Source organism: Mustela nivalis (assembly GCF_964662115.1).
Source record: "Mustela nivalis genome assembly, chromosome: 5".
In the NCBI taxonomy this organism is placed as follows: domain Eukaryota; kingdom Metazoa; phylum Chordata; class Mammalia; order Carnivora; family Mustelidae; genus Mustela; species Mustela nivalis.
Window position 1 is genome coordinate 73,358,206 of NC_139024.1, and position 72,089 is coordinate 73,430,294.

General features: G+C 34.8%; 1 long non-coding RNA gene across 2 annotated transcripts; it reads left to right on the plus strand.

The window, feature by feature from the left end:
- The first annotated feature begins 9,591 nt into the window (after window positions 1–9,591).
- LOC309864443 lies at window positions 9,592–37,236 on the plus strand. Of its 2 annotated transcripts, XR_014311528.1 has the most exons (5): window positions 9,598–9,646; window positions 10,737–10,787; window positions 13,450–13,511; window positions 36,802–36,854; window positions 36,944–37,236. It is a non-coding gene; the product is annotated as an uncharacterized lncRNA (long non-coding RNA). The 2 variants fall into 2 exon arrangements; XR_014311527.1 differs by lacking the exon at window positions 10,737–10,787 and having other exon boundaries at window positions 9,592–9,646.
- The last annotated feature ends 34,853 nt before the right edge of the window (window positions 37,237–72,089 follow it).

The following is a 72,089-nucleotide window of genomic DNA, read 5'->3' on the forward strand; positions in this document are numbered from 1 at the left end:
ACCACTCTAGCTGAATTACTACAGTCTTTTAATAAGAGTGTCTCTAGCTAGCTACATAATGCTATTCCCCAGCCCAATGTAACTTGATGTTATAAATACATATGATCTCCCTGATATGAGGAAGTGGTGATGCAACATGGGGGCTTAAGTGGGTAGGAGAAGAATAAATGAAACAAGATGGGATTGGGAGGGAGACAAACCATAAGTGACTCTTAATCTCACAAAACAAACTGAGGGTTGCTAGGGGGAGGGGGTTTGGGAGAAGGGGGTGGGATTATGGACATTGGGGAGGGTATGTGCTTTGGTGAGTGCTGTGAAGTGTGTAAACCTGGTGATTCACAGACCTGTACCCCTGGGGATAAAAATATATGTTTATAAAAAAAAATACACAGACCCTCATTATGAATAAAGGTTTACTTCTCATATGTGCAAAAAATAAATAAATAAAAAATAAAATAAATAAAAATAAAATAAATACATTCCCATTTGCTCAGAATTTATTTTCTTTTTAAGAAAAAAAACAACTCTCTATGATTTTGATATTTCCGAATTGTATGTAAATAATTAAACAGAGGCCAATATATTTTTTTTTTTCTTAGAGAAGATAACTTGAGAAAGATACTGGGAAAGAAAACTGCTGATTGTACTATCTCAATGCCTAATATGAAAAATAAACGCTTATTGTATATATACATCAACTCAAAACCCACAGTTCTTAATATGGCTCCATCGGGCTTTACTGATGCCTAGACATTTTTTTTATTGCTACTGAATAAAGTCCTTCTGACATAAGTATTTGACCTCTGACACTAACAAAACCTTCTACAGTGGTCGTCAGAACATAAATTCTCTCACATGTCAGTAAATGCTGTAGTGTTTATTATTTGGCAGAAACAGACAACAAAAGCAGTTGGTAGAAATGGATATTGTATGGACCCTAAGCGTGACTTGATAAAAGTTCATAGAATTGAATGTCTTTTATAACTGCAAGTTAAGCAATAAAGAAAGACTACCCTGAACCTCTCTAGTAACATTTAAGTTTCCACTCTATTAATTTTTTTGTGGGAGCCTTATTTTTCTTATTTTTGCATCCAGATTAACATTGTCTTCTTCTGGATGTGACAAAATAGGCCACGAAGAGACTACAGTATTTGTTTTGGAAGAATATATTTTATTACTTCAGGTTACCTCTATAATTACCATTCATAATTTAAACCTTGAAACTATACCTTATATTTATATTGTGTTTACACTTTCCCAAAGCAGGTTTTCTTCCATTATGTTAATTAACCTATAGACATCTACTGTAGGCTTATAAAAGCTAGTAAGTTTGTATTATTTTCCTCTTTCATTTAAAGGCATTTCACCCACCCATTAGTGAAAAATCATGCAACACAGTTTGAAAAAGGAATCCTCTGTTACCAAAATACTAAAGATCCTGTTTCTCCCTAGTTTTATTTACACATTAAAGACAAGAATCGAAGGTTAAAATGAGGTCAGTTATTACTAATCTATTTGCACATTATGAACACTGATATCTGTTTTCATTTCTTCAAAGGAGAATCACTGTCATAGACCAATAGTAAATAAAATAATAATTAGTAAGAGCAGAAAACATTTTAAAAATTGCCTAAGACCCCAAGTAGGCAGTGACCTCACAGCTGTTACCACTGTCTCTGGCTGTTGTTGTTTAAATGGGAAACTTAGTTTCTGATCAGAAGACACTTCAATGGCAGTTGCTACTTTTTAATGTTACTACTTAGAAAAACTTGAGATACAAAATAGTTTACTAGGTAAAAAAAAAAAAAAAATAGTTTACTAGGTCCTGTTTTCTGACTTGTCATCAATTTTCTCTTCAGGATAAATTTTTCCTTAATTAGTCTATTTTTAAACTCTGTTTTATACTCTATTCTCTATTCTTTGGATTCACAATCAGATTAAGAACATAGCATAACCTTCTAATGTCTTTAGCTCTTTTGATATAAAACAAAAAGTACAAGAGACCTTTAGAGATGGAGTAAAGCTTAGATTCTAAAACAAAGTCAAAGAAAAAAAATATATAAAAACTGGCCTCATATTAGTAAATCAATCTTCCTAAGCACCTGGTAAAGTTTTTGGATAATATCTTACAGTATTTCTAGGATTGCAATAGAAATTATATCTAAAATATAATGAATAAAATTATTATAGTATTTGAGATGAGAAAATAAATACTATATATTATCAAAATATTTTTGCCAGTGATTCATTTAGAGATTTTTTTTTTCAAGATTTTATTTCACAGAGAGAGATCACAAGTAGTCACAGAAGCAGGCAGAGAGAGAGGGAGAAGCAGGCTCCCTGGGGAGCAGGGAGCCCGACGTAGGGCTCGATCCCTGTACCCTGAGATCATGACCTGAGCCGAAGGCAGAGGCTTTAATCCACTGAGCCACTCAGGCACCCCTCATTTAGAGATTTTTTTTTAAGTGCTTCAAGAAAATGTCTTTCAAGGCATTCTATTAAACACAGTTTAACAATAAATAAGAACCAATAATGAGGAGGTTTTGATCAGTTAAATGATTAAAAGCAGCATATCAGATCAAGCACAAGCTGATGGACATTGAGTTTCATAATCAATTTGAAGGTTTGTACTTCTTACTACTTTTTCCCAAGGTAAACCTCTTGGGAACTTTATACCCAATAATAACACATTTCTTTCTGTCTATAGTTGGAATGAATAGCAGAGAACTAACAGAATTTTTTAAAGGTTTTATTTATTTATTTATTTATTTATTTATTTATTTATTTTAGAGAGATACAGAGAGAACTAGAGGAGGAGCAGAGGAAGAGGGAAAAGCCGACTGTGCTGAGCACAGAACACAATATAGGGCTCAATCCCACAACCCTGAGGTCATGCCCTGAGCCAAAATCAAGAGCTGGATTATCAACCCACTGAGCCCCCAGGTCCTCAGAACTAAGACAACTTTAAGTCTTAATTCAAGCTTGCTTTTCAAACAATGATAATCTAGGACATTGACAGATACAAGACGCTTCAGATCAAATAAATCCTGATCCACATTCATCACAATCAACTTTTCCTAGATGAGATTTGCATCTTTTAGGAGGTGTTCTATGCCTATTTAGGGTCACAGATCTCTGATAATCTCATGATATCTATAGCTCTTAAATGCAAATGCCCTCAAAATTAATAATTGGACACTTCAGTGGTTTTTCTAGATTCTCAAGAGCTTGATGCACAAACCATGGGTTGAGAAAAACTGAAAATAGAAAGGAGACAAGTAATTCACTCAACTATCTTTGATGTTTTATTTACGAATATTTTTACATTAAGTATGACTTTCTTCTCAGATTTATTTCTTAGTATAATCATAGTTTGTCTGGATAAAAATTTCTCCATAAAATATTTGTTTCATACTTAAGCCTCACACATTCTTTTAAAAGAAGAGGCCTTAGACTATCTGGGAAAATGAAGTTCAATTTATTCAGTCCCACGGGTTTTGTTTTATTTCTAACCATTTAATTTCTTCTGTAGAGAAAACAAACATAATTGTTACTGAAAAATAGGGAGATTGAAGTTATAAAAATATAAAATCACTAAAATAAACCTTTATAAGATTAAAAAGGAAAAATTATCACTATCTCAGTAGATACAAACTAGTTTTTTTTTTTTTAAGATTTTATTTATTTATTTGACAGAGAGAGATCACAAGTAGGCAGAGAGGCAGGCAGACAGAGAGGCGGAAGCAGGCTTCCTGCTGAGCAGAGGGCCTAGATGCTGGGCTCAGTCCCAGAACCTGGAGATCATGACCTGAACCAAAGGCAGAGTTTAACCCACTGAGCCACCTAGGCACCCCTAGTGTTTGTTTTTATCCCACATTTATTCATGATTTTAAAAAAAATATATACTCTAACCAAGCTAGGAACAAATGAAACATAATCTCAAAAACCTGCAATTAACATTATATCTAATGGTGAAATTTTGAAATACTTACTCTAAAATTGGGAACAATGCAAGAAAAGCACTCATACCATTTCAATTCAACATTGCATATGAGGGTCCACTCAAGGAAATAAGGCTAGAAAAGGAAAAAAAGAAGTAAAAAAGAAATAGATATCAGAAAAAAGAAGTAAAACTGTTTATTGATGATATAATTATATGTATACAAAAGCCAAAGTAATCTGCACAACAAAAAAACTTTCCACTAAATCCATAAGTGAATTCATCAAGATTTCAGGATATGGTCAAATACAAATATCTATAGTATTTCTATATACAAATATTAAACAAATGAAATATGTACTTAAAAATTAATTCTATTTAAAACATTAAAGATAAATAAAACATCTGAGGACAAATTTAGCAAAAGTTAAAAAAATACAAAGCATGTTGAAAAGATTCAACATTACTAGAAGATTTAATACATTAAACATTGAACATAAATATTTAATAAATAAAATGTTTATACAAATAAAACAAATATATTATTATATTATTACATATAATAAATACAAATATTCAATATTATAAAGACATCAAATCTCCCTAAACAATTCACAATGCAAGTCAGATCAAACTTCCCAACAGACTTATTTGTAGATACTGAGGAGTTGATCTAAAATTTACATAAAAATCTAATGACCTCAGGTAGTCAAAACAATCTTGAAAAAACCTGAAGAACTTATCTACCTGATTTCAAGACTAACTATAAATTTATACTAATCAATACAATGTGGCATAAGGATAGATAATAGACAAATAAATGGGTGAGTGGACCAGCATAGAGATGAATTAAAGCACACATATGTACTCAAAGGACTTTTTTGAACAAAACTTCCGATGTCATTCAGTAGAGAAAGAAGAATCTTTTAAATGACTGGAACTTGAAAACTAGGCAAAGAAAAATGGAAAATTAGTTCATACCTAATGCCATAAACAAAATTCTAGATGGCTTACCAATGTTACTCTGAAAGCTAAAAAGTTTTGAGTTTCTAAAAGAAAACATGAAAATATCTTTATATCCTAGAGATAGGAAAAGATTTCCCAGACAAATATCAATGACCACAAAAGAAAAACTATAAACTAAACTTTATCAACATTAAGAAGTGCAAAAGACACCATGAAGAAGGGGGAAAAGCCAGTATAAGACTACCAAAACAAAGAAAGAAACAAACAAAAACCTCATGATGTGTAGTCTGAGAAATGACTCATATTCAGAGTATATAAAGAACTCATACAAGTTAATAATAAAAAGACAAGCAACCAAAAACTAAGATGGGGAAAAGTTTTGGAGAGAAACTTAACAACAACAACAAAAAAGATATACAAATGGCCAAGAAACACAAATTTAAGATGCCCAACACTGTTTGTATGTAGGGAAGTACAAATAAAACCACAATTAGTTACCATGACATGTTCAAGAACATGACTAAAATTAAATCAGTAGTTAAAATCAATTTGCAACACCAAAAATTGGAGAAGATATAGAGCAGCTGGATATCTCATTCATTGCTCACAGGAGCATTAAAAATGCTATGATCACTGTGGAAAAATTGGTATTTTCTTAAAGTTAAATATACTACTACTCCATGACCTAACAATTTCACTCTTGGTTATGAAAAGTGAAAATAAAATAAAACACAAGTCCACATAAACATTTAATAGACTGTTCACTGGGGTTTATTTATATTAATAAAAATTAGATACAAACCAAATGTTGATCAATAGGAAAACAGATAAAAATTGTGGTATATCTGTACAATGGAATACTACTCAGCAATAAAGAGGGAAAAATACTGATAATGGATGAATCTTGAAAACATTATGCTAAGGAAAAGAAACCAGAACAAAAGAGAAAGAGAACATACTGTATTATTCCATTTTTAGGAAGTCTAAAAATGGCCAAAACTAATCTACAGGTTAGTTTATTATTCTGATAAAATAATTTTTTATACTACTCTAGTAGGAATTAGAATAATTTTTGTTTCTAGTGGGCAGAGGCAAATAATGAAAAGGGACACTAGGAATATTCCAAGATGAGGGCAATGCTCTATATTTCAGTTGGTTTGTTGGTTACAGGAGCATACACTTTGTCAAAATTCACTGAACACTATGTAAGATCTATGAACGTTAGTGTATAACTGTACCTTATTTTTTTTTAAGATTTATCTATTTATTAGAGAGAGAGAGAGAGAGCACTCACTGAGGATGAGGGAGAACCAGACTCCCCGCCGAGCAGGGAGCCCAATATGGGGCTCAATCCAAGGACCCTGGAATCATGACTCCTAACCAAAGGCAGATGCTCAGCCAACCAAGACACTGAGGTGCCCCAGTACCTTATTTTTTAAAATCTAGTTAGAACTTTGGATGGCAAAAGGAGTTTCTTGCGCCTGGTGATTTTTTTTCTCTGAAAGTGGTAAAATTGGCAGCTGTGGGTCCTCATGGAGAATTCTGGAAAGTGTAGGAAGCCTGAAACTCAGTGGTTCTTAAATTGGCTACACATTGAAATGACCTGGGGAGTTTTAAAAAGTAGTGGTATCTGGGTCTCACCACCAGAGATTCTGATTTAATTGCTTTTGGGGGTAGCCTATGAATCAGAATTTTTAAAAGCTCCCCAGGTAATTCTAATGTGCAGCCAAGATTGAGAATCCCTACTAAAGCTGTTACTGGAAGCATGCCTCACTGCCTCTTGCTTTGGGTAAACATTTCCAAATAGATGACGATATTTTTTTGTCATGACAGTCCTATAAAAACCATGTCAATTAACATATTCCTGCCCATCACATCACACTACCCCATTGTGATTCCCATGCATATGTGAAGCCAAAAATATATCAAACAACATCAACAAGGAGATAGCACATTGCTTAATAATATTGATAAACCAGAATCTCCTGGCCTAGGTTTTGTTCCTTGACATCTACTCTCAGAGTATTTTAAATTTTTCCATATATATATAACACTTACTAGACTTGTAATATGTCTCTTCCACCATCTTGAAACTAAAAAAAACTGAGAGCCATATATATCTTTTTTACCATTATATCCTTAGCGCCTGACATATCATGAAGTTTTAATACACATTCATTGAATGATAGAATAATCTCCATCTCACTTGGCATTAGGCAGCTCATGGGAATGATGAGTCTTCCCCTCATCCTCCTGCTCATGAGAAGGGAAAAAATAAAGACATGCCTAGCTTCCTTCCCCCCAACCTCCATCCCCACTTAGGTCCATGGTGAACAAGCAAGAACGTTATGGGAGAAATCTGTTTCTATATCTGCACAAGAGTCAACGTTGTCTTAGGGACTTGTCATCCAACAATATGACAAGTCATGGCTGAGTTGAAAGAAAAAGACTGTGACATCTATGCAGGAGAGCAAATGGGGAAAGTGGAATTTTGACTGATGGTTAATCATGGTTTACTATGGGACTACTATTGACAGGGCTACAAGCAGCTCACTTCCCAGAAAAACAGATGTGCAGGTCACTCTTAGTTTTCATAAACTACCCAAGAATAACAGAGCATATCAACCTCTCATGAGGAGACCACTGGAGCAAGCATCATAATTTAACATCTAGCAGAGTTGTTAAGTTCTTAACCTTCATCTCAGTAGACAGCTGTTCTGCCATTTCTTATTTTTTCTATTTTATTGGTCTTATATTATCAGCAATAAATCAAGAACTGGTGCTGGTACTGCACCACGGATCTACTTCCAGTGCAGACAGGGACAAAGCCGCTGCAACACTGTCAGTAGAATACTTCAGGAGTCAAGCCCAACAAGCAAGAGAGATAAACGTTTGCAGCCTTTTAGCTCTTTCCCATATTACACATCGTGGATGCTTTGGTACCAGTAATCATGGTTGTTGGATAAAATACCTGACTTACCCAATCCATCCCTTCCCATATCCTCCTCAGCCAAAATGGCAATCAAAATTGCAGAGAGATTGAAATTTTCATTTCAAACCAAACCAAACCTTTTCTTTCACTCGAACTAATGTCTTAATTATGGATTATTAAAACATTCTTTTAAAGAACTGTCAGAATGCTACCCATATTACTTATTAGTGATTGTTTCAATGAGCTTCTTGACATTTTCTGGAATTCACATATACCTTATTAGAAATAATAATATGGACTCCAGTGCTGATTATTTCTAAAACTAAAAATGGAGGCTGTAGTTATATGGTTCTTTTGGAGGGGGGGAATATGTTTTGTTTTTAGAACAATTCTAAACTAATGAGCCATTCAGAAGCATTACGTATGTTCCACTGGATATAATGCAAAGAAAATCATCCCCATTTTTCTAATACTTAGTACATACTGTGGCCTGGGTCTATCCCAAGAAAAAGAAAGGTAAAATGATTTATAAGTCATGAAGGACCCATTACAGTGAAGAAGGCATTCAGTGTCTGTTCATAAGACCTATATTGAAATATCCATGATATAATGGTTAGAATAACATGAAAATGGTGACCACATTTTTCTAAACATAAGAGTAATATTTTTGCTTTAAATCTATCATCACATAAAATATAATGAAATTTTAAGCAATAATAACACCTTAGCAAGTGGCATTATTATTGTTATTGAGAAACAGATTGAAGCAGTTAGGAGACTGTTGGCTGACCTGAGACATTTTCTATGTAAAATGTAAACTTGGAGGCAGCAATCAATGTTAATTTAATATGATTAAACCTTTTCAATGGAAAGTGAATATTTCTGTGCCAGACCCTAACCTGAAGAGTTAGACCAGTTCTTATTTGTTAATTATTACTGCATAAAAAATTACCCTAAAACTTTGCAGCTTAAAAATAAGAAACTCGTATTAGCTCAGTTTCTGTGTGTCAGAAATCTGGGAATGACTTACCTGGGTGTTTCTCTCCCAGTATCTCTCATTCTGAGACCACAAGTCTGCAGTGGCTGCAGTCATCTGAAGGTTTGACTGAGGCTAAGGGATCCATTTCCATGGAGGTTCACTCAAGCAAGTTAGTGCTGGTTATTGGTGGGAGGCTTCAGTTCCTCATCATATAAACCTCTCTATAGGGTTTCTTAAGTGTCCTCATAACATGTTAGTGGTTTTCCCCAAAGCAAGTGACCCAAAAGGTGAGAGCAGAGCCATAATGTCTTTGTGAGCCTCAAAAATTATAAATGCCTCATTTCTTTCTTTAATATCCTTTTGGTTACAAAAGTCAGCCACATTTCTTGTGGGAAGAGACAACACAAGGATGTCAATATCAGAACAGAATCACTGAGGGCCACTTGAAGCCTGGATACCACACCAGTGGACATAAATAAAGAAGGAATGCCTTAAGTAGTAGTAATGGGAATAAGCTAAGCTTATGTTAGTCTATTACACATCAAATTACCATTCAAATTTGTTTATAAGTAAATACACATGAAGCAGTTCTGTTTATCTGGTTGTGTCTTCCAATGTATTAGCTATACAGGTATCTAAGCAAATTCCAAAATATAATTCTCTTTCTCCAGGTGCCCTTATTCTGAATTTTAGTTCATTTAGAATCTTCTTTCCTAAACTTGAGAATTATTGCATCATTTAGGACAGAATGTTCCCATGATGGTTAATATTATGTGTCAACTTGAGCAGGTTAAGGGATGGCAGGTAGCTGGTAAAACATTATTTCTAGGTGGGTTTGTGACAATGTTTCTGAAAGAGATTAACATTTGATTCAGTAGACTGAATAAAGAGACCAGCCCTCACCAGTATGGGGTGGGGGGCTGTGGAAAAGAACCATCATCCAACCCAATGAGGGTTTAAATGGAACAAAAAGTAGAGGGAGGACAAATTCTCTCTCTTCTGATCAGGAATATCTATCATTTCTTGCCTCAGACTTCAGAGCTCCAGGTTCTCAGGTCTCCAAACTCTGGGACTTACATCAGTGGTCCTCTGATTCTCAGGCCTTCAGACCTGCACTGAATTTACACCACTAGCTTACCTGGTTCTCCAACTTCTGGATGGCAGGCTATGGGATTTCTAGACCTCCATAACACATATGACAATTCCTATAATAAATCTCCTCATATATACTTATATAAAGGAAAATTGGGTGTGTTTCTCTGGAGAACCCTGACTAAACAATTCAGTTACTTTATCAGAAATGCCAACATTTCAACATAGGAATTAATATCAAAACAAAAGAAATACTCCCTTGCCGAATTTCTTTCCATTAGGTGAATCCTCTGGGTGTTGGAGTCTTTATAATTTTATTTAAAAAGTGTTATATTTGAATTTTTACCAACTGAGGTTTGTACTGGTGTTGGGGAAAGGGGGAGCAATGAATTTTACTTCTATGCTAAACTTTATCTGGTATTTTCTCCAAAATAGAATCCAAACTATTTTTAATGAACATATTTTGGATCCGTTTCCTCCAACTACGCTATTCAAATATTTAAGAAATGAGCATCTACATTCAAGCATTTTTCAGTATTGTATGTTTTTGTATTAGAAATAAGAATATGGTCTTTTCCTACTAACTTCTAAAAAGTTTTACAGTTATTTAATCATACCAAATTTATCTTCCTATAAGAAAATCTAGCCATATTGGCAGGATCTCATTAGACAAACCTAGTTTTAAAATCTATAAGCCTTAGATGAACTTAGAAAACCCATTAATCTCAGTGAATCCTATTTTATCTACATGTTTTAGTAAGCCAATTATAACAGGCTGCTATAACAAAAATACCATAGACTAAGCGGCTTAAACATTTATTTCTCAGTTCTAGAGGCTGGGAAGTACAATATCAAGATTCTGGAAAATGTGGAGTCTGGTAAGAACTTACTTTCTCATTCAGAGATAGTTGTCTTCTCACTGAGTTCTCAGTGGTGGAAGGAGTGAGAGAGTTTTCTGGGATCTCTTTTTTAAGGGCACTATGTCCAATTCATAAGGCCTCCACCTTCATTAACTAACGGCCTCCTAATACAGTCACATTGGTGATTAGCTGTCAACATGTGAATTTGGGGGTGGGGGGAGAAGGGAGCCACTAATAATCAGCCCATAACACTATCTATCTATAAAACTGAGACTCATAATTACTTAAAAGTGTTACTTTGAGAAATAGAATATGTTGATTAAATTCTAATGGCCTTCTACTTTTACTGATCCTAACACGAAAAGACACACTGAAGGATGAACCCCAAACTCCCTGGTTTGGTATCAAGGTCATTCTTGGATATGTCACAACTACAATTGCATTTCCCACCATCTCCACAAATCCATGTGCTCTAGCCATATTGGACTATCTACTTCCCCAAAAACACTTTGTAATTTCATGCCTTTCTAATTTTGTCTTTGGCATTTGCTATGCCTGAAATGCCAAAAGACTGCTCCACTTAATGAAATCTACTTCTTACTTAATGGCCTACTCGGCTATCTTCCCTAGGAAACTTAGCTTGGTATTTCCCAGGAAATTTAGTTTCCATTGTTAATCTATATGTGTATTATAGCACTTGCTATTATTCTCTTTTGTTAGCTATTACAATGTTAGCTTGTACCATACATGGTGAGAAAGTGATCCTGTATTAATCACCTCTGTGTGAAGCCAAGCACAGAGCCAAGAACATATGAGGTTTGCTCAGGAACTGATGTTGGAAAGATACTATAAGCAACCAAAGAGAAATCTTTGAAAAGATTTCCAAATTATGGAAAGTCATGAAATATTTTCAAAAGGTATATAGGCATTTCCTAGAAAGGTAAATTAGACATAAATCTATGAGATATTCTAACATAAATACCTTTGGGGTACTTCTAAAGAATGCTACAGGAATCTACTTATAGATTGAATGCTAGGAATCTACATATTTACAAGAGAATGGTGAATACCAACTATGTGTTATTCTTAATATTCTTTAAAATGGTAAGCCCTTGTATACCTTGATTTCAGGAAAGTATTTGACTAAGTCCTTGAAAATATCATTGACAAGAAGAAATGATGATGACAATACTATTAAATAATAGCATTTATTATTATACTATATTATATTATATATTAATAATATATATTATAATATTATATTATGTTATATTATTGTCATTAAAATAAATAGTATTTATTATTATTATGGGGGACTGTTTGCAGGCTGTGCCCTATGAGTATTGGTTAATGGAGAAAACTCAGGAGAAAAAATTTTCTGGTCTTGTGCCACTAGATTTATGCTTGGGGTTTTCTGGTGAACATTTTTAATAGCTCCCTAAGAAAAGGACATAAAAGACAGTTTCATTATATTTACTGATAAAACACTAGAAAGTACATCTGGGATACACTTCAGGAGTATACCACTTAGCACTATTGACCAGTTCATTCTTTAGGAGGAAGGGGACAGCTGTCCTGCCCATTGTAGATCTTTAGCAAAATTCCTGATCTCTACAGACTAGATGCTAATAACATCTTTCTCTGCCTCTCCATTCCATTTTTGACAACCAAAAAGTCTCTAGACATTGCCAAATGTTTCCTGGGAACAAAACCACCCTGAATTCTAGTTCTGGATTAGATTGATGAAGTGAGCCTAACAAAATAAAACTTACTAATAGAAGTTATTCATAAAGTAAAGAATGCACTTTCTGGTTTAATTTTTTATATCCTATGATATTAAAATAATAAATGAATGAATGAATGAATGAATGGTGAGTGAATAAATTATTAAAAACACAGTTTTGAACTTACATTTTAAAAACCACAATAACATCTCTTTAAGATGAAGAAAATCCAACTGACAAATGTGTTATTCAAAAGGCAAAATTCAGTGTAAGTTCAACATGAGCCAAGTAGCAATATCACTCTTGGAAACCAAAGCCAAACCAAACTAAACCAACAAAATGATTGTAATGTTAGGATATATTAACAGAAATAGAATATCCAGAACAAGGGATGTGATATTACACTGACTAAAGGGTGGCATTCAGTTCTGTAGACATATATTTAGAGAAAATAACAGACTAGGGTGATTCTAGGTATGATTACAGATAAAGTTTCTGAAAAACATGTTGTAAGATAAATGGTTGAAGTAAACAAGATTGTTTATATTAGAAAAAAATAATTCTGGGGAACATGAAAATTTCAAATATTAAACAACAATCATGTGATGAATAAATGCTGTGTATTCCAAAAGGCTGAATTAGAATAAATGTATGAAGTTTTAAAGAGACATATTTAGGCTTTTCAAAATGCAATGGGCTATCTTGAAAACCCATGACTAGCTTCTATCTCTGAGATTCCCTGAGTCTAATGATTAAGTTAATAATATCCTCAAATTATTTTGGTACTCAAGTCATATATGTATCACTATGTTGACTATACCATGATCAAAATTGAATATTTAAATCATATCTAGCTTTTGCCTTGACTGTTTTTCTTTAGAACCAATTTGAAATCTTTAATTATAATCATTGGTAAAATAAGCAAATCAACAAAAAATTTTTCTCATTTCTACAAGGTAAAGGACATTGCAGTCCACCTACATTGAGTGAACATGGATTTGGTAAACAAGTATCAGCAGTAAGTAGACAAAAGTGGTGGGCTAAGCTAAAAAATGATCAGATGTGCAAATGTTGAAAACAAAACAAAACCTTTGTTTTGGGAAACTAATGGAAATAGAAGCAAGAAAACCAGTCCTCAGGCACTCACTCAAAAGCACAAGGCTTGGCTTGAATCATCAGGGATATTTCCCAGAGAAGAAAGCTGAGTATCAGACCTTTCTGCCTAATTTTTCCATAGCAGCTCAAGGTTTCTCTTGTTCATCTCAGTCCATAAGGTCTCATCTAATCTTAAAGAGAGTTGGCTCATTAAAGACAGAAGGAAGGTTTTTTTATGGACCAAACATTCCTCAACTCTCCCTGAAAAAGATGATTTACCACTCCATAATAAATAGGATTTTTTTGAGAGCAAGTAAGAACTATTACTCTGAGTTCCCTAAAAGTTTTTCTATGATTGGCTTCCTTCAGTAGACTTCAGTGGTAACCCAAGTCATTGAGATATTCCTTTAAAAGAAATATCAAAAGAATAATGGGCTTATAGTAGAAGCATTGCTGTTCTTTAAGTCATAATCTGAAGCTTTTTAGCTACCACCTATAGTATCAGTAAATATTCCTGTTATCTTCTGTTCAAACCCTACTATGTTCTATCCTTTTTGACCCTGGCCTCAACTGCTCAACCGCTACCTTCTTAGCTGAGTCTGTACTACCATCACCATGCCAACTACTGTCCTATCTACTAGAACCTTGCTGTTCCACCAGAGAAGGACCTGTCTTCTCTAAGACTGAACTCTGGGTCTCTCCGACACCTAGACCTATGGTTTTCCTGACTAACAACACACATTTTTTTTCATATATACAGATGTTTTACCAAAAAGGAGCTATGGTCCCAGCAGACTTATCCCCTTATGGATGGTGCAGAAACAAAGTAACGTTGGCTTTGACAAAACACAATTTTTAACTATGTTCTTATTTTAATTGAGCTCCAAGAAAAGAAAAATAACCTAGAGAAATGAGATGAAAACAGATTAGCCATTTTAAAAAGAGCCCAGATTATTTCTGTCTTCAAGAATCAAGTTACTTAAGGCACACAAAAATATAAATCAGGGAGAATCATATTTGCTGAGAAACTCAGTAGGGCCTTGCTTTATGGATGAATTCTGTCCCCGCTGCCATTCAAATCTCACCGATTTTTGAGCAAGGGCAGAATTGACAAGAAAACTAATTATGCCTCAATATGTTCTGTCTTAAGAAACTTTAATACTTTGTGGAAGTATTAAAAGGAAGAAACAAATTATTGCTTTAGACGAATCTAAAACAGATTAGATCACGTTAAGATAAAGAGTGATAAATTTGAGAGTTGTTTTCTAAGGCTAACCTCTGAATATGTTGAAGTTTGTTTATTAAGAGGGCAAGCTAGTTACTAACCAGGCTTAGGAATGCATCCCAAGGAATTAAGTGTCCTGCTTAGTTAACAAATTTATTATGAACTAAGTATCATCCACTCTTAATCCCAAAGGATTCCTCACACCTGGGCAATCACCCAAGTGCTGTTTAAGGTCATGTCTCAATTTAGCTAAGTTAAATGTTATATGTAATGAAAACTAGAATCCCACCAAATAATTTTACTTCATAAACATATCCAACAAGTGAAGGAAGGAATTTTTGTTATTTATGACCCGAAGTTTCCATTCAATGTCTCAGACAAGACTACTTCAACACATACAAAGGATGACTAGGAAGGAGACTTACAGAAAACATCATAATATCAGAGTAAGTTTTTCCTTCTCAAGTAACAATATTCAGGTCATGTGCTTGCCAAAAACCATTCATTTCAGAAACATTTTTCTCCTGCTTTTCTCTCAACCTGCACCAAAGAAAATATAAGTTTGCTATAAACAGAATAATTCCAGTGGTGTAATATATATCAATGACAAAGACAGGAAGTTTTCCACACATTGTATCATTGGTATCCATGATGTTAAACAAAACTCAGCCCAGATCACCCTCGTTTTTTTAAAAAAACATATTTAACAGAGCATCAGGAAAGTGTCTGAGGACAAGGATAGTACATGTCCCAGACAAATTGGCAATTTTAAAAATCAGTAATATAACATTCTCAGAACACACAGGTGGTGTTGATCTGTGAGAAGTGGCACTTGTTATAAAAGCTGAGAGAAACAGGGAAAACCCTTGTGAGACCATTCAGCTAATGGCCCCATTGTAATGGCTACTTTAAAACAATAATAATAACTTTAAATGGTAAAAAAAAAAAAAAAAAAAAAAAAAAAATAAGCCTCTCAGGAAAAAGTTGTTAAAATTTTCATGGAAATGATTTTCTTCTCACAAACACTGTACAATAATAGAGAACCTTACACATAGTAGGCAAGTGCTGGGAAAGTTGGGAGGATCTTTCTACCTGGCAGAAAAAAGCAAAGAATTAAAAACCTACCATTTTTAGTCTCGGCTGGATTTCTTGTTGGTGAAGATGAGGAGAAACTGGAACCCTTTTACACTGGTGATGTAAAATGGTACATACAGCCATATTGAAAAATTTTGGCAATTGCTAAAAATTAAATATAGAATTCCCATATAGGTAAACAATTCCATTCTTGGGTATATATGAAGATAAATAAAAGTATATGTTTGGAAAATTTTGTAAAAAAAAAAAAAAAAAAAACCCTACCATTTTTTTATTAAAAGCATAGTAGGAAATCAATAAATAATGGTTTTATTCCCCTCAACATTATTCAGAGTAAAATAACATATCTTTAAGATGTGTCTTTTTTTCTTTTAGCTTTAAAAGAATAATCAAGGACCTTCTAATTTTGGATAACAAATGTAACACAGAGAACCTCCACTGTTTCTCCCAACAAAGCAAATCTTAGTCATGTAATGTGTCTACAGTAACTGTGTCACCTTGCAACTTATTTTTAACCTTGTTGATCTGAGCTTGTAAGGTTCTGTGTCTAATGAAATGATTTGTTTCAGTCCCAGAGCTTCCAAACATAAAAAACAACATCAAGGCTTACTAAATGATTTTGAATGTGAAAACAAGAAAGCAAGAAAAGGTATGCATAGTCTCGGGTCTATCACTGAGGTTAAAATCTATAGCTAACTTTAGAGCACTTCAACTTTAAATCAAAGTTTCAGGAAAACTGAATGAAATGCTGGAAGGGTGACCATTTCCAAAGAAATTTAGGAAAATGGTATTATAATTTTAGTTGATGGTTTCTTTTATTTCTAAGAAACTAAGAAACTAAGAAATTTCTAAGAAACAAAGTTTTTATTTTTTTTTTATTTTTTTATAAACATATATTTTTATCCCCAGGGGTACAGGTCTGTGAATCGCCAAGTTTAAAACAGTATATTCAAAAGCATTGTAAAGAATTACTATATTCCATGTCATTTTATATTTTAGCTGAGTAAATCTGTTATTTGTCACATGAGACAATATACAATAGTCTGAAAAAAATCAAAGTTAGGTTTTGAACAATAACATCATAATTTTAGTAGAATGATCTTTTGATATAAATCCTTTCTCTGTTTTTGAAAATCAATGACTCTTTCTAAATCAATGAAGCAATCAAAGCATCCATAAAATCAATTATACATTTGGTGTATTACTTATGACACATTTCAGATATTTGATTTCTATGCTAACTTATATTACTCACAAAGTATCAGACTTAATTTGAAGTACAATGACTTCAAGACCTAGTGGAGAAGCAAGTATGAAATGTCCTACTAAACTATCCTCCATAGATAAAAATAATATTTTTGAAAACACTGAGTCACACTAAAGTGTCTAGGAGAAAGATCAGAAAGAAAGAAGATATGATGAGTTTTTCATCCTGCAAAGCCCATCTGCATAGTTCTGAAAGAAAGGAAATTGACTTGGAAATTGACATGAGAGATTTGGGCTAGATAGGAGAAAGAATTTCCTAGCAGTAAACATCATAAAATCATTGAATTGTTACCACGGGTCACTACTGTACTCAAATACTTCATCAGGACTTATAAATCAAATCACATCTGGCTTGGCATTTAGTATTATTTAACATGAAAAAACTAATATAATCTAATTTATAAGTATTTACTGAGTATTCACAACAAAGGAATTTAAGAAAATATTATGAAGTCACTTTTAATCAGTAAATAAAATATTGGTGGTGATTCTTCCTCTAGCTAGGTTAAACTCTCCATCTGATCCCTGTAACATAGAGTGCACTTCTCTATTATGGCCTTTACCAGATTATGTAATGATTTACTTAATTATTTGTCTGGCAGCTCAACTAGACTATGAGATTTTTAAAGTGCACAACTGCATCTCATTTGTCTTGTATCCCCAATGTTTATGATCTACTATAGATTCAAACGTTATTGAGTAAGAATGTAAGTATAAAAGGGATCAATGGGGAAAAAATGTACCCATCACCCAGACATCTGTAACAAAATGCAAATGTAATAATCCAATGAAAAGTAAATGACTGCCAAAAGATATATCTGTGTTTTTATAATAAATATTTTATAACAACAAGGCCTCAAATTTCAGTGATTTTATTTACATATTACTCTGGGACATAAGAATGCTTTTCCTCTAGGGAAAAACAAAAAGGAAAGCAATCACCTCCATATATATGAATATATATATGAAAACTTTATAGACATATTTCATGAAAACTGTTGTGCTTAAGGGGGAAATATTTTTTTAAACTCACAAAAGAAATAGAGGATTTTGTTTGTTTGTTTGTTTAAAGGTAGTGATCTTTAGATCGCTTATTCCAAGTTCTTATTTTAAAGTTGAGTAAAAATATTGAGAAACATTAAGAGGCATAACAGATAGACATATCTGCAAATCTCAGCTCTACAGAACTATGACTCTAGAAAAATTATAACATTTCCAGTTTAATTAATCATTCTAAGCATTTAAAAATAAAGTGGAATTAAAAATACCTTATAGGAGGGGCATCTGGGTGGCACAGTTGGTTAAATGTTTGACTCTTGGTTTCGGTTCAGTGTTGTGATCTCAGGGTCATGCTCTCAGGCTCATGAGATTAAGGACCATAAGGGGCTTCACACTCAGGTCTGCTTACGACTTTCTCTCCCTTTTGGGCATCTGGGTAGGTCAGTCAGTTACGCTTCTGCCTTTAGCTCAGGTCATGATCCCAGGGTCCTGGAATCAAGTCCCACATCAGGCTCCCTGCCCAGCAGGGAGCCTGCCTCTCCCTCTGCCTCCACTCCCCATGCTTGTGCTCTCTCTCTTTCTCTCTGTCAAATAAATAAATAAAAGCTTTAAAAGACAAAAACAAGCAAGACTTTCTCTCCCTTTCCCTCTGCCCTTCCCCCTCTGCAAATAAATAAATAAATCTTTTAAAAAAATGTATCTTACAGTATGTTGTAAGGGTTGAAATGCAAGTACATACCAGATCCATAGTAGAAGCTTAATCCATGTTACTTATGAAGGGAAATAACATATTATAGAAGAAAGAAATTCAGTGTAAGTGTAGTGTGAACTGTGGCTATATAACCTATTAATAAATAAATGCAAATTAATCTCTCTGAATCTCAGTTTTGCCATCTATAAGAGGAAAGTATTCTAACTCATTAGTATATATTGAAAAACAGCCACTCAAAGATGTCAAGTCTTAATCCCTGGTGCATGTAAAGCTTACCTTATTTGAGAAAATAGTTTTTTATATATAATTAAGACCATGAGATGAAATGATTGCCCTGGATTATTTTTATCTGGGTGGGCCTTAAATGCCATCATGAATATGCTTATAAAATAGAGCAGAGGACAATTCTACACAGACAGAGAAGACATACAGAGAGGTCAGAACAGAGAGGTAGATATTGGAGTGATACAGTCAAAAGCCAAAGAATGTCTTCCGTGAAGTCTTCCCATTGGGTTGCTGCAGAGAGAGGCTTTCTTCATTTCTGAGCAGTCAAAGATTAACAAGTGAGGACATAACTATTTTATTGATGATGCTATATTAGTATTTGATCCAAAAAAGTGGTAAATAAATACAAATACTGTAGTTACTGAAGATTTGTTTAAGAATTAATTAGCATATCTGACACACTTAGTACAACTGGCATATAGAAGGCACTCAATAAAAAGTAGTACTCAGGGGTGCCTGGGTGGCTCAGTGGGTTAAGCCGCTGCCTTCGGCTCGGGTCATGATCTCAGGGTCCTGGGATCGAGTCCCGCATCGGGCTCTCTGCTCAGCAGGGAGCCTGCTTCCTCCTTTCTCTCTCTGCCTGCCTCTCTGCCTACTTGTGATCTCTCTCTGTCAAATAAATAAATAAAAATCTTTATAAAAAAAAAAGTAGTACTCATATTGTCAATAATATATTGAATTAGTTATGGAAATACCGGCTGTAGTAACTAGTAAGTCCTCCAATTCAGTGCCTTAACTTATAGAAGCTTATGTTATCCCATGCAAGTGTTAGTTGGAGGGTGAGTCTTCTCATGATAGTAACTTAGGAACATAGGTTGTTCCCATTTTGTGGTCCACTTATTCCCTAAGGCTCATGAGTCCTTTGTTCCAATTCAGCAAAAGGAGAAATAGATTGGAAAAGCCTAAGCTACTCTTTTAAAAGCCCAATCTTATGGTGACAATTATCACTTTCATACATATTTCCTCAGTTAAAACAAATCAAACAATCCATCTAGATGTTAATGGGCTTGCATAATGTAGTTCTAGTGGAACAGCCTTCTTCTAGTGGTAACTCCACACTATAAAAGACAGAACACAGATTCTATGTGAACATCTCTGTGCACCCTTCTTCCCCACCAGAACACACTTACCTCCACCCTAGACTGTCCTGTCACCAGCTTAAAATCTAGGAGCTCTGAGTGTGACAGAGTCCTTTCCATTAGATCCATATGTGGCAACTTTTAGTCTAAAGACGGATGAACTAAAAGTCAAGCTGTCTTCCTTCCACATCCCTGACATTTAATATACAGTGTTAAAGCAGAGACAGGATAATCACCATAAAAATTCCAAATGAGGAAAAGGAAGAATGGGAAACACATGGTGTTCTTGGTCTATAGTAATAATGAAGTCCTGCGAGGGGCAGGTATTGTGAAGATCCTTACCCTGAATGACAGAAGTTCTCTGATTAGACGCTGGCTCAAAACTCCCTTGCCAATACAGTTAGTAGGTTCAAAGTTAGTAGGTTTGGGGTTTGTTTACTTCTAGGGAATTCCCTGTTAATAATGACAAAGTTCTTTTACCTTCTCGACAATGTTGAGCTCAACAGTTTAGCTGAAATTGTAATGGATTTTATCAGCCTTATCTCATCTAAATTGAGGTCCAGAGCCTTAAGTTTTTCCAAATCTTATGAGGTCAGAGATTTCTGGATTTTATCTATTGCCCTTTATTTATGCTCTTAAAGCTAGTCAAGTTTTGTTTGAATGCATCTCTTTCTTATAATATCTTGTAAAATGCAGAAAATAACAATAAACACAAACTATAATATTCTGTTTTCCAATTTCTGGGCCTAGAGCCATAGGCTTGGAAGGCATATGGCCAAACTTCAAAGTCACCACAGGCAACAGTTTTATCACAAGCCCTGCAAGTGCCAAACATGCATCTCCACTGCCTCAACCTCTAATATCTGTTTTATCATCATCCAATCTTTAGGTCAAAGTTACCTATTTTTTTTTAAGCAGTGACACAACTTCTGGTATCCACTTGGTTAAGTAACGTTGGCCAGTATAACGAAAAATTTTTTCATTGATAGTAGATGTTCATTTCTCACTTAAAATATTCCAATTCCTGTCAGATAATAAATCTGTGTCTAAATCGCATCAATCAAATGGTTCTGCTAGCAAATAAGGAACTCCTTATAACCATTTGCTCTCATATTCCAGTGGACAGAATGAATCACATGGCTATATCTGGGTAAATAGCGCACACGAATTATAGTCCCTGGCTGGGCTATCCTTTGAAAAGGGGAGCATGAATTTTTGGTGATCAGCTGGCTTTCTCTTTCACAAATAACTAATTAATAGCATTAATCTTATAGAATAATTGAGCATGATAAAAGAGCAGGAAATAAGATATTAGAGCATAGTTCCATGTTCTAATGGTAATAGAGTATAGTTCACAGTTCTAATCTAGGACCAAAACCAAAATATTTCTAATTTACCTATACAATCCTAAATTAATGTTGCTTTTAAAGTGAGGGTAGGACACTTCTGGTTTAGATTAATGCTCAGATTTCACTTGAGCTAGGCATATCAGCCTAGCAAGCAAGATGCAGATTTTTCTTTTCATTTTAGGAATATTTTTTTAAGATATTATTTATTTATTTGACAGACAGAGATCACAAGTAGGCAGAGAAGCACGCAGAGAAAGAGGAGGAAGAAGGCTCCCTGCTGAGCAGAGAGCCTGATGCGGGGCTCGATCCCAGAACCCTGGAATCATGACCTGAGCTGAAGGCAGAGGCTTTAACCCACTGAGCTACCCAGGTGCCCCTCATTTTAGGAATATTTGATGAAGTAGCCTGCTACTATGTACCAGGCACTATTCCAGGCTCTTGAAACTCTCCACTGAACAAAACAGACTTCTGCTTTTGTGAAGCTTATGCCCAGAAAGATGTTCAATAACCTGCATGTAGAATGACCCCTATAAACACAGTGTTAGTTTTTGAGGCAGTGTTTTTACAACTGGGGTTAGCCAGTCTATATTCTTATCCACACTCTCCCCATTAGAACTCTACCCTTGACTGAGACATGCAACCTCCCAGAACTCATCTGCATCTCTAAAACTGAAGCAATAAAATTTTCTCCCTGACTTTACACAGTTGTTCCAAGAGTCTCACCAGGTTAATTTTGTTGATCTCCTATCTAGTCTTCTTGCCTCAACTCTTACAGTCACTGTCCTCAGAGCAGCCATAAAGATTTCATTTACTCTTTGTGAGAGTTCATGAGGTTTCTCAAAAGGGGCATATTTTCCTCTGAAGTAATGCATAAATAACATATTCTCTGTATCCTTTCACATCCTCAAAACTTCACTGGCTATCCCTTCAAAATCAATGCAGAATCCTACCATTTTTCTCCATCTCCACTGCTATCATTCTGGCCTGAGCCCTCTTATCTCTCCTACAAATTATTATAATGCCCCTATTTAGGTATCTTGCTTTCATTTTGTTCTATCATCTATTCTCCACATAGCAAGGAGTTAGACCATGTCACTCATCTGCTCAGAATCCTTCAATAATTCCAGCTCACTCCAAATAAACTAAGATCCTACTCATCTCCTTCAAGGCACCTATAATCTTACCCCTGCCTTCCCTTCCACCTTATCTTATTCAATCTTCCCCTTTGCTTACTCTATTCTAATTTGGACTCTTGGTTTTCTTTTTTTTTAATTTTTTATTTTTTATATAAACATATATTTTTATCCCCAGGGATACAGGTCTGGACTCTTGGTTTTTTGTTTGTTTGTTTGTTTGTTTTCCAGAACACAAACTCAGGTGTGCCTCACTGCTGCTTCCTTCTGAAATCTTAGCCCCTGGAGATTGTCAGGGATTTTTTTTTTTTCCCTCACTCTGTCCAGAGACAGAGGGAAGACTTCCCTGGCCAAATCCATAGGAAAGAACACTTATTTAGAACTGTAATTCACTATGTCCTTTATCCTAGTTTCTATTATTCATAGTATTGATACCTATTATATATATCTTGTATTTGTTTATTGCCTATCCATCTGTCACAAACAATATAAGTTACAAGAGAGCAAAGATTTTGTCTGTTTTGTTCAGTGATTAGAATACTACCCAACATACAGTAGGTGCTCAATAAATGACTTTTAAATAACTAACTGACCTTTGAGAATATCAATTTTTATTCATATTGTTCTACTTAATAAAGCAAGCATTCTAAACTATATGATAATTTTATTCCTCCCAGTAATTCATTAAAGCTATTTTTATCTTAAATTAATAAAAATGTGGCCTATATTTTATTTTTTCTAAATCAACCCTAATGTAAAAAAGGCTTCTCATAATCATGGTAGCTAATGTGTATTATTATTAGAATAAGACTATCTTAATGTGCAACCATTACAAATGATTTTTCAGGCACATCCAAATGCATAGGACATCTTGATTTACATTATTAGCTTTTTCATCTAGACTACAAACCCATGAATACAGATAGAACTGTACATGTGTGCATGCAATTCTATTATATCTGTAAATGATAGAGATTTATATATTTATATACCTTTCTGTCTCTCTCTTCTTGGATTTCTATTTAAAATACAAATCTCAAAAACCTTCAAAATCACAGTATAAATCCTATATATTCCGGGAAAGACTGCATTTCATTAACATATATTTTTCAAAGGTTACGTTTTCCGCTCAGAATTTGGTAATTAATTGTTATTGCTTCCTTATAAGGGTTATGTAATTACTGGAAACTCTTCACTAGACTTTGTCTAATCTCATTATTCTTGTAATAAAATTTGCTTTTGAAAGTCTTGAGTTTTTGCTATCAGTTACCAAATAGAGTATGGTTCCTCTTTAAGAATTCAAGATCAGTGAGCAAACAAAAGCAGTGTTTAGATAATTACTGCCCTCTTCCAAAACAGAAAAGTGTAAGAATGCATAACAGATTAGCTTCCAAAATGCACTCTCCATGTCAAAAACCTGGGCTTTGCATGTTACACACACACACACACACACACACACACACACACACACACCAAAAAACCTGACATTAATAGATCCCCAGAAGACACTGCTTCAACAACACTGGACTTCTGGTTCTGGGAGTCATGTTGGCTCAAGTGTTATGAGACCATTAAAAGCACTATTTGAGGAATGAAACAACTCATAGGTTCTAGATTATAGATAGCTGTCCTCTGGAACACTATTTTAAAATTCAGAAAAGTTGAGAAATATTTTATTCCCCAATAAAAACTAAACAAAACAAAAATCTTATGAGAAAATGGAATGGAAAAAAACCCTTTTTATTTGTCTAAGTAATTTGATTACTTTGGAACTCACGCTGTGAAAAAAAGCAATAAAACCATTAAAGGTACAGCTGTTCTGGCCATACACTTCTTAGATTAGATTCCTACAAGCTGGATCAGAAACAAAAAAAAAATCTCTTGACCAAGTCTCCAGCTTCCTTCCATCCCCTTTGATGTTGTTCTTATGTATTTGCCTATTGTTTCAGTCCTTCGTTTTCTCTCCCATCCCCTGCAAAAATCACTCCTACCCGATTTTGTAGCATAACAAATTGAAAATGCGTTTATTTCCTTCTAGTCTTGACTGCTCTTGATGTCATTTCTTCCCAATTTCAATAAATTTAGCTATCTAAAATATTTTTTCCTGTTATGGTTTCTTCAACGTTGACTCTGTCCCCCTCATTGGTCTATACACATCCTGCTGATCGCAATATCTCCTCTGATTTCCAAGACAGAGGTTACAAGAAAGCCACATCAAAGGAACTTTGATATAATTTACCTTTTAATATATCTAATTCATTCATTTATCCATTTAATAAATCATCCTTCTATATATTAGGCTCTATATTTGACACTATGAGGCATGTAAACTCAGGAAAGACACTGTCTCTCCACATTAGAGTTTATGTGGGAAAAGAAATTCTCAGAATCTACCTAAAAAAAGGTGTCAGATAAGTGTCATAAAGTGGTACAAGCTAATTCTTAAAAGATACAAAGAGTAATTACTTTCAGCTGTGATGACTATGGGCAATACCAAAGAAGAGGCAACCTTTTTGTTCAGCCTTAAAGGAGGGCTAGACTTTTAACAGAAGACATCATAATAGCTGTGACATAGGTATGAACCAGAAAGAAGAGGTGACACCTCTCTAATTTAAGTGCCCAAAGAAGGATGACTAATTCACAATGACTCAGGCCTATGTCATGACCTATAGTGGTCAAATAAAAAGGTTGGATAAGAGTGAAGCGAATGGCAAAACCTCAGGCAAATAAGTTGTGATTTGGCATAGGATACTGGTGTTCAAATGTTTTTGTTCACAAACACCAAAAGAATTTTGAAAGTTAGATGCCCCCTCAAATAGTTTCAGATTAAAATCTAAATCAAGTAGTCATTATAAATGTAAATAGTTGTGAAGGATACAACTTCTGGACAATAATATATTGGATTTTACTTTTTTTTTAATATATTGACTTTTAAAATAATGTTGTTCTATCACTCTTTTAAATATAACCAATAGAACCTAAGTGTTACTTTGACATATACAACTATCATCCATTTAAATAAAGATGGGTAATCTCACCTTTAAATTTTACATTGTTAATATTTTCTCTTGAACTTATATTGATTCCACTGCCATGACGTGATTTTACCTCATATATTTGTACGCTTGAAAGTCTTTTATTGCTGTAACACCTCTCTGACAAAAAAAATTAATGTGTGTGTATAAATAGAAAGAAATGCCATCTTTAAGGAAAGAAATGCCCTTAAAGTCTCTAGAGTTAATAGTAAGTGAGTTATTAATACTAGTAGTAGTGCAAAATTTATCAAAGCACAACCTAGATTTCAAATTTTGATAATTAATTATTAAACATAAAAGGAATTTTTTTTTAGAAATTACTCTTGCAATGTGACAAGTGAGGCATTTTTTTTCAGTGGGTTCAAAAATATATACTATTAATAAGTATATATTATCTTGACTAGGATGAAACATGGCTCACCATCAAGTCAATACTATTTTTCACCTTTATAAATGTAACATAGGAAAAGATGCTCATAAAATAAGGAGATGGAAATGGGAAAGTTATTTCCATAGACATTTCCCCAAATTGTTTGAACTTTGTCCGCACTTCATGCCAAAATCCACTGGGTGATCTATCATCAAAAATTATTTTTAATGATCTAACAGTTAACAGGATTACGTTTTTCTTCAGTTTTGTTGAAAAATAAGCAACTACCTGCTTTGAAAAAAGGATGAGGGAGATCTAATCATGCAAAGAAGTCCTGTGACAGACTACAAACTAAAAAAGCAGGTACCAAAGGGCAGATTCATGCGTGTGTATTCAAACTGGAAAGAACATTCCACTCTCCCTTTCACTTAAACAAACGTAAGTCACAAAATTTGACATTACACAAAATAACATCCGCTGCAGCAAGAGGAGCAGCACCAGCAGCCACAAAGCCACATATGACTGTAAGTGACATTATCCATCTAAACACTTAAATTAGTGGAGATTAAATAGAATTTGAGGCATCTTTATTATTCTAAATAAAATAAAACCACTGGTACAGTGAAAAAAAATAATAGACACTTCTTTATGAAAGCTTTTAAAGAAAGAATGTATTTTTATAGCATTTTTCTAATTTCAGTTATCTTTAATTTAGGCCCCTTCTTTCCAGGAAAACATAAATCATACAATTACTTTTTTTTTTTTTTTTGGTAGAAAAGGTGGTTTGTAATGTGCAAACAAGATTCCTTTGTGAAATTCATTCTTTCCTCCAGAATTACCAAGAGAATTGAAAGTAAAAGCAAACCAAAAGTCACATAGCTGAGTTGAGCCAAAATAATTCTGAGATGTGCTCCACAAACTTGGAGCCGACAATATTTGAGTGAACTGTATTTGAAAGCTGGCAAAATAACTTCTTTCCTCTTCCAAACAGAGAACAATGAAATTTGACTTGGACCAGTAGTCTCAACATTGTTTTTATTTATTTACTTACTTACTTACTAATTCAAACTAGTTCCCACCACCTCACTCTCAGAATTATCCATCTTTTAAGAATTAAAACGCAGCCTCTTTATTTAAGAATAATATTTAAAAGATAAAACATGGACTTCCCAGGAAAAGTTAAATAAAACAATATAGGGAAATTTTACTTCCAAGAAGTATGAGAAAATAGTGAAAGAGCAATAAAATCATGGTGAGGAAATGTGGCAGCATGCAAACTGGTTTACATTTCCTTCTATGCCAGTGTGCTAAACTTTCCAAATTAAAGGCCCTCTCCTGTTCCTGCCAACTGAGTGCTCCCAAATCTATCAACATTATCAACTTTATTAAATTCTCTTTGAGGAAAACTAGCAGGATTTCCCCTGTAGACTCTTCTAGCTCTCTCACTAAATTTCAATACCTGAGATCAAAGAAATGACAGATTAAAATATAAGAAACCATTTATTACTAATTAGTGCTTATAAAATTCACATTTAGGAACTTGAAACTTTTTATCTGAACTAAAAAAAAAAACAGAATTGATAATTTGGGGCAGTAAGAATAACATGTTTCTTACATTATTTTTTGTACATCTTTGTAATTCTTTAATTTCTCAAAGAAAATAGAAGGGAAGGGACAAAAAGAAACTAATACACTGCCCTCCCAATATTTGCATATATCTAATACAAAACACACACACACACACACACACACACACACATTTTTTGATCATTAAAAACAATCCGAGAATATGTTTATTCACAGATTGAAAGAGAGTAGATTTAATTTGATAAATTTTAAAAATACTTCACCATAAACCATATCAGATTTACACTGTCTAACATTCTAATTGTGGCATAGATTGATGCTTATTATCATACTCAAAACTGCTGTTCTGAGTTATATACAAGAAAGATGTTAAATATAAGATCTATATGGGGTGTTGAAAGATATTGGAATAATACACCTCCAGAGGATTCCTTCTTAATTAATCAATCTCTTCACAAAGGTAATTTTGAAGGAAAAAAAAATCATATGTTCAACCATTATTCATTTGACTTGTAGAAAACTAAGAAAAATAAATTTGCCTAAAGTTGTTCTTAGATTAAATCCAAGTTGTAAAAATTCAGTAGTCTCAAAGTAATTAGAGGAACATAAAACAAACAAATGATCTACTCTGAAATTTATATTACATCTAGAGATATCTGATATAAAAATGTTGAACAAAGGTATGAATTAGGACAGAGTGGCACAAATATAACTGTTTTGTGACTAATTCCAGCATAACGTCCAATAGATAATCCATTTACATTTTCAAAATTCACATGCTTTCTTCCTTTAAAAACACATATCTTACAAAATAAACAATTTTAATTTGTTTTAAAAAGAAGATAACAAGTATCTCACACCACAAGAGAGATGGCTAAGGTCTTTCAATGATTACTCTATTTCAAAAGCCTTGCAAAAAGATATGGATTTAATTAAGCAAAATAGCTCAATCTATTGACTGGTTCCACTGTCTTTTGGAAGTATCCAGGGTTTTCTTTAATAACGTTCTTAGAAAAAACATCTGTTTTAATCTCCATGAAAACATGTTCAGTCCTATGTGTAGCTTGCTTGGTGCTCTCAAAATATTCAGGCTTGGTGCCCTTACAAATATTTTTTAAAACCGTACCACTCCATGACACTGATGGATTTAAGCACAAGGGCTGAAAGCAAAAAGAAAGGTGTAGTGGTTGAATATTATGCAGTTTAAAGGTAATCTGAGTGAAAGCCTTAAATAACCAGCATAAAATAAGTTAGCATCTCAGAATTATTACCAATAGTAAGACAATTTATTTTATTTATACTCATTTTTGTTGTTCAGAGTTTCTCATCAGTCATAAGATTATAGCGGGAAGGGGGACCTCCAATCATGCTTTACCACAGAGTTATAATTCATGTCTTCAATAATCAAAATCATGTGAATAAAACACATGCACTAATTGAAAAATAGCTAGGACAATACCATTAAATTTTTATGTGGAGTAATTTCTAGCTGATAACACACACTGCATGTACAACTCCAGACTCCCACCAAACTAGAGAGATGTCCCAGCAGGGGATGCTTGCTTAACAGAGAAAAAAAAATACTTTAATGACAGCACATAATGCATACCCTCTGCACAACCCACAGTGAAGTCTGATTTCTTTTAACCCCTTTAGATAACATTTGCAGTCAATGGATTAGTTGTTCTTGCATGCTTCTGAATTCCAAGAATTTTTTTTAAATTTTCCATCCCCTTATTGAACTTGTTAAAAATTTATATATATATACACATATATATATATATACATTTATATATATATAGATACATAGTGTTATGTAACTATATATTATGGTTATATAATATACATTATATATTAATATATAACCACATATATATCTGTGTATGTATATATATATATATATATATAAACACATATGTAGTTTAAATGGCTTAATTTTTGCTCAAATAAAAATAGGACCACTTGATTTCTCTATTCTAGCTATCAAAGTGAATTTGGCTAGTGCATGGGCTCATTTACTATTGAAATCCAAGGCCTAGGGTGTAGTTGGGGGGGAAAGAATACAATGGCTATATATTGAAAAGTGTTAGTTGAGAGTATAAGAATAAATGAAACAAGATGGGATTGGGAGGGAGACAAACCATAAGTGACTCTTAATCTCACAAAACAAACTGAGGGTTGCTGGGGGGAGGGGGTTTGGGAGAAGGGGGTGGGATTATGGACATTGGGGAGGGTATGTGCTTTGGTGAGTGCTGTGAAGTGTGTAAACCTGGTGATTCACAGACCTGTACCCCTGGGGATAAAAATATATGTTTATAAAAAATAAAAAGTTAAAAAAAAAAAAAAAAGAGAGTATATTCCAAATCCAGAATGGTAAAGGTAATTACGCTACAAAAGCTGATTTAAAATGTCAGGATTCTACAATATGTTGTCTTTTGAACCAGAATGACACTCCTCACCCACCACTGGGGCCATGTCAGCTCTAATCTGGGCCTCCTTGAGAACAACTTCCTGATCTGGAAGGTAGCTGACTTGAAGATGTGGATATCCTTTGTTATTACAAAGCAAAACTATTTATCTTCAGTGAGAACTGGCAAGGAGTAGAGCTTTGTGTTTTAGTCCACCTTTGACATTAACACTACACTTTTTATCCCAGTTTTTAAGCACTTGTAAAAATACATCATTGACACACCCCTGGTGTGAGGCAAATAGTAGATGCATTTGGTAGCCCTGTGAAAATGAGTTACAAGGAAAGTGGCAAATACTTACTCTTTATATTTATCATTCAAGGACTTATAGGTCCTGTCTTGATCATTCTCATAGCATTTACCATAAGAGGGAAGAAATATTATGTTTGATATGTGTTTAGACAATCCTCTTCAATGACTCTTCTCAAACCAGAAATATCATATCAAATTATTAAGGCTCCTCCTGCTCTTACTTCTATGTACATAGAATTAGATAGACATAGGACCTTCAAATTTTTTAATTACATTCTTAATCAGTGTTTTGTTGCTAAGACCTTTGAATTTATCACGGGTCTCTATAGGGCATAGCTCTTCAGGGACATTTGAAGTGTGATCCTGGTAGATAGCAGAGGATGCCCAGGCAAAGTAGTGCCCCTGTGGTGAAATGGCACATTTAGGTGACCTCTTTACTGTGACTCCTTTTACCCAATGCTGAAGAACCCATCTTAAAGTTTTGAGAACATTCCTCTCATCTCTTGTACATCATTCTTAAAAGTAAAAATGGGGAAAAATTCAAATGAGTTGTTACATGAAGAAAATATATCTGGGTACATGATTTATTCTAGGAGATATTGTCTTGAAGGATTGAAACAGAATCCATCTGCATCCTGTTGGGGAATTAAAGGTAACACAGAACAGTACAGCACTTTCTGAGTTCTACCCGTTCTTGGTCTAGGCTTCTTGTATGATGATTTCAAAAGTCCTCATTCTTCTGAATGGCTTTTATTTCTATTCTTCATTTCAGCTCAGTTATCCCCTTGTCTCCCCACTTTCTTCCACAACACTTCTGTATTGAGAAAATAAATCCTTTCCCTCTTTATTTCCTTTTCTTCTGCCTTTCATCCTTCTCTTCCTCCTTCCACCATGTGATGGATGTAATTTTAGATTCCAGGGATAGAAAGACTAGCAAGACAGGATTTCTGTTTTCTTTCTGTGACTGGTGTCAAATGACTCTTTGATATTTCCATAGACTTCCAGGATAGCCACAGACTCTAAGGTTAACCCAAGGCATTAAGCCATGGTTGTATGTGACTTAACACGATCTTCATGCTTTTGTCGAGTACTTACTAAATACCTAGCTCTACACTCTACCCTGAGAATACTGAAATTAATACAATATGTTTTTTTTTCCCTCAAGGAATTCATAGTATACTAGGAGATCCAGGTAATTAATTAAAATAAATACAGTAAGTGCTGTAGAAATTTATATGGAAACCTATAGGAATCAAAGAGGGATCATGCATGGATTTTTGGAGGAGATGATTACTTGATCTAAATCTTGAATAATGATTAATAGTGAACCTGAGGAGGACGAGGTGAGTGAAGGGTAACATATGAACATTATCCACAAAGGAGATAGCATGAACTAATGCACCGTGGAAGGAAAAAATAGCATGGCAGAAGCAGGCAATTATGAGCAGTTTGTGGTTACTAGCATGGGTCACAAAATGGTAATGCTGGGTAAACATTTGCCATGAAGACTTCTCCTTCAAGCACAAATAAATATGAGTGCTTTGCAGGGCAAAGATATACTTCAGATGGTCCCAGAACTTCCTCCTTCTTCTACCCAGTCTTCACTTTTTTCAGTTAACTGTCTAGGCTCTGAAAGCACGTGTTTGCCAGCCCAATATTTTAAAACAGAAAATAAACGGAGATGAAGAGATGAAGCTGGAATAATGAGCAAGTGCCAGATGATTGAGGGTCTAGAAGCATTTAAAGAATGGCTGGGTTTTATCTTCTAGGCATTGCAGAGCCACCTTAGGAAGCAAAGTGATAAGGACAGATGAGACAGAACATTCTGTCATTTGTATTACAGACTGACTGAAAGCAGAGTGATTAGGCTCCATTACTTTGCCTAGACCGGAAGAGAAACATGTGACTAAGGCCTGAATTGAGCCAATGAAAGAAGAGGCAAAGATGAGTATCAAGATTCAAGTATGCTTTGGGGGGTTAAATTTGGCAGAACTGGAATAACGAAGAGGAGAGTCAGTGGGAAGAGAAAATGCTAATATATCCAGGAAGTAGAGTTACCGGGGACAGGTTCATTAAGAAGAAGAATGAAAAAGATTACAGAACAGCTAGGTGAACATGGGGCACAGGGGAGGACTTCAGTGGTGGAAGGAAGAGAGCACGTTTACAGGCATCTCTGCTGTGTGACTTATCAAAGCTAGCTTCCTCCACAAACCGCACACCAACTTCTATGTCCCTGTTTTCATTTCTTTTTCACCATCTGTTACACAGGGACCTTGCATTTAACTTACTGTCAAATTGCCAGCTAGAGTCCTGGCCAAAATATACCCATTTCAAATTAGCATATGCAAACACATTCACTTACAGGGCAACCTCGTCTTCGAAATATAACCAAATAGCACCCCGATGACTCTCACTAGGTAAACTGAATCTAGTTTGATATTTGAATAATTACTGTAAGAACTCTTACTAAAGACTTCCACAAGTATCATATAATATTTTAATGGTTGAAAAATACGTAATAACACACACCAAATGCAATATTGTACAGTGATAAAGTTCTCACTTAACTTACAAAGATAATGAATCACCAAATCTAATTAATATTACCCTCCCATTAAAGAACCTGTCACAGTGTTAGAACAGAAAGTCAAATAGTTTCTATTTTAAATGGGAATTTCAATCCTAGCCAAAAAAATTAAAAGGGAGATATTCACAAGTTCATGTTGAATATAGCTCAATTTAACCATTACAAAGTTCACAAAGAGTACAGGAAGTGAACTACTTACTGCTTACATTGAAAGGAACACTTGGTATACTCAGCTTCCTCTCAGATAGACGTCTAAGCTGCAGAGAAAAGGAAATAAAGCAGATATTTCTAATACTAATTAGCTTGTGCTGTATAAACATTTTATACTGAGAAGGGATTTTATCGTTTGAATTTAGGGACATTTCAGATCTATGGTTCTTATTGAAGGGGTAACATTTGACAAACAACATTGTTTCATTTGTCCTTCCAGTATAATTTCTACAATTCTGGGTTTCATGAATCCCGACTTATGCACCACTCTAGGTGTGTAGCCAAGTCATTTACACTACATTTGAAAAGTTAGATGAAACTGTCATTAATATCCATTTTTTCAAAAGGTGGTGATTCCTAAGAATTCCAGTCAATGACTCAGAAGTTGGAGGTACCTTCTTCATTCTGTTAAAAAGTTCATCTTCCACTGAAAAGTAGAATGTTGATGCGTATGATACATAAAACACCAAATTATATAGCATTGAATTATTTGGAAGGAGACAAGAGAGATTTTTCAGGGCAGGAGAAATAAGCAGCTTTCTTCCTTTCACAGAAAGTTCCAGCAACATTATGATAAATTTGCATTTATTTATAAACTGTAGATACAACTTCATGTTTCTGTCAAAGTATTAGACATCTCCTGAGATAGATAGTTGTTCAAGCTTATGTAACACTAATTTCAACTACTGTCCTTATCTAAATCTAGGCCAGTGTCTTCATAAACTTGATCCTAAAATCTCTGAACTCTGGGCAGCCCTTGTCTAGTTACATGACTCTCAGTTTCCAGGTCAAGACAGGCAAAGCTGACATGAACAAGCCTCACTGTGCTTCATTCATTTCTGGCAAGAACTTAGGAGGAAAAAAATATGAACAGGGTCAGATTAGAGTCCCTTTGAACCCCAAATGATCCAGGACTCTGGTTGAGTGAAAGTGGCTTCGGTTGATGATGTCATTTACACATCAATGTCTGTCTCTCCTGTTATCATTGTTCCACAGGGACTGTTTCTGTTAGAACTTCAAAAAGTCCTTTATGGCTTATAAGTGCGTGCGAGCTATCAACAGCCAGTTTCCTTATTTTTTCTTTTCTCCCTTGGCTCTTTTTCTTTTCTTCACTGGTAAATTAACACAGACTTGAACTTGCTGGATAGTTTTGTTTTAATAAAGCTAGCACTCTCTGCTGTACACTGGTAACATCACAACATACTCACTACTCACTTTGACACTGTTCTGTGTCTCAACATAGCTATTTGTCCCAGCTAACTAATTTGGAACTGAAGATGAATACACCCTTTAGGCTGGGCAGCATTTCAGTAATTTTTTTGTTGTTGTTCTGGCCAAATGATCATGTTTTATAACTTTTATCAGCGTGACTTTTTTTTGCACAATTTTCCAACGATTCATTAGCATCAGATGTATAAATGAGTCACTTTAGTCTTTAATCACCCTATTTATTTTGTCTTCTCAATGAGATATATTAGTAAACAACTGACTTTGAGTTTCAAATGTCTGACTTCATTTTTTTTTTACTTCCCACCCCACCCACCCCATTTAAGCATTCATTCATGACTTAGAAGAATGCCACAGCATTATTTTAGTGCTTTAAAGTAAAATTTTTTCTTAATAATACCAAGAAAGGAAAACTGAACATTTTCAAGTCACAAAGAGTAATATCGTAGAAGCTTAACCTGCTAGAGTGTAATGAGAAGGACTATCCGATCTAGCAATAGATCTTTGCTGCAAAAAAAATCATGAGCATTTCTTAATGAGAACTCCCACTGGATTTTTCATATATATTATTGGGGTACCTGGGTGGCTCAGTGGGTTAAAGCCTCTGCTTTCAGCTCAGGTCATGATCCCAGGGTCCTGGGATCGAGCCCTGCATCAGGCTCTCTGCTCAGCGGGGAGCCTGCCTTCCTTCCTCTCTCTCTCTCTGCCTGCCTCTCTGCCTACGTGTGATCTCTGTCAAATAAATTGTATATATATATATATATATATATACACACACACACACACATATATATATATATATATATATATATAAAATCAATGGATAGTGCAAAATAACTAAAACAAGAATATACATCTTTCATTGAAACCATCTAATCATTAATAAGCAGATTGAAAAGTGAAGTAAGTCATTCTGAGCTACTAAACTGTATGTCAGTCTTCCTCCTTTGTTCGTTCCATACATTGCAAGAAGGAAAGTAAGAATGAATTAGATGAGATGCTTTCAGAAATAGTAGGTCAATGGGGCCATCATTCTGTATTTCTGAAGCACATTTCCTAGAACTAACATCACTAGAATCTCATTATAATAAGGATGAAGATCTGTGTTTAAAGATATTATAATAGGACAGACCGAGATATAAATCCCTCCAGAATGAGGTAAGAACAAAAGCCTATGTGTGGTTTATATTGAATGTTTTTAAAGAATGGGTGTCAATGAATAAATCTCAAACTACTTGTTTCAAAGCAGTAAATAATGTAATAAAATACAATATATCAAAAATCATAAATAGTGGCATTATTGCTGAACCAGATGATGAGTTCGTCTGTTCTGGATCTGGATACACCAGGTGGCATCAATACGAATAGGAGACAAAGACGTTTCATTTCCTCCTCCTGGAAAATTATTACAACCATCTGCTAAGCTTTCTTATTTCCAGTGAACATGATTTCTAGTTTTTTACTTCCTTGGTAGCAAAACACACAGCTTTAAATAATCTCTTCAGTTTTGGGTGTACCATGAGCAAGTAAAGTACAATAATTCATTTACTGGCACAACCTCAAAATTTCAACAAAAATATTAATAAAATTAGGGATGCTAAAATGGTTGATGGCAAGTTACTTATAACTAAAAGAGGCAAAAAAGAAAATGGAAATACTCTGACCTAAATGGGAACTATTCATGATAATATCCATCCAGAGGCTGGACATTTTCCCCAGCACAAAATCTGACTAACCCCTCCCCTCTGCTATCTGAAACAACTCTCAAAAACACCTTAAAGTCAGGGGGACTTTGAGTAGCCTTCGTTTTCTCCAAGTCTGAAGAAATTTCAAATGGTTTTCATGTTAATAAAAAGCGTTTTTCAATTGTTCAGCAAACTTACAGCTTTTAATTAAAGGCTTTAACTGAATTAAACAACTGAAATATGATCTGAATGATAGTTGGGAATATCTCACACTCAAGACAGTTAGATTACAATTTACCTCCCTGCAAAATAATTACAAACTTCTTAACCGACATGATTTACTGCTCATCTATAAACCGGAACCCAAATGTATGTATTTTTCAAAGAATAATAATAATAGTAAAGTAGCTTGGGAAGAACACCACCCACAAAAACAAGAGGATGATGGGGGAATAAATGAGAAAGAAAGTTTAATGGGAAAATAGATATTTCTTAAATCTGCAATGGCACTTTACGTTAACCAAATACATTTTGATAAGAATCTTGGCCCCAGGCAAATTGAACCATGAAAAATCAGCTCCCTGAGTGTTCCTGTCAGAGGCCAGTGATGGAGGGATCCCTGTAAATTCTTAATCTGCTTTTTTTTCAGGGCAGGACAATATAGCGCCACTGAAAGGAAGGTCGAGCTGCTGAACCTCCACAGTAGGTATCCCAGAAAGCAATCAAGCTGAGCTGGCAGGGAGTGGATTCCAACTGCACTCTGTAGTGAGGCCTTTTCTCTCCCTCCGCAGGTACCATACAGAAGGGAAGATTCCTAGGACTTGTGGCTTAATTTCTCTGGCTACCGCACTAATCGCACGCATCCCGTAATTACTGTCTTTCTTTCTTCCTCCAGACTGTCATTCTTCTGTCTCTTAGCTCCATCCCACAGGCAGACAGTGTCTATACAAAGGCTGAGCTAGTTAGCCAGCCACCTGAGGGAACGCCGTGCCTCCGCCATGCTCCCCCGTGCCTTTTTTCCCTCTTTTTTCCCCTTCACTTGTCACCCCTCCCAGCTTCCTTACAAAGAATATTTAATTTGCATTCTTTCCCAGCTAAAGCAGAATTAAAGAGAATTGCTTCATTAAATTAAGATGCCTGTGCAAAAAAAGCCTCAGCAATCTGTGAGTCAAGTCTGGATTCCTATAGAAATAACCGCAGATAGCCCAGGTACAGCCAGGATACCACAGAGAGATGCCGTGAGCAGCATCCAGTGGTGTCAGAGTTGGCATGACCATGCCTTTAGCATATTAACAAGTGTGACCTCTAACTCTTACCCTGGACTGGGCCCTGGAAGGCTTTTAATGTTGATTTATGGCTTTTCAGTTGTCATGATTGAAGTTGTTGAGAAATTTCTAGTCAAGCTACTGAGGAAATTCTAACAATATGTGTACATGACTATAAAATTGAAAAGGAGTGGGGCTTGCATCTTGCCCACCAAGCCTTGTTTGCCTTCTTGTGGGTCATGAAGACATGACCTTCTCGGTCTGTGTAAGTATGTGAAGAGGCTAACAAAAGAATATTCAAAAGTCTCTGGCTTGGAAAGCCATATACCTCTTTCAGTGTTGTTGCTGTGTGTCTTCCTAGGACCCTGGGGTAGGCATGCTAACCACTTATGTAAAAGATTGATTGGTTTCTAGTCCTGGAGCATCTGGAGGCATTGTAGAGACAGTTTATGGTAGCCCTGGAGGTGCAAAGCACCTCATACCATGCTGAGGTGACCCCATCGGTAAAGTGTTAATTGGCTCTGAAGGGAGCCTCATCTGGTCAATCCAGATGGAGATGCAGATTTATCTCCTTAGATTGAAAACACCACAAAAATGCCAAGCCACCTTCTGAGAAGAATGGAATTGATGCTAGGCAATAACAGATTGTCGATATAATGAAAGGTTAAAGAGCAATCAAATGACTTGTACTTCCCCCATTTTCTATAATGAACAAAGCTGGAGTGTTCACAGAGCATAAAAGCAATTTAACTTACCTGTTTTAATTTTGAAAAATCTTTTAAATGCCAACGTCAAACAATTCTTGGATTGTGACCAAAATAATAAAGAATACTTGAAAATTATAAATAAATCAGAAGAAAAAATGATGTACACAGACATAGTTTAATTCACATTAGACTCCACCTGCATACTTTAAGTCAATAATTTAGAGCTCTCTTAGAATAGTATATACTTCAGGAAGACTTATTAAAGTACATTAACTCTGGTTTCCCCTAAAACTAGCCTAAGAACAAATGACAAATTGTTTCTTAATTCTAAATACTATTATGTTCTTGTTAAATATCTAGCTCTTTGGCTATGGGAAATTTTATCATGAGGCATCACAGCATCATGAATGTAACATGATTACAACAAAGCTTGGTATGGGATACTTGTTCAGTACATGGAAGCCATCATCCTTATGCTTAAAAGGGAATTAGAAAATCAGTGAAGATCTGGGAGACAAAAAACAAGTACCCTTCCATAGAGAGCACTTATCTTCAGCTAATGAATCTCATTATGGTCAGAAGATAATGATGATTCATAACTATTACTTATCCCTCATCAGTCACTGTATCAAGTATTTTCTGTAAGCTTATGAAATCTCTAGCCTCAAAATCACCCCACAGAGTAGCTATTATAACCTAATTCAGCTACCTAAATCTCTAAAAATTTAAAAAGGAGAGAAAATATAATAAAATGCTTGATAAAAGATTGATATCTTTCAATAATTTATTTGTTATTCTGGATTACAAAGTAACATTATTTATGACTCTTTGCTTGTACAAGTACATGCCCATTTCTACATTTTAACACCAGACTGAGCATGTGGGAAAAGAGCCACAAGTTTAATCTTTACTTAGGTGACTTGTGAACAATACTTACAATAGAACAAGCTATACTCAGCTTTGGAGACAGATGGGATCAGCTACCACAGAGAGAATAGAGACAAGTTGGGACACAAAACCTCAACTATCCCTTTGACCCCTTTGATGTTCTCGGCACTCCTGCCTGGATTTACACAGTGAAAAGGCTGGGACAATCATGTCTGTTACTGCTGCTGTGTGCTTCGATATGCTTAAGTCAAGCTGGCAAGGAAATTTTCCTTGACTATTCTACTTTTTAAAAATTGTTTGGGAAAGTAGCTTGAAAAAGTGCTAGGAAAATTTGATCAGTATGCTAGGCTTATTGCAGAGATTTAATCATTTAGTATTCTGGTTTTTCAGGTGAAGAAAAATTGAATATGTTTGTTTGACATACTTTCTCATTGGACAGCCTCACAAGCAGCATAATGACTAAGGAATAGGACCATCGGAGGCTGCACTTTCTATGACCCATTCTTCCTTCATCCTTGCAAATAGGAATTCATTTTAAGAAACAGGTTTATTTGTTTTCCTCCACAATTAAACTACTTCTTCATTCATCTAAGCATTCCTGGGAAAATAAGTGTTATATCTATGTGAGTTTTCTACATAATTGAAGCTTATCCCTATTAAAGTCGAACATTTTTTAATTCAATTTTTAATATTTTTCTAAAACCTCCATCTGAATAATTGAATCTCTTAAAATTAACTTCTTAAGTAAGAAAAGATAATGCTCATAAATAATCAGTAAAATCCCTTATAAAGTGTTTCTAAATTCAAAATTGAATCTTATTTTCCAAATGAAACAATAGTTATTTTTATATCATCTACCAAAGGCCTGTGTTGTTTTTGCTGAAGCAGAATCATAAACATGTTTCACCACCTCTGGTCAACTCATAATTTTTTTCCATAATATGTTTTAAATAGGCCAAAAATGGTAACACACACACACACACAAATTTAGTATGCCATAGATACTTATAATAATGTGCTATTATATAATTAACAATCAGTATTTAGTGTACTAAGTTATTGTTTTGTCTGTAAAAAGAAAATGTGAGATGAAGTAACACCTTCACTCAGAAAAACTCTTTTGAGTTCAACAGCAATCATCGAGGAGTGTTTTGCCAGGGACATGGGACTAGTTACTACATTTTTTAAAACAAGCTCTGGAATACCTATTGTATTGAGCTTTAAATACTTATTGCATATTTTCTAGTGTCAAACATACACATTAAAGACAAAATAAATATCATTTTCTTCCACCTTTGAAATAAATGTATTTTTTATTATTGTATTGCAGTTTCTATCAGTACAAACAGCTTTACCTTATGCCTTTATGAAATGAGAACTACATTTTAAAAATCACATTCATATTCAATTTTATATCATTGATTACCCATTATTGAATTGAAAATTAAAGAACTCTTAAAGTTTGGTTTTGATGTATCATTCCAAGTACTGAATATTATTTCTGGTCTAATCAGATCAGCAGCACTGAGTATCCTATGAAAAGCATTAAATATAAACAGGAGATCGTTTGCGGGTTTTATTTGGTTTTTAACATCCCTGTTCACATCTTCAAAACAATCATGTGTTTTGTGATTTTGATGGTATAATTTGGGAGATGATTCCTAACATAGGAAGCTAAGATAAATGCCTTAAGTACATAAATACCTGAAAATTCTCATAAAGGGTATCAAAAACAAGAAGATAATAAATCTAGTATTGCTAGGAATCCTTGACAAACCAAGTGGCCAGCTGCAGAAGCCAAACAACTTAACCATTTGGCCACCATAGATTGCCATAGATTATCTCCAGGAAGAATCCCAAGGGTCTATAATTCCTTACAGAGGCATGAAAGTATTGAAATCAAAATACTAGTTTTATGCACTGCAGATATATATTGCTTTACTTCCTACATAAGTTTCTAGACAATCATGTGTTAAGTTAAAAAAAAAATCTCTGTATAATGACACACAAATTCGCGAAACATTCCATATTTTTATGCATTTAAACTAAATAAAAAATCTCTGTATATTTGAAGATAGTACAAAGATTTGGAAAGCATCTTTCTAATTTTTGTCTTATATGAGACAACACAGCATTCTTAAGAAAGAAAGAAAACAACAATAACAAGACAGAAGTCAGAGAGAGGAAGATCCAGAAGTGACAGAAAAAAAATAATCAAAGTCAAAAAGTTTGAGACACTATGACAAAAATAAAAACAATTGAAGATCAATGAATTTAAGAAAAGGCATGACAGAAAATTCTTTTTTTTTTTTAAGATTATTTATTTATTTATTTGTCAGAGAGAGAGAGCGAGCACAGGCAGACAGAGTGGAAGGCAGAGTCAGAGGGAGAAGCAGGCTCCCTGCGGAGCAAGGAGCCCGATGTAGGACTCGATCCCAGGACGCTGGGATCATGACCTGAGCTGAAGGCAGCCGCTTAACCAACTGAGCCACCCAGGCGTCCCATGACAGAAAATTCTTAACATCCAGTTATGACAATACAGAAGTTACACTTGAAATTATCTAAAAATATGTAGAAATGTGAAAAACAGCAATATAAAAAGGATTATAACTATATTGCTGGAGTTTTCAAGAAATTGGGGGAAATGCAATTTTAAGGAGAAAAGAAAAAAGAGGGAACTGAAAATTCAACTGTAATTAACTAAAGCTGTACTTTTGTGAACACAAGGTGATGAATATAAGGTAAGAACACTAATTTGGGGGTTTTCTAACCCAAAGGCTAACCTAAAGTCTACATGAAGATAGGAAAATAAACATTGGATCTCATGAGGGAGTGATTAGAAAACATAAAGTTGGAAACCTCAGGGGAACATGTCCTTGGTGCAAGGATGGACAAGAGAAATTCTGCCCACCACCACAGGGAGGTATTAAAGGAATGTGTCTCTCAGGACTCTGAATGACAAAAAACCAAACCAAAACAAAATGAAACAAAAAGGGGGGGATGAAGGCCTATGAGAATTCCACACTTGTGGCCCATGTCAATTTAAAGTTTGAAATTATAATCTCCTTATGTTCTGGAAAGCCCTGAGTCAAGAAATGGATTTAAAAATTCATCTTTGAGGCACCTGGGTGGCTCAGTGGGTTAAAGCCTCTGCTTGACAGCTCAGGTCATGATCTCAGGGTCCTGGGACCGAGCCCCACATCAAGCCCTGTATTGGGCTCTCTGTTCAGCAGGGAGCCTGCCTTCTCCCTCTCTCTCTACCTGCTTCTCTGCCTACTTATGATTTCTGTCTGTCAAATAAATTTAAAAAAAATAAAAATAAAAATAAAAATTCATCTTTGGTGAAAACATAAGAAATAAAAAGTGCTGTCAAATATATGGAGAAAAAGGAACCCTATGCACTGTTGGTGCGAATGCAAGCTGGTGCAGCCACTGTGGAAAACAATATGGAGGTTCCTCAAAAAATTAAAACTAGAAATATCATATGATCCAATAATTCCACTACTGGGTCTTTATCTTGGGTCTTTATCCAAAGAAAATGAAAACACTCCATCAAAAAGATATATGCACCCCTATGTTTACATGTTTATTGCAGCATTATTTATAATAGCCAAGATATGGAAACAACCCAAGTGTCCACCCATAGATGAATGGATAAAGAAAATGTGACATATACAGATGATAGAATATTACTCACCCATAAAAAAAGAATGAAATCTTGCCATTTGCAGCAACATGGATAGATCAGAGGGCATAATGCTAAGTGAAATAAGTCACTCAGAGTAAGACAAATACCATATGATTTCATTCATATATGGAATTTAAGAAGCAAACAAAGAAAAAACAAACACATGAAATTCTTAAATATAGAGAACAAACTGGTTGTTACCAGAGGGGAGGTTGGTGGAGGGATGGATGAAAGAGGTAAAGGGGATTAAGATTATACTTAACACAATGAGCACTGGGTGATATGTAGAATTGTTGAATCATATTGTACACCTGACTAACATAACACTGTGCATTAATTATACTTGAATAAAAATAAAACAAAATAAAATATTTAAAAAATTAATCTTGGGTTGATGATATCACTGAGGAACCTGGCAGAATGTGATTATCACTTTAGAAAGGTAAACCATTAGCTCAGGTCACACACAATTCCTCCTGAAAAATTCAAGTAAAAATGTATTCACAATTAGAAATTTCAAAATTCATAAGAAAACAATTATACATTATAGTCAACAGAAAAAAAAACAAACAAAAAGATTGGAAAATCAAGTACTTAAGATGGCAAAATAATTAGTTGGATATTAAAAATGCTTTAAACAAAGATATAAATAAAGAATTGCAAAAGAAAGTGCATACACACAGAGAGAGCTCAGAAATAAGAACAAAAGAAGGATACTTGGGTGGCTCAGTTGGTTAAGTGTCTGCCTTTGGCTCAGGTCATGATCTCAAGGTCCTGGAACCCAGCCCCACATCAGACTCCCTACTTAGAAGGGAGTCTGCTTCTCTTTGCCCTTCTCCCTGCTTATGTTCTCACATGCTCTCTCTCTCTCTCAAATAAATAAATAAAATCTTCAAAAAAAAAAAAAAGAACAAAATATGTAGAAAGAACAAAGAAAACTCCACAAAAGAGAGTTATGGTATTAAAAATGTAAAAATAAATAGCAGACATTAAGGAGAGCACATGATGTAATGTGCACTGGGCATTATATAAGACTGATGAATAACTGACATTTACCTCTGAAACTAATAATACATTATATGTTAGTTAATTGAATTTAAATTTTAAAAATATAGTAGATGTAAAGAGATTAAAATGGTAATTATCATATTACATGTGCTCCATAAATTTTAGCAATTGTTATTATTACCTAGCTGAGGCATTTGTATTTGCTAGATATTGGAAATGAGGTTTTTATTATAAATTTTATCTTTATTAACATAAACATATAATATATTTTTATCCCCGGGGTACAGGTCTGTGAATTGCCAGGTTTACATACTTCACAGCACTCACCATAGCACATACCCTTCCCAATGTCCATAACCCAACCACCCTCTCCCAACTCCCCCGCCCGGCAACCCTCAGTTTGTTTTGTGGGATTAAGAGTCATTTATGGTTTGTCTCCCTCCCAATTCCATCTTGTTTCGTTTATTCTATTCCTGCCCCCTTAACCCCATGATGCATCTCCACTTCCTCATATCAGGGAGATCCTATGATAGTTGTCTTTCTCTGATTGACTTATTTCACTAAGCATAATACCCTCTCGTTCCAACCACATCGTCACAAATGGCAAGATTTCATTTATTTTGATGGCTGCATAGTATTCCATTGTGTATATATACCACTTCTTCTTGATCCATTCATCTATTGATGGACATCTAGGTTCTTTCCATAGTTTGGCTATTGTGGACATTGCTGCTATAAACATTCGGGTGCACGTGCCCCTTTGGATCAATACATTTGTATCTTTAGGGTAAATACCCAGTAGTGCAATTGCTGGGTCATAGGGCAGTTCTATTTTCAACATTTTGAGGAACCTCCATGCTGTTTTCCAGAGTGGCTGCACCAGCTTGCATTCCCACCAAAAGTGGAGGAGGGTTCCCCTTTCTCCGCATCCTCGCCAGCATCTGTCATTTCCTGACTTGTTGATTTTAGCCATTCTGACTGGTGTGAGGTGATATCTCATTGTGGTTTTGATTTGTATTTCCCTGATGCCGAGTGATATGGAGCACTTTTTCATGTGTCTGTTCGCCATCTGGATGTCTTCTTTGCAGAAATGTCTGTTCATGTCCTCTGCCCATTTCTTGATTGGATTATTTGTTCTTTCGGTGTTGAGTTTGCTAAGTTATTTATAGATTTTGGACACTAGCCCTTTACCTTATACGTCATTTGCAAATATCTTCTCCCATTCTGTCAGTTGTCTTTTGGTTTTGTTAACTGTTTCCTTTGCTGTGCAAAAGATTTTGATCTTGATGAAATCCCAATAGTTCATTTTGGCCCTTGCTTCCCTTGCCTTTGGCGATGCTCCTAGGAAGATGTTGCTGTAGCTGAGGTCAAAGAGGTTGTTGCTTGTGTTCCTCTCAAAAATTTTGATGGATTCCTTTCTCACATTAAGGTCCTCCATCCATTTTGAGTCTATTTTCATGTGTGGTGTAAGGAAATGGTCCAATTTCATTTTTCTGCATGTGGCTGTCCAATTTTCCCAACATCATTTATTGAAGAAGCTGTCTTTTTTCCATTGGACATTCTTTCCTGCTTTGTCGAAGATTAGTTGACCATAGAGTTGAGGGTCTATTTCTGGGCTTTCTAATATATTCCATTGATCTATGTGTCTGTTTTTGTGCCAGTGCCATACTGTCTTGATGATGACAGCTTTGTAATAGAGCTTGAAGTCTGGAATTGTGATGCCAACAACTTTGGCTTTCTTTTTCCATATTCCTTTAGCTATTTGAGGTCTTTTCTGGTTCCATATATATTTTGGGATTATTTGTTCTATTTCTTTGAAAAAAAAAATGGATGGTATATTGATAGGGATTGCATTAAATGAGTAGATTGCTTTAGATAGCATAGACATTTTCACAATATTTGTTCTTCCATCCCATGAGCATGAAACATTTTTCCATTTCTTTGTGTCTTCCTCAATTTCTTTCAGGAGTACTTTATAGTTTTCTGAGTATAGATTCTTTGCCTCTTTGGTTAGGTTTGTTCCTAGGTATCTTATGGTTTTGGGTGCAGTTGCGAATGTGATTGACTCCTTAATTTCCCTTTCTTCTGTCTTGTTGTTGGTGTATAGATATGCAACTGATTTCTGTGCATTGATTTTATATCCTGACACTTTACTGAACTCCTGTACAAGTTCTAGCAGTTTTGGAGTAGAGTCTTTTGGGTTTTCCACATATAGTATCATATCGTCTGCAAAGAGTGATAATTTGACTTCTTCTTTGCAATTTTAGATGCCTTTAATTTCTTTTTGTTGTCTGATTGCTGAGGCCAGGACTTCTCGTACTATGTTGAATATCAGTGGTGATAGTGGATAGTCCTGCCACGTTCTTTACCTTAGGGGAAAAGCTCTCAGTTTTTTCCCACTCAGAATGATATTTGCGGTGGATTTTTCATAGATGGCTTTGATAATATTGAGGCATGTGCCCTCTATCCCTACACTTTGAAGAGTTTTGATCTTTAAGGGATGCTGTACGTTGTCAAATGCTTTATCAGCATTTATGGAGAGTATCATATGGTTCTTGTTCTTTCTTTTATTAATGTATTGTATCACATTGATTGATTTTCGGATGTTGAACCAAACTTGCATCCCTGGAATAAATCTCACTTGGTCATGGTGAATAATCCTTTTAATGTACTGTTGGGTCCTATTGACTAGTATTTTGGTGAGAATTTTCACATCTGTGTTCATCAAGGATATTGGTCCGTAGTTCTCTATTTTCATAGGGTCTTTGTCTGGTTTTGGGGTCAAGGTGATGCTGGCCTCATAAAATGAGTTTGGAAGTTTTCCTTCCATTTCTATTTTTTGGAACAGTTTCAGGAGAATAGGAGTTAGTTCTTCTTTAAATGTTTGGTAGAATTCCCCTGGGAAGCCTTCTCCCCCTGCGCTTTTGTTTGTTTGGAGATTTTTTTTTTTTTTTTTTTTTTTGTTTGGAGATTTTTGATGACTGTTTCAATCTCCTTACTGGTTATGGGTCTGTTCAGGCTTTCTATTTCTTCCTGGTTCAGTTGTGGTAGTTTATAGGTCTCTAGGAATGCATCCATTTCTTCCAGATTGTCAAATTTGTTTGCATGAACTTGCTCGTAGTATGTTCTTATAATTGTATTTCTTTGGTATTAGTTGTAATCTCTCCTCTTTCATTCATGATTTTATTGATTTGGGTCCTTTCTCTCTTTTTCTTTGAAAAGTCTGGCCAGCGGTTTATCAATCTTCTTAATTCTTTCAAAGAACCAGCTCCTAGTTTCGTTGATTTGTTCTATTGTTTTTTTGTTTGTTTGTTTGTTTCTATTTCATTGATTTCTGCTCTGATCTTTATGATTTCTCTTTTTCTGCTGGGTTTAAAGTTTCTTTGTTATTCTTTCTCCATCTCCTCTAGGTGTAGGGTTAGGTTAGGTACTTGAGAATTTTCTTATTTCTTGAGAAAGGCTTGTTCCGCTATATATTTTCCTCTCAGGACAAACAAGGACAAACAGCTACTAATAATAAAGATCAATAATGATAAACATCTCAGGGTCCGGCCTTGGGCTTCCTGCTTAATGGAAATACTGCTTCTCCCTCTCCTTCTGTTCATACTCTCTCAAATAAATAAAATTTTCAAAAAAAAAAAAACATTAAATAAATAAAAATGAAGATGCAATAAAGATAGTCTTAGGAACAAAGGCTGAAAATACTCTTCACTGCAGACCTAGGCTAAAGAAATAAAAACTAGGTCTTTCAGGTAAAAGGAAATGATCCCACATAGAAGCAAGAAACTACATGAGGAGCTGGAGTGAAAATTTTAATAAGGAAAAAATATTAAAAACTATTGACCTAATCTTCTGTTTAAGAAGCTAGAGAAAGAGATCATCCAAGCAAAAGATCAGCAAGGAAATAAAGACCTTAAATGACACACTGGACCAGGTGGACATCATAGATATATTCAGAACATTTCATCCCAAAACAACAGAATACACATCCTTCTCAAGTGCACATGGAACATTCTCCAGAATAGATCACATCCTTGGTCCTAAATCAGGACTCAGCCAGTATCAAAAGATTGGGATCAGGGCGCCTGGGTGGCTCAGTGGTTAAGCCGCTGCCTTCGGCTCAGGTCATGATCTCAGGGTCCTGGGATCGAGTCCCGCATCGGGCTCTCTGCTCAGCAGGGAGCCTGCTTCCTCCTCTCTCTCTCTGCCTGCCTCTCTGCCTACTTGTGATTTCTCTCTGTCAAATAAATAAATAAAATCTTTAAAAAAAAAAAAAAAAAAAAAAAGATTGGGATCATTCCCTGCATATTTTCAGACCACAATGCTCTAAAGCTAGAACTCAACCACAAGAGGAAGTTTGGAAAGAACCCCAATACATGGAGACTAAACAGCATCCTTCTAAAGAATGAATGGGTCAACCGGGAAATTAAAGAAGAATTGAAAAAAATCATGGAAACAAATTATAATGAAAATACAACAGTTCAAAATCTGTGGGACACAACAAAGGCAGTCCTGAGAGGAAAATATATAGCGGTACAAGCCCTCCTCAAGAAACAAGAAAGGTCTCAGGCACACAACCTAACCCTACACCTAAAGGAGCTGGAGAAAGAACAAGAAAGAAACCCTAAGCCCTGCAGGAGAAGAGAAACCATAAAGATCAGAGCAGAAATCAATGAAATAGAAGCCAAAAAAACAATAGAACAAATCAATGAAACTAGGACCTGGTTCTTTGAAAGAATTAATAAAATTGATAAACCCCTGGCCAGGCTTATCAAAAAGAAAAGAGAAAGGACCCAAATAAATAAAATCATGAATGAAAGAGGAGAAATCACAACTAACACCAAAGAAATACAAACTATTATAAAAACATACTATGAGCAACTCTACGCCAACAAATTTGACAATCTGGAAGAAATGGATGCATTCCTAGAAACATATAAACTACCACAACTGAACCAGGAAGAAATAGAAAGCCTGAACAGACCCATAACCAGTAAGGAGATTGAAACAGTCATTAAAAAACTCCAAACAAACAAAAGCCCAGGGCCAGATGGCTTCCCGGGGGAATTCTACCAAACATTTAAAGAAGAACCAACTCCTATTCTCCTGAAACCTTTCCAAAAAATAGAAATGGATTTCTTGGAGGCAACATATAGATGGGTTTTGTTTTTTTATCCATTCTGATACCCTGTGTCTTTTGACAGGGGCATTTAGATAGAAATGGAAGGAAAACTTCCAAACTCATTTTATGAGGCCAGCATCACCTTGACTCCAAAACCAGACAAAGACCCTATGAAAATAGTGAACTACGGACCAATATCCTTGATGAACACAGATGTGAAAATCCTCACCAAAATACTAGCCAATAGGATTCAACAGTACATTAAAAGGTTTATTCACCACGTCCAAGTGGGATTTATTCTAGGGCTGCAAGGTTGGTTCTACATCCGCAAATCAGTCATTGTGATACAGCACATCAATAAAAGAAAGAACAAGAACCATATGATACTCTCAATAGATGCTGAAAAAGCATTTGACAAAGTACAGCAACCCTTGCTGATCAAAACTCTTCAAAGTGTAGGGATAGAGGGCACATACCTCAATATTATCAAAGCCATCTATGAAAAATCCACCGCAAACATCATTCTGAGTGGGAAAAAACTGAGAGCTTTTCCGCTAAGGTCAGGAACACGGCAGGGACCTCCATTATCACCACTGCTATTCAACATAGTACTAGAGGTCCTAGCCTCAGCAATCAGACAACAAAAGGAAATTAAAGACATCCAAATCTGCAAAGAAGAAGTCAAATTATCACTCTTTGCAGACGATATGATACTGTCTGTGGAAAACCCAAAAGACTCCACTCCAAAACTGCTAGAACTTGTACAGGAATTCAGTAAAGTGTAAGGATATAAAATCAATGCACAGAAATCAGTTGCATTTCTCTACACCAACAATAGGACTGAAGAAAGAGAAATTAAGGAGTCAATCCCATTTACAATTGCACCCAAAACCATAAGATACCTAGGAATAAACCTAACCAAAGAGGCACAGAATCTATACTCAGAAAACTATAAAGTACTCATGAAAGAAATTGAGGAAGACACAAAGAAATGGAAAAATATTCCATGCTCCTGGATTGGAAGAATAAATATTGTGAAAATGTCTATGCTACCTAAAGCAATCTACACATTTAATGCAATTCCTATCAAAGTACCATCCATCTTTTTCAAAGAAATGGAACAAATAATGCTAAAATTTATATGGAACCAGAAAAGACCTCAAATAGCCAAAGGGATATTGAAAAAGAAAGCCAAAGTTGCTGGCATCACAATTCCGGACTTCAAGCTCTATTACAAAGCTGTCATCACCAAGACAGCATGGTACTGGCACAAAAATTGACACATAGATCAATGGAACAGAATAGAGAGCCCAGAAATAGACCCTGAACTCTATGGTCAACTAATCTTCGACAAAGCAGGAAAGAATGTCCAATGGAAAAAAGACAGCCTCTTCAATAAATGGTGCTGGGAAAATTGGACAGCCACATGCAGAAAAATGAAATTGGACCATTTCCTTAACCACACACGAAAATAGACTCAAAATGGATGAAGGACCTCAATGTACGAAAGGAATCCATCAAAGTCCTTGAGGAGAACACGGGCAGCAACCTCTTCGACCTCTGCTGCAGCAACATCTTCCTAGGAACAACGCAAAAGGCAAGGGAAGCAAGGGCAAAAATGAACTATTGGGATTTCATCAAGATCAAAAGCTTTTGCACAGCAAAGGAAACAGTTAACAAAATCAAAAGACAACTGACAGAATGGGAGAAGATATTTGCAAACGACATATCAGATAAAGGACTAGTGTCCAGAATCTATAAAGAACTTAGCAAACTCAACACCGAAAGAACAAATAATCCAATCAAGAAATGGGCAGAGGACATGAACAGACATTTCTGCAAAGAAGACATCCAGATGGCGAACAGACACATGAAAAAGTGCTCCATATCACTCGGCATCAGGGAAATACAAATCAAAACCACAATGAGATATCACCTCACACCAGTCAGAATGGCTAAAATCAACAAGTCAGGTAATGACAGATGCTGGCGAGAATGCGGAGAAAGGGGAACCCTCCTCCACTGTTGGTGGGAATGCAAGCTGGTGCAGCCACTCTGGAAAACAGCATGGAGGTTCCTCAAAATAATTGAAAATAGAACTGCCCTATAACCCAGCAATTGCACTACTGGGTATTTACCCTAAATATACAAATGTAGTGATCCAAAGGGGTACGTGCACCCGAATGTTTATAGCAGCAATGTCCACAATAGCCAAACTATGGAAAGAACCTAGATGTCCATCAACAGATGAATGGATCAAGAAGTGGTATATATACACAATGGAATACTACGCAGCCATCAAAAGAAATGAAATCTTGCCATTTGCGACAACATGGATGGAACTAGAGCGTATCATGCTTAGTGAAATAAGTCAAGCAGAGAAAGACAACTATCATATGATCTCCCTGATATGAGGAAGTGGTGATGCAACATGGGAGCTTAAGTGGGTAGAAGAAGAATAAATGAAACAAGATGGGATTGGGAGGGAGACAAACCGTAAGTGACTCTTAATCCCACAAAACAAACTGAGGGTTGCTGGGGGGAGGGGGGTTGGGAGAAGAGGGTGGGATTATGGACATTGGGGAGGGTATGTGCTTTGGTGAGTGCTGTGAAGTGTGTAAACCTGGTGATTCACAGACCTGTACCCCTGGGGATAAAAATATATGTTTATTAAAAAAATAAAATAAAATAAAAAGGCAACCTAAAAAAAAAAAAAGAAGAAGCTAGAGAAAGAGTATCAAAATTAAACTCAAAAAAAGTAAGGGAAAAGAAGTAATAACTATAGTAGCAGAAGTCAATTCGCTAGAAAATTAGCATAAAATAGAAAACAAATGAACTATACCAAAAACTTTAAAATATTAATATAAATATTATCTTTATACATAGTAATATATTTATGTATAATAAAATAATAAATATGCTAATAAAATAATATTAATTGATTAAGAGCTTAGCATGACTAATAAAGGGAAACTAAGGCAAAAAACACAAATCATCAAGAACCAGCAAACACTTTTGACTGAAGATATTGCAATGAATCAGAATTATTAGCTTGAAGCACATAATTTGTTTATCTTCAAAACCTTGACCAAGAGAATATGGTCTCATGTGAAAATAAAGATAACTTATTTTGATTTTTCTCCCCTCTAAAAAATTCAATTTTCTTAATTTTTTTCTCACTTTTTAAAAATTGTTTTTTAGTTATGTGACGTGGGCAACCCATTCTGCTTTAATTTCTCTAACTTTAAAATGAGGTTATTAACCTACCTATTTAACAGGGCCTTTGCAAGGATTAAATGAGATCATATTTATGGAATGATTGGAATAACTAAAACAGTGCCTGATAACTACTCAGTAAATATTAACTACTGTTTTCATTTAAATCAGTATAGCTTCAACAACAGTGGCAGGGATAATATTCCAGCTCAGTCCTTTACTAGCTATGTGACCTTGGGAAATTAACTTAACCTCTTTTAATTCAGTTTTTATATCTGTAACATAAAAATAATATTGATGTCTAATTAGATTTTTGTGAAAACTTAGCAAGTTAATGCATATTAAAGTGATTAGAACAATAACAACAACAACAAAACAATAAAAAGGGAGTTTTCACTACAGATGCTCCAGACATTAAAAGAATAAAAGATATTATGAGCAATTTTATGCTGATAATTTGAAAAATAACAAATTCCTTGCAAAATATAAGCAATCAAAGCGCACGTCAGAAATAGAAAATGCCGGGATGCCTTAGTTAAGCGTCTGCCTTTGGCTAAGGTCATGATCCCAAGCTCCTGGGGAGTCCTGCCTTGGGCTCCTTGCTGAACAGGCAGCCTCTTCCTCCATCTGCCTGCTGCTCCCCTTGCTTGTGCACTCTCTCTCACTCTCTCTCTCTCTCTCTCTCTCTGACAAATAAATAATAAAAATCTTTTAAAAAAATAGAAAATGTGAATAATCCCATACCTACGAAAGAAAATGAATCTGCCATTTTATTTTATTTTATTTTATTTTATTTTATTTTATTTATTTTATTTATTTTATAGAGAAAGAGATCATGAGCGGGGGGTGGGGGAGTGAGGAGCAGAGGGAGAGGGAGAGAGAGAATCTGAAGCAGGCTCCATGTCCAGCACAGAACCTGACATGGGGTTCAGTCATGACCCTAAGACCATGACCTGAGCCAATCAACAGTCCAACACTTCACCAACTGAACCACTTAGGTGCCCCAAATCTGTCGTTTTAAAATTTTCCTACAGGGAAATCTTCAGACCTTGATGACAATACAGGAAAATGCTTTCAAATATTTAAGAAAAAGATAAAACCGTTCTAATATAAAATCTTCCAGAAAACAGAAAACAAAGAGAAAGCTTTCCAATTCATTTTACAAGGCCATAAAAACTCTGATATCTAACCTGATGAGAACTTTATAGGACAATAAAACTATAGCCTGATATATTACCAAATTTTATCTAGTAGTATATAAAAAGAAAATATAAAATAACCCATAGGAATTTGTGCCAAGATTAGTTTAATACTTTAAAAATCAATCATGTTCATGGTTGCCTACAATTGGAAGCAACCATGATGTCCCTCAGTAGTTAAATGCATAAATAAACTGATACATCCAGATAATAGAATATTATTGAATGCTAAACAGAGATGAGTGATCAAGCCTTTCTGTGGTTCCAACTCTATGACATTCTAGAAAGGGCAAAATTGTAGTGACAAAGAGAAAGATCAGCAGTTGTCAAGGTTGAAGGGGAAGTGGGAGAAATAGGAAAAGCACAGAGGATTTTTAGGGCAGTGAAAAATACTCTATATGGTATCATAGTAATGGATATATGTCATCATATATTTATGCAAACCCATAGAATGCACAGCACCAGGAGTGAACACTAAAGTGAATTATGGACTTTGGGTGACTATGATGTGTCAATGTAGCTATGTCCTTGGTAAAATTTGTACCATTGTACTGAGTGATGTTGATTATGGGGAGGGTTCTGCATGTGTGAGGGCACAAGACAGAAAGAAATCTGTCTCCCTCTCAATTTTGATGTAAACTTAAAACTACTGTAAGAAAATAAATTCTTAATAAATAATCAGTATTATTTACCAAATAATATAAAAGAAAAAGCTTATGACAATCTTATAGATGTGGAAAAAGGATTTGATAAAATTCTACACCTATTAATTAAAAAAGAAATATATGATGATTTCCATAGTTCAGTAAAAAGCTTTCGATAAAATTTTATATTTATGATTTCAAAAACTCAGCAATTAAAAATAGAAGAGTAGTTTCCTAATCTGATAAAGGGATCTATGTTAAAAATACAGTTAATAGTAAATTTTAAAGGCAACTGAACAAGAATAAGAAAACAATATTGATTACCAGTACTTCTATTTAACATTTTATTAGAGGTCCTAACCAGTTCAATAAGGCAGGAATAAAGATACAAAAATAGAAAGATAGGTAAGGAAGCTGTTACTCAGAGATAACTTGATTGTTGATGCAGAAAATCCAAAAGAACCTACAAATTATTAAAAACAAGTGAATTTAATAAAGTCACTAGAAACAAGGCCAAAATATGACAATGTGACAATTTCTTTATATTGGAAATAATTGGAAAATGAAATTTAATTTAAAAAATACCACTACAATAACATAAAAAACATCCATTACTTAGGAACACATATATAAAAACAGTGCAAGGCCTCCTTTTTTAGAATCACAAAACATCAATAGATAATAAAGAAGACAAAAATAACTGGAGAGATATACCATGTATATTGACTAAAAACTAAATATTGATAAAATGCCATTTCTCCTCCAAATCAATGCATTTCCTACCCAAGCCTCAGCATGCTATTTTGTGCAAGTTAACAATTTTATTTTATAATGGAAATGGAAACCCAAGTACTTAAAATAATCAAGATAATATTGAAGAAGAAAAGCTAAACTGAAAGCCTTATGCTACCAAAAATTGGAAGTTATAAAAACAGTTAGGGCAGTGAGGAATTAGCAAAATAATAGATAAATAATAGATAAGAAAAGCAATGGTACAAATTAGAGAGTCCAGAGATAGACCCACTCAAAACACTAACCTGGTTTTGAAAAACCCTATTCTAATTCAAAATATAAAGGATGATCTCAATAAATGATTCTAAGTCCATCTGAAATTTAAAAAACTTTAATCCCAATATAATAGCATGTATAAAAATCTATTCAGGGACCGTGAAAAGTAAATGTGAAACATAAGGAAAAAAATAAGGTTTCTAGGGGGAAACATAAGGTTTCTAGGGGAAAACACAGACTATTCAACAATTTCTTAAAAAGGATATAAATAAGCCCTCACCACAAAAGAAAAGATTAAGATATTAAACTTTTATCAATAAAATCTTCTATTCCTTTAAAGTCACCAGTGACATAGTAAAAACACAAGCTACAGACTAGGCGAAGATTTTTGCTATATATATCTGTCTGCCAGAATAATCATAATGGTATATATGTGGAATGCCTATAAATCAGTAAGTAAAAGACTAACACGATGAAAGGAAAATTGGCAAAGGGTTTCAATGGGAACATCACAAAGCGGTATATCCAAATCACCAATAAGGATATGAAAATGTGTTCAGTATCATTAATCATTTTGGAAATGTAGATTAACACCAAAGTTTAATATAACCACATATTCACCACAGTGCTAAAATTAAAATAACTGACTATACCTAATGTACTGAAGATATGGAGTGATTGGAACAGTCCAGTGCTGCTGGTGGGAGTTCAAAATTGGTTCATCTACTTGGAAAACTGCTTAGCATTTTTACAGCAAACATATGCCAAACATAAGACCCAGCAATTCCATTTCTATATCGTCACCCAATAAAAACAAATGCTTATTTTTATCAACTACAAAATCCTAAATATTAAAAGTACAGAATTCCATGTTGGGGATCAGATAATCTGAAACAAGAGACTTAAATGAAATACATCTCTCCAAAAATTAGCAACATCTAGGAAGACATAGAGTGAAAACAAATGCAGTACTAAAGTAATGAAATAAAGAAGCTAGTCATAATCATAAAAGGAGACATATCCATTATATGTGTATGCAGCAGTAGTGTGAACCAAAGCTGGCTCCACTGGATGCAGTGATCTTATTACCAAGCTATGTGTAGTGGTTGAAATTGTTAACGTTCTCTTGTTCCCTGGGGTAAAAGACTTTAGAGTATAAATATTTCACCTCTGGTAAAATATAACACACTGAATGTTAATATACTTGCTGGAAGGGATTCATCTGGCTTTAGAAGATATACTTATTTTATTAAGTAGATCATATTTTTCCCTTGGAAATATTGGACTGAGAAAATCAACTATGATCAAATAGCCCAAAGAACTATGCCATCCAGTAAAATGCAAGTCAATGTCTATTCTCTGAAATAAAAATTTTCTAGCACAAAAGAAGCCATTTAACACTAAAGAGTTTCCTCCAAAATTTTGAGATGTTTTTAATGAGTACTTGCATAGTGTTCATCTTCCCATTCATTTTGTAGTATCTGAGGTGACCTATCAATAACAAATTGAATATATTATGAATCTAAAGAAATCAGTATTTCTCAGATTCCCAACTAACACTTAGGGCATTATTTCTTTAGTTGAATTGTCACTCAAATTAATGATCTCTATGTTGAGTAGAAGTCATGAGAAGTGAAATGGAGGTATCAGGCAATTTGTCCATGACCACCCACCGAGTAAGCTTTTAGAGCCAGTATTAGCTAGAATTCCCAATTCCCTTCCCCATGTTCATAGACCACAAGACCATGCTTCATAACCCAAATGATTAAGTATCATAAACTAAGAGAATACTTTTATTTCCTCTAACCTTTCCCTGTCACTCTGAAATGTCTTATATTATTCTTATTCTGTTTTCTTGTGTGCCTCTATAGATAAAAGACCTTTAAAATAATAAAACAAAGTTAAATAATAATCTGGGTCTTCTCTGCTATATCTTTTTATCCTATAAAAATGAAGGTAGGTGGAGGAGGAGGTGGGAGAATAGAAAAGAACCACCACCACCAATGCTTAGATGCTTGGGATGGGCCTCTGGTTCACACCCATGTTCTCCGTGCATGGTGGGAGGTCATTTTGGTCAGAAGAGTACTTATTTTTAAGACATTGAAAGCCATATATTAAGTGGTTGTGTAAGCATTTAGGAAAAGCATTGGGAAAAATTTTCCCAGGACGTTAAGAAAAAAAAGGTTAAAAATAAAATAAAATGATGGAATCTGGAAGATACTTCTTAAAATTATAGTGTTCTCATGTAACAAGTAGAAGATTATGTATTATAGCAAAAACCTGAGAGGAATTAAAGATCCAAATATAAACTCTTGCTTGCTAAAAAAGAAAACCAATCCAAAAGATGGGAATTGAAAATGTGAGGGAAAGAGATCTGTGTTCCCTTTCTCTATACCGTCTGTCTTTCTTAACATGCTGAAGAATATTTAGGGCATGAAGGACACATTTTTAAATTTTTTTTTTATTTTTTTATAAACATATAATGTATTATAAGCCCCAGGGGTACAGGTCTGTGAATTGCCAAGTTTACACACTTCATAGCACTCACCATAGCACATACCCTCACCAATGTCCATAACCCTACCACCCTCTCCCTACCCCCCTACTCCCAGTAACCCTTAGTTTGTTTTGTGAAACTTAAGAGTCTCTTGTGATTTGTCTCCTTCCCGATCCCATTCTGTTTCATTTATTCTTTTCCTACCCCCCAAATCCCCCAACGTTGTATCTCCACTTCCTCATATCAGGGAGATCATATGATAGTTGTCTTTCTCCGATTGATTTATTTCACTCAGCATAATACCCTCTAGTTCAACCCATGTCGTCGCAAATGGCAAGATTTCATTTCTTTTGATGGCTGCATAGTATCCCACTGTATATATATATACCACATCTTCTTTATCCATTCATGTGTTGATGGACATCCAGGTTTTTTCCATAGTTTGGCTATTGTAGACATTGCTGCTATAAACATTCAGGTGCACGTGCCCCTTTGGATCACTGCTTTTGTATCTTTGGGGTAAATACCTAGTAGTGCAATTGCTGGTTCATAGGGAAGCTCTATTTTCAACTTTTTGAGGAACCTCCATGTTGTTTTCCAGAGTGGCTGCACCAGCTTGCATTCCCACCAACAGTGTAGGAGGGTTCCCTAGAAGGACACATTTTAGAGACTGATAGCTTATGAATCTGGAAAGAAAAAGAAAATCTAGGATGCATCCCCTAGTGTTTGGGGGAAGGGACAACCACCTGAAAGGTAATGGCTATAAGTAAGAGGGAATTTGAAGCAAAGAAGATAAAGATGATGAGATTACTTTTAATGGGGTAGAAAATACAAGATCCCCATGGAATATCTAGGAAGTGATGTGTATATAGCAAGCAGGTAAATGTGAGGGTCGAGTGCTCAAAACAAATGTTTGGGTTGTAGATAAAAAATTGAGTCACCTGTTTATAGGTAGTATGTGATGACATAGTGGTTGCTTGGATAGGAGGCAAAGTAGAAATAGAAACTGTTAAAGACACGGAGTCCTGGGACAACAACCTTTACAGGAAAAGTAGAGGAAAACTGGCCCACAGTTAAGATTGGGAAGGAGAACCAGAAGAGCAGTGATAAAACCAAGTAAGTATGACACATAAACCAAGGGATGACTGAAGAAGGAAAGAGCAAACTATGTGTAGCAGGCCCAGGACTCAGATGTGTTCAGGACTTTCTGAGGAGCTGGTAGGGAGGTTCATGAGGTTTATCCAAGGGCTTTGGTTAAAGAAAACACATACTTTCTTCACATATGTACCCTATAAACAGAATCGCAGCTGCAGAAGCCAAAGAAGTTTTTTATTGGGAGCTCTAAAACATGGAGGCCCAGCTGTGTTGCTTTTCATGTCCAGATAACAAAGTGAGAAAGAGCCAAGAAGATTCTCCCACTTCTTCACAAGTCACAGCATGGCTGTGAGATGTCGTTTTTAGCATCTGTAGTGTGCTCGAGGACAATTGGTGGATATCATCTTTTCACAGACGTCAAGGGTCTAATGAGGACACCAGTCTCAGTGGGCTAAGTAGGTTCAGGAACTCAAATACTGCCTTCAGAACACCTCTTTCTCTCCAGCTGTAGTTTTGGCTTTCTCTGTGTGTTGGCTTCGTTCTCTTTTATCTTCAAATGGTTTCCTGCATACACTAAGAGCATACACATATATTTATGTGCATCTGTGTGTGTATGTGTGTGTGTGTGTCTGTGTGTTCTATCTGACACCAGATGGGGACCAATGGCTTCTGGCAGACCTAAACTTCTCTTCCAGCTTAGTGATGTGGAAGAAAAGTGAGGTAATACTCTTCCTACTTCATTATTTAATGATCCCAGGAAAATGACTAATTCACTCATACAGGCCACTTCTTATGCTAAACACTGTGACTGTGTCAGTGGGTAAGCTCCCCTCTCCAAATCAATGGAGTCAGGAAGAAGCTATTTCCCCCAAAGGAATAGCTTCAGAATAAGAGAGAAGGTTGTATAAATATGAAATATAGTTTATTCCTATAAATGTGACCAATTGGCATCCACAGCTTGATGGAAGCTTGAAGCCAGAGGAGGCTTGGATGATAAGAGTTAAGTGCTGCCTAGATCAAGTAAGGTAAGAATTGAAAAGGGCCTATATAACTAAGCAATCAACAATCATTGTTCGACTATTGCCAAAAGAGTTTTCAAGCAACGGTGAAAGCAAACGTCAGATGCCAGTGACCTGAGAATCTGGAAGTTTAGTTACAAAAGCAAAGAAAACAAAAAAGACATGCAGGATCAAAAGATGATTTGGGGGAATTAATTTTTAAACATCACGTAAATCCTATTATTTAAAATTTTCTTAAAAGAATTAATTTTTTTTAAAGATTTTATTTATTTATTTGACAGACAGAGATCACAAGTAGGCAGAGAGGCAGGCAGAGAGAGAGGAAGGGAAACAGGCTCCCCGCTAAGCAGAGAGCCCAATGCAGGGCTCCATCCCAGGACCCCGAGACCATGACCTGAGCAGAAGCCAGAGGCTTAACCCACTGAGCCACCCAGGCGCCCCTTAAAAGAATTAATTTTTAAACATCACATAAATCCTATCATTTAAAATTTTCTTAAAATACTTGCCCTCCTGCTATCACAATTATTTTCTTCACTCACACAAACTTTCACAATTTAGGTTATAGACACAAAACTGAGCACATTAATTAATCTCCTTGGGTCTGTTTCTTTATATGGAAAATGGAATAATAGTACTTATTACAGAGTAGTGTGTAAGAATTAAATGTAATTAATATATTATTTATAGGCAAAGAGTTCTTTAAAATGGTTTAATAATCTATCACAAATTTGTTCACATTAATGAACTATGTCACCCAACTCAAGAACTAAAATTTGAGCATAAAAAAAATTAATGAATTTCTTCATTTTATCAAGCTCCTTTTGGATTGACTCTCATAGAAACCTATTTTGGTTGTAATGATTTGCGGTTTTGCCACTTATTCATGTTCTTAATGGTTATCAGTAAGCTAGTTTTGAATTATACTAATGATTCTATTAAGGAATTAAGCAAATTGTACATTGACATTGTGCCATCAAGGGGCAACTGGTGTTTGTTCAATAATACTCTGGAGATAGAGGATGTGAGCAAAAGCATGTTTAGTGGGGAAAATGTGATCCAGATTATTGAAGGTGGGTTTGAATTTTCTCTAAGACCCATTTAGCCTCGTTTTTTGAATCTGGTAATATTATTTCTTTAGCTTTTACTTCTCTCACAACCTCACTTATTTTTTTTTTAAATATTTTATTTATTTATTTGACAGATCACAAGTAGGCAGAGAGGCAGGCAGAGAGAGAGGAGGAAGCAGGCTCTCCGCAGAGCAAAGAGCCCGATGCAGGGCTCGATCCCAGAACCCTGGGATCGACCTGAGCCGAAGGCAGAGGCTTGACCCACTGAGCCACCCAGGTGCCCCTCACTTATTTTTTAATTCTATATAGTTCCTTTTCTCATTTACTGTCTGTAAAGAATTGAGTTAGAAGAGTCACCCATTTAAATTGGGAAGGCCTAGTTTACACTCTTTCACCCATCTGTTTTTAGACATTTCCAGAATTCTGGCTCTAATGATCATACAAATAGATATATAAAGACAGCTATAATCAACCAAAGCATGTCTCTATGAAAGAAAAAAGATCATCTAACTTATGAAATGTCTCTTTCAGAAGAGGTTCATATGCACTGATCATTTCTCAAACTGAGATACTAGATACGCTGCAAAATTTAGAAAACACAAATGGGAAGTCTTACAAACAATCCCAAATCAGAATTACAAGGTCTTTGGGAATCCAAAATGGTTTTTTACTGAAAGCCTTTTTGCAATCTTCAAAGTAACATATGACATTATTCTTCTAATAAAAAGACATTTAAACTGTATTTTCAATGCAGGATTAACTTGATAAAGTCAAACACACAGTGATAAAAATGTTAGCACCAGATGAGCCACACTTTTGGACAAAAGCATTGATCCACTCATGATTTTTTTTTTTTACTGTTATTATTTTTTATTAACATATAGTGTATTATTTGCCCCAGGGGTACAGGTCTGTGAATCATCAGGCTTACACATTTCACAGCACTCACCATAGCACATACCCTCCCCAATGTCCAACCCAGCCACCCTATCCCTGTGACCCCACCCCCCAGAAACCCTCAGTTTGTTATGTGAGATTAAGAGTCTCTTATGGTTTGTTGCCCTCTGGATCCCATCTTGTTTCATTTTTTCCTTTCCTACTCCCCATCAACCCTGCCCTGCCTCTCAAATTCCTCATATCAGAGAGATCATGTGAAAACTGTCTTTCTCTGATTGACTTATTTCACGCTGCATAATATCCTCTAGTTCCATCCACTTTGCTGCAAATGGCAAGATTTTGATTCTTCTATTTGCTGCATAGTATTCCATTGTATATGTATACCACATCTTCTTTATCCATTCATCTGTTGATGGACATCTAGGCTCTTTCCATAGTTTGGCTTTTGTGGACATTGCTGCTATAAACATTCCAGTGCACGTGGCCCTTTGGATCACTGTTTGTATCTTTAGGATAAATACCCAATTGTGTGATTGCTGAGTGGTAGGGTAGCTCTATTTTCAACTTTTTGAGGAAGCTCCATGCTGTTTTCCAGAGTGGCTGCACTAGCTTGCATTCCCACCAACAGTGTAGGAGGGTTCCTCTTTCTCCACATCTTCACCAACATCTGTCACTTCCTGACTTGTTCATTTTAGCCATTCTGACTGGCATGAGGTTGTATCTCATTGTGGATTTGATTTGTATTTCCCTAATGCCAAGTAATGTTGAGCATTTTTTCATGTGTCTGTTGGCCATCTGGATGTCTTCTTTGCAGAAATGTCTGTTCATGTCTTCTGCCCATTTCTTTTTTTTTTTTTTAAAGATTTTTATTATTTATTTGACAGACAAAGATCACAAGTAGGCAGAGAGGCAGGAAGAGAGAGAGGAGAGAGAGGAGGAAGCAGGCTCCCTGGCTCAGCAGAGAGCCTGATGCGGGGCTCGATCCCAGGACCTCGAGATCATGACCTGAGCAGAAGGCAGAGGCTTTAACCCACTGAGCCACCCAGGCACCCCTCTTCTGCCCATTTCTTGATGGGATTATTTGTTCTTTGGGTATTGAGTTTGATAAGTTCTTTATAGATTTTGGATAATAGGCCTTTATCTGATATGTCGTTTGCAAATATCTTCTCCCATTCTGTCAGTTGTCTTTTGGTTTTGTTGACTCTTTCCTTTGCTGTGCAAAAGCTTTTTATCTTGAGGAAGTCCCAATAGTTCATTTTTGCCCTTGTTTCCCTCGCCTTTGGTGATGTTTCTAGGAAGAAGTTGCTGTAGCTGAGGTCAAAGAGGTTGCTGCCTGTGTTCTCCTCAAGGATTTTGATGGATTCCTGTATCTCATTGAGGTATTTCATCCATTTGGAGTCTATTTTTGTATGTGGTGTAAGGAAATGGTCCAGTTTTATTCTTCTGTATGTGACTGTCCAATGTTCCCAACACCATTTGTCTTTTTCCATTGGACATTCTTTTGTCTTTTTCCATTGGACATTCTTTCCTCCTTTGTCGAAGATTAGTTGACCATAGAGTTGAGGGTCTATTTCTGGGCTCTCTATTCTGTTCCATTGATCTATGTGTCTGTTTTTGTACCAGTACCATGCTGTCTTGATGATGACAGCTTTGTAATACAGCTTGAAGTCTGGCATTGTCTCTTGTGATTCTGAGCCAAATTAAGGTTTTGTTTTTGTTTCTTTTTTAATTTTTATTTATTTAATTTCTTTTCAGTGTTTCAAAATTCATTGTTTATGCACCACACCCAGTGCTCCATGCAATACGTGCCCTCCACAATATACACCACCCGACTCACCCAACCTCCCACCCTCCTTCCTTCCAAAACCCAGTTTTTTTCTCAGAGTCCACAATCTTTCATGATTCATCTCCCCCTCAAATTCCCCCAACTCATTTCTCTCCTCTATCTCCCCATGTCCTCCATGTTATTCTTTACCAATTACCAAATTAAATTTTCAAAAAATTGATCATTATAAGTGTTAATAGAAAAAGCTTTAGAATCTTTCAATAGAAAACTGAAGGATATGTTGATCAGATTAAATTCTTCAAAAGTATTTTATGAAAAAACAACACGAGAAAAAGCATTATTTAATGCAACTGTTCAACTGAAGCTGACTATATTGCACATGATAATTCAAGAAGCATAAGGCTATCCTTCTGTTAATGGCCAACTGTATCTGCTGGCTTCCTAGCAAGGAAGAGTATGGAAACTGATGTGGGAAAATTAATTACATGATTTTTTTTTTTTTGCTTTTATATGTAAACTAGAAAAATGTACTGGCAACAAGGCAGGAAAAAATGTAGAAATTTAAGTTCCAATACTACCTGTGCTATTTATTCACTGTGTGACCTTGCATAATGCTTAACATGATGGGGACAGTTTTCTCAGTTGTAAAATAAAAAGTTAGTGGCAACTAGATAATATCCAACATTGTATTTTGTTCTGGCATTCCATGTATAAGGATGCCAAATCTATTGAGAGGTATGAAGAATACTTAAGCAACCTCAGATATAGACACACATAAACAATAACAGTATTTTTCGATGCCTTTCAAGGCCCTATGTCAAAGACCTTATATATATTATTATAAATTTCTAAAAGTATCTTATTATTCTAAAACATAATTATTATTATCAACATTTACAAATATGGGACTTTTAAGCATGAACAAGATTAAGTGATGTACCAGAAATTGCTAGTAAGCATAAAAAAAAAAATACAGACTTTAAACTTCAAACTGTGAAAGATAAAGCCATTATTCTTACCAACATAGCAAATATTTTGCCCAGGTTATGGAGACTGTTGACACGGTCTGAATAAAAATGACTTCTGGGGCACCTGGGTGGCTCAGTTGGTTAAGCCACTGCCTTCTGCTCAGGTCATGATCCCAGAGTCCCAGGATCAATTCTTGCATCAGGCTGCCAGCTCCATGGGGAGTCTGCTTCCCCCTCTGATTTCTCCCCTTTTGTGCTCTCTCTCACTCTCTCTCTGAAATAAGTAAATAAAATCTTAAAAAAAAATTACTTCTCTGTATTCTAGCCTTGATATATTGAGAAAGTGAAGTTGAACTGCAACCCATAATTCATGAAGACTCTCATTTCTTGATGTAAAATCTCCTGGTAATTATATAGAAGTGGGTACCACTCATCACTTGTATTACTTAGGGGTCACTTGTATTACTTAGGGGACACGTTCAAGTTTTAAATTTTTAAAACAAATATTATTAAAATAAAATTGGGTTAAAAATTAAGAATCTTACAGACATGTACCCCTGGGGATAAAAATATATGTTTATAAAAAATAAAAAAATTTTAAAAAAAGGAAAAAAGAAAAGAATCTACAACAAAAAAATTAAGAATCTTAGAAATCTTTAATTTCAAAGCTTAAAGCTATTTTTTTTTCTTTTTTCAGGAACAGATGTTCCAAAGGACTGGTTGCTGCTGCAAAGTATTCACCTTCCACATGCCACATTAATGTGATTATAAGCCTTGTAAGATATACAGGCTGGTGTAATATGACCTCTCTCTTAATAGCTATGCACCTAAACTTTGCTTTTGTATGTAGAAAAATAAAATTTATGAAACCAGATAATGTAGCAGCTTTATTTAAAACCATTTTATTTTTACTAGCTAGCACTAATAAAATCTTCAATGGATTCTATGTTTACTTTTAGAAATCTTACACACCACCTTAGTTAAAGATCACCGGTGAAGAGAGAACAAAATGAGTGAGTCAGAGAAAACAGATGCCTGGTGTGCTGAAAGGTAATGACACTTTTAGCATATGATTTAAATTATAAAGTATTTGCTTCAGAGGGTAATAAAATATTCTGGCCAACTTAAAAATGATAATAATTTACTAGTTGGGAAAGTCTTGGAGAGATGACTCTCATAGGAGATAAAAGATGAGAACCCTCTCTATTGGCTCTAATAACTCTTGTGAAAATATTCTAAGCAGTTTTTGTTTGTTTGTTTGTTTTGTTTTGTTTTGTTTTTTTGCTCTGGACCACATACAAGAAGCCCCTATGCTCTCAGTGAAAAATATGTAGTCTAGATCACACTGCGGGATCTCAATTGGTTCAAGCCCTCTCCAGAATTCTGAGCTTTTAAATGCATGAGATTTTCTTGCGGAAAATTTATTATTCTGGATCTTTAGCAAGGAGTCTAATTGCTTTCACTAAGACTCCCAATAGTATGTTGAACGAAGTGGCTGGAGTGGGCACCATTGCCTTGTTCCCTATTTTGAATAAAAAGTTTTTAGTTTTTCACTAAAATGTTAACTGTAGGCTTTACATATTTAGCCTTTATTACACTGAAGTAAGTAATTTCTTTTTACTCCTAATTTGTTGAGAGTGCTTTTTGTCATGAAAGGGTGTTAAATTTTGTCAAATGCTTTCTTGCATCTACTGAGATGATCATGTGTTTTTAACCTTCATCTTTTAATATGCTGTATCACATTAATTGATTTGTATAATGTGGAACCATCCTTCTATTCAGGGATGAATCCCACTTAGGCATTATGTTTAAGAAGGTTTTAATGTGTGGTTGAATTTAGTATTTTGTTGAGGATTATGTATCTATAACCATCAGGGATATAGGCATGTAGTTTTCTTGTAATGCCTTTGTCTGGCTTTGCTATCAGAATAATGCTGGCCTCATAAAATGAGTTTGGAAATAGCCCTTCCTCCTTAAGTTTTTGAGGAAGGGTTTGAGAAGGATTGACATTAATTATTCTTTAAACGTTTAGAAGGATTCACCAGTGAAGTCATCTGTTCCAGAATGCATAAAGGAAATGTGCAACATACATAGAATGAGATATTATTCAGCTTTAAAAAAGAAGAAAATTCTGCAATATGGGACAACCTGGATAAATCTGGAGGATATTACAAAGTGAAATAAGTCAGGCACAGAAGGACAAATGCTGCATTCTTTCACTCATATAAGGAGTTCAAAATAGTCAAATTTAGCCATAAAAAAATGAGATTTTGTCATTTGCAGCAACATGGGTAGACTTAGAAGACATAATGTTAAGTGAAATAAATCAGCCAGAGAAAGACAAATACCATATGATTTCACTCATATGTGGAATTTAAGAACCAAAACAAACAAAGAAAAAGAGAAAAACAAATTAAAAAAAACCCCACAGACTCTTAAATAACAGAGAACAAACTGATAGTTTCTGGAAAGAAGGGTTAGGGGAATGGGTGAAAGAGATAAAGGGAATTATGAGTTACTTATTGAGATTGGCACTGAGTAATGTATAGAATTGTTGAATCACTAAATTGTAACAAGTTGTATATTAGTTGAAACTAATATAACACTGTACGTTAATTATACTTCAAATAAATAAACAAATAAATAAATAGGGCTTTTTAATAAATTTGACCATAGATGTATGGGTTTATTTATGGATGCTTAATTAAACAAACAAACAAAAAAACACTTGACAACCTCATAGAAACAAAAAGTAGAATGGAAAAATTGCTAGGGGTTAGGGGAGAGGAAATATGGGTTACTACTTAATGGATATATAAACTTTTACTTACACATAAGTAACTTCTAGAGACCTTTTGTACAACATGTGCTTATAACAATACTATATTGTACCCTTAACATTTTATTAAAAGAGTAGATCATGCTAAATATTCTTACTATAATAATAAATGAATGAATGAAATAATGAATGAATATTATAAAAAAGTAGTCAAGATTCACAGGAATAGATGTTAAGAATAGATCTTTGGCTTATGAAAAATAAATATTTTATACAGGTATATAATTTCAAATCTAAAGTAAACATCATATTTATCAATGATGATCCAAGAAGCATTTTTGTTAGAATCATAAGGAAGTCAAAGATGTTTATGATCACTATAATTATTTAATATTGCTTGGGGAATACTAATTTATATAATTATACAAGAGAATAAATTTATGCTATGAATATTGACAGTAAGAAATTCAAGAGGTTTGGAAGCTAAGGGTTAAGTTCTCTTCCCTCAAGAATGTTTATAGTGAATTGACTGAAAGGTATAAACACCATGCAATAGAAATGTCTATCAATTGCTTATATCTCTAACAGCATGTGATGACTTGCCAAAGAGCCAGTCCCTAGTAATACTACATGTGCAGATGCACATTACAGAGTATACTATTATGTCTGTTTTGCTGAGCTAAGATTGCTTGACTCTTCATTTGTTTCAGAGCAAATCTTCTTCCTAATAGCGTCAAATGTTTAAGGAGAATTGGCAAGATCCTGCACTCACTTTCATAAGACATTTCCATACAATCAAATAAATAAATAAACCTATCCAAATTAGGTGTCATAACTAGTCTAGGTTGATACTATAAATTGGAACCTGACTTAGGAGAAGAGAACAGTAACCATAAAGTACATGCATTGTAGCAACATAGCAATTAGTATAATGAGCCTTAGACCTGAGACCTACTGGGTGGAGCCAGAGCCTTTGATAAGCACAATAAATTCTCAAACATATCTACTAAAAGAACTGATATAGAGTGTGTGCAAATTCTAAACTAATAAAAAGTTAAAAATTTTTAAAAATCAATTGTTCCAAAATAAAAGGAAAGAAAATATAAATAATACTACAACATAGAAAGAGCAACAAAAATGGAAATAAAATTTAAATGGAATAAACATTCAGATACCTATACAACCATGAAAATTATAAATTGACTGCATTGTACAGAAGATAGATTGTCAGATAAGTTGAAAAAAGATCCACCTATGCATTATTATTATATCTCACATTAAACATAAAGACATGTGATGTTTGAAAGTGAATGGATAGAAAAACATGTAACAAGCAAATACTAACAAAAGAAAAGCTGAACTATTTATATTACTGATCCAAGTAGATATTAAGAAAAAATAACCATTAGAAAAAAATAGGTTCACTATATAATGACGAAAGTTCAGCTGTGCCAGAATATTTAACAATTCCAGAGGAGTGTGCACCAATTAAAATACCTTGAGATCACAAAAAATAAAAAGAAGTGTCAGACATCAGAGACCCTAAAATTTTAACATTGTATTATCAGATTTCAAAACACAACCCTTAATTATTGATAGATTACATTAAGTTTGAAATGTAGTAAGCATATAAAAAGTAGAAAAACATAAGTACTGAGCTTGATTCAGTAACATATAAAAAGTCTGTACCAAATAATTAGAACATATACATTCTTCTCAATCACATATTAACACCTATAGAATTCACCATATACTATTTTGTAAAACATAGTTCAATAAATTTCAAAGAAACTTCATGTCCTCAATAATCCTTAAAAACTTAAAAAATAAATAAAAGAAAAATTTTAGTAAAAAAAATTTAGTCCATACATTTGGTAATATTAAAAACACCTCTAAATAGCAATGTATATAAAGAGAAAACAAAATTGAAATTAAAAATACTTGAAACTCTATAACAAAAAATAACCTATGTATGGAAGAAAGTTTTCCAGTTTTTTATAGAACTAAACATAATCTTACTATATGATCCAGCAATCACACACCTACATATTTGCCCAACTGAATCAAGAGCTTATATCTACACAAAAACCTATATGTGGATGATTATAACAGGTTTATTCATAACTGCCCAAAGCTAAAAGCAACCAAGATCTGCTTCAATAGGCAAATGAATAAATAAACTACAGTATAACCATGCAATGGAATATAATAAGTATATATTGCTAAATGAAAAAAAAGCCAGCCAAAAAACAAGAACACATATTAAGTGATTTCAATGATATAGCTAATGATGGTGAGCATCTTTTCTTGTGTTTATTTGCCATCAGTACATTCTTAGGTGAAATGTCTGTTCAAATCTTCTGTCCGTTTTCTTTAAATTAGGGAAATAGAAATTAAAACATTGTACTCTATTAAAATATTAAAAAGACTACCCTTACCAAGTATTGGCAAAAATGTGGAAGAACTCTAACTCTCCTATGATAGTGGGTGACTGTAAATTGGTGCAACCACTTTGAAAAATAGTTTGTCAATTTCTTAAAAATTAAATATATACCTGCCATATGATCTAGTCATATTACTCCTAGGTATTTAGCCAAGAAAAAGGAAATCTGTGTCCATACAAAGACCTGCACATGAAGTGTTCATAGGAGCTTTATTTCTAATAGCTTCAAATTCAAAACAATCCAAATGTCCACCAACAGATGAATGGATAAACAAATAACGGTACAATGAGATACTATTAATCAATTAAAATTAATGAACTACCGATATATGCACCAACATGGATAAATCTCAAACTGATTATACCTGGTTTAAAAAAAAAAAAAACAAAGAAAGTACATACTCTATGATTCCATTTTATAAAACTCTAGAAAATGCAAGTTCCCTATAGGGATAAAAAGCAGATCAGTAGCGGCTGGGATGTCTGGGCAGAAGCAGAAAGAGGAATTCCAATGGCACATAAAGAAAATTTGAGGGTGAGAGTATTTACGTTTTTCTTGAATATAGGTAATGGTTGCTATGGGCATATACATATGTCAAAATTTATCAAATTTTAGGTGCGCCTGGGTGGCTCAGTGGATTAAAGCCTTTGCCTTCGGCTCAGGTCTTGATCCCAGAGCCCTGGGATCTAGCCCCGCATCGGGCTCTCTGCTCAGTGGGGAACCTGCTTCCTCCTCTCTCTCTGCCTGCCTCTCTGCCTGCTTGTGATCTCTCTCTGTCAAATTAAAAATAAAATTATCAAATTTTATACTATAAATACATGCAGTTTTTGTATGTTAGTTATAACACAATAAAACTATTAAAAGTATACCAGGAAAAAAAAAGGTAGGGTAAGGGAGACAGTTTAAGTAAGATTGCTAAAGTTTGTAGTTGCTGAAGCTGGATGATAGGCTCACAGATTTCAAGAATTTTTCCAATTACTAAAAGTTATTTTTTTAAGATTTTATTTATTTATTTAAACAGGCTAGACTAATGTATTATGTTAAGGCACAAGAATGTTTACCTTGAGGAAAGGGTAGTTCTTTTAGGAAGCAAGAGGGAACTTGTGAGAGATTGGCATGTCCTATTCCTTGATCTGGGTGTGCAGATCAAGAATGTGTTCAATTTGAGAAAATTATTTTTATCTATATGAATTGGAATATAAATAAATTTTTCACACTATCCATTATCAATTATGTGGATTACAAATCTCTCTTCTAGGTTTGTAGCCTGTGTTTTCAGTTTCTTCATTTTTTTTTTTTTTTTTTTTTAGCAGAAGCTCCTTTTAAAATAACGTTTAGGGGCGCCTGGGTGGCTCAGTGGGTTAAGCCTCTGCCTTCAGCTCAGGTCATCGTCCCAGAGTCCTGGGGTCAAGCCCCACATCGGGCTTATCTCCAAAAACAATTTTCTAAAGTATTTGGATGAATTTACACTTCCTCCAATAGTGTATGAGTGTTTTTGTTGCTCTACGTCTTCACCAAGCTTATACATTCTGTCTCACACTCCAGTTATTTTGGTAGGTATTTAATACTACCTCACTGTACTTTTTAAAAGTAAATGTTATTTTTTAGAACAGTTTTAAATTTACAGAATAACTACAAACTGTACAGAGAGTTCCCAAATATCATATATCTGGTTCCCCTATTAATATCTTACATTAATATGGTACATTTCAGATTTATGAACCAATATTGACACATTATTATTAACCAAAATACACCATCCTTTCCCAAGTTTTTGACAACCACTTAAATCTTTTTACTGTAACTATAGTTTTGCATTTTATTTTTTTTTAATATTTTATTTATTTACTTGACAGAAATCACAAGTAGGCAGAGAGGCAGGCAGATTTCAAGAATTTGAACCTCTCCGCTGAGCAGAGAGCCCAATGCGGGGCTCGATCCCAGGACCTTGGGATCATGACCTGAACCTAAGGCAGTGGCTTAACCCACTGAGACACCCAGGCGCCCCATAGTTTTGCATTTTAGATTTGTGATTAATTCTGAGAGCATTTTTGTATAAAGTGTGAATATGAAAACTTATTGCCGTATAATATAGATAATCATGATACTGGTGAATAAAAAGTTTACTTCATTCAGTCTAATAGGTTTTCTATTTCACTGATTTCTACTTTGATTAATATTTTTTCTTTCTTCTACTTAATTTGGGTTTATCTTTTCATTTTCTTATTTCACAAGATGGAAGCTAATGTCTTTTAAAGGAGATAATATACATCTTTCTTATTTCCTAAACCATCATCTAAAAGATAGATTGTGTTAACGAAAAGATACTTATATTTAAGTAACACTTTCTAGATAGCCTGCCTGCCTCTAAGTACAGCTCAAACTTTCAGAACATCTAGGACTTTGGTCTTCTTGTGATTGTGCCCTAGTTAGAATGTCTGTACAGGAATGACCTTAAAGATCATGTAATTTAACATAAGCAAGGAATGTGTCTGTCTAATGTCACATAGTAAATTAGAAACAGAGCCACAGCTAAAACCTTTGGCTCCAGACTTTATACCTAATCTGCTTTTCACTATTCTTAACCTTGTCCCGATAAACTGTCATAGTATTAATTGAAGTTAGTACCCTATGACAAAA